This window comes from Ascidiella aspersa, chromosome 4, assembly GCF_963924565.1.
Source record: "Ascidiella aspersa chromosome 4, kaAscAspe10.2, whole genome shotgun sequence".
Taxonomy (NCBI): domain Eukaryota; kingdom Metazoa; phylum Chordata; class Ascidiacea; order Phlebobranchia; family Ascidiidae; genus Ascidiella; species Ascidiella aspersa.
Genome location: NC_139450.1, coordinates 4,431,303 through 4,503,391, shown reverse-complemented (window position 1 = coordinate 4,503,391; position 72,089 = coordinate 4,431,303). Strand labels below are relative to the sequence as shown.

At 34.7% G+C, this 72,089-nt stretch overlaps 4 protein-coding genes and 1 long non-coding RNA gene across 5 annotated transcripts; 4 read left to right on the top strand and 1 right to left on the bottom strand.

Moving 5' to 3' along the window:
- Nucleotides 1–31,060: 31,060 nt before the first annotated feature.
- Nucleotides 31,061–46,895, bottom strand: LOC146146747 (N-acetylneuraminate (7)9-O-acetyltransferase-like). Its single transcript, XM_083386650.1, has 19 exons — nt 46,637–46,895; nt 45,684–45,780; nt 45,076–45,196; nt 44,726–44,764; nt 44,323–44,385; nt 44,040–44,081; nt 43,499–43,628; nt 42,614–42,834; nt 41,559–41,683; nt 40,490–40,678; nt 38,777–38,975; nt 37,881–38,000; nt 36,650–36,821; nt 35,715–35,836; nt 34,995–35,149; nt 34,322–34,412; nt 33,829–33,906; nt 33,212–33,304; nt 31,061–32,553 (listed from the first exon to the last, which is right to left on the bottom strand). The coding sequence occupies exons 1-19, from the start codon at nt 46,875–46,877 to the stop codon at nt 32,260–32,262; spliced, it is 2,592 nt and encodes an 863-aa protein (XP_083242776.1). The 5' UTR covers nt 46,878–46,895; the 3' UTR covers nt 31,061–32,259.
- A 3,226-nt stretch (nt 46,896–50,121) lies between these two features.
- Nucleotides 50,122–52,018, top strand: LOC146146746 (uncharacterized). The gene is made up of 5 exons (XM_083387033.1): nt 50,122–50,245; nt 50,677–50,799; nt 51,011–51,170; nt 51,441–51,598; nt 51,888–52,018. Exons 1-5 carry the CDS (start codon nt 50,122–50,124, stop codon nt 52,016–52,018), a joined length of 696 nt encoding a protein of 231 aa, XP_083243159.1.
- Nucleotides 52,019–52,759: 741 nt separating this feature from the next.
- Nucleotides 52,760–53,410, top strand: LOC146146745 (uncharacterized). Its single transcript, XR_014494783.1, has 3 exons — nt 52,760–52,915; nt 53,191–53,243; nt 53,300–53,410. It is a non-coding gene; the product is annotated as an uncharacterized LOC146146745 (long non-coding RNA).
- A 152-nt stretch (nt 53,411–53,562) lies between these two features.
- On the top strand, nt 53,563–61,493 carry LOC146146744 (antiviral innate immune response receptor RIG-I-like). Its single transcript, XM_083387032.1, has 11 exons — nt 53,563–53,621; nt 54,945–55,028; nt 55,688–55,819; nt 56,466–56,570; nt 56,956–57,082; nt 57,830–57,961; nt 58,269–58,410; nt 59,176–59,320; nt 59,788–59,898; nt 60,750–60,901; nt 61,344–61,493. The coding sequence occupies exons 1-11, from the start codon at nt 53,612–53,614 to the stop codon at nt 61,491–61,493; spliced, it is 1,290 nt and encodes a 429-aa protein (XP_083243158.1). The 5' UTR covers nt 53,563–53,611.
- Nucleotides 61,494–62,047: 554 nt separating this feature from the next.
- Nucleotides 62,048–68,903, top strand: LOC146146743 (ATP-dependent RNA helicase DHX58-like). The gene is made up of 6 exons (XM_083387063.1): nt 62,048–62,269; nt 63,095–63,262; nt 64,419–64,573; nt 65,263–65,433; nt 66,878–67,014; nt 67,760–68,903. Exons 1-6 carry the CDS (start codon nt 62,188–62,190, stop codon nt 67,974–67,976), a joined length of 930 nt encoding a protein of 309 aa, XP_083243189.1. The 5' UTR covers nt 62,048–62,187; the 3' UTR covers nt 67,977–68,903.
- Nucleotides 68,904–72,089: the final 3,186 nt, after the last annotated feature.

Sequence of the window (72,089 nt, the reverse complement as noted above, 5' to 3'; positions counted from 1 at the left end):
TTATATATACGACAGGACCGTTTTATGAAGACAACGTCTTCTTTTCCTATCACATTCTTATAAACCAAACTATCTAACAACCTATTCTTGAGATTAAAGTAGTTGCAAAAACTGGGTGCAACCCCAGGTTCCAGCAAATGGTGCGAACTAGCTGAATCCCATCACTGCTATATAACAGCCACATTGAAAAGCAGCGTTTTTACTTGTACTTATGACGTAACAATTCAATTTTCAGACAAACAATCACAAAAGAAAAAAAAATAATTATGAAAAATTAACACAATGTATAACTTTTACTTGAGAACTTAACCATTGAACATTATGAAAAAAACAAACACGTGAGCTACTTGGATCTCAAAATTCGGTGTATCAGATAAGATGCAAAAATCTGTTGACAGTAACCAGTAATGCTGCTAACCGGTTTGCTGATCTCATAAAATTTCGTGGGACGGTTCTACAGAACCGGTGCGAACCGGCTGAATCCCACCACTGGAACTAGTGTTTTCTTTTATGACAAACGCGATTCATGATATATGTGTACTTATTCTAAACAAAATAAATCTACTTTGCTATTACAAACACTTTGTGATTACCACAGAACCTGTGTTTGCATCAGGTAAACCCTACAATTTTATATTTGAATTCTTTAAAAAAGTTACAATCAAGATTATTTAAAACTCAAATCACAAAACAACTCTTAAAAAGTTTACAACATTTAAATCCAATATAAGTATTTGACCGGTTAAATAAAGTGTGGTCAATTGACCGGTCAATTGACAGGCTTGCCAACCCTAGTTTAAACTGTGTTTTTAGTAACATTGCTAGCCTCCCGACCCGCAGAGTTATTGCGTCATAAACCGAGTTGACGAAACAAAAAGTTATGCATCCAGCTGTGCCACGTGATAACGTTCGTCCGCTGTCAATTACGAAGTCCCACTATTTAGTAACAGAGCTCAACCTATTTACGTAGAATATGTTTTGCGTAACTACACCAGTTTCAGCAACCGTGTTTCGAATTAAACTTCTGAAAACTTGGTATACCCTCGCGACCCCTGAAGTTCGTTACGCGACCCCTTGCGGGGTCGCGACCCCCAGTTTGGGAAGCCCTGGTCTAACACATTCTGATTATATAATTTACTTGTGTAAAATCAACATACAACTTTTTTTGAAGTCATGTCTTGCCCCACAATCATAGTCCCATCAGACGGATCAATGTCTTGCACAAATAGTATGGAAGTGATGTCTCAATGCACTTTTACTTGTAACGAGGGTTACACAATTAACGGAGCAACAAATGTATCTTGCAATTCTTCTTCTTTACACTGGTCCGAGAAAATACCAAATTGCCAAAGTAAGTAAGGTCTTTAATTCATTTTCTGTGGAAATTAACACATACTCAAAAGTGTAGATTTATGTGCTTTTTAATCTAAATCATGGACAAGATACAGTATTAGGGATGTCTGATACTTAAAATTTCCAATTATGCGTCTCAAAGACAAGCTTCGTTTTTTTTTAATTATAAAAAAGTTGCTGTGTAGTACATAGATTCAAGTTACTTTTCATGAAGTCCATTATTCAAACAAATACATACAAAATATATTGTGTAGTTTTAACATAAGTTTACACCTGTGTCATATGTTTTTATTATAAAAATTAAAATAATGTTAAAAATTATCTTCATGCGTCTGCTTATTTGCTCTGTATCCCACCCTCCCCAAACCTAACTTTTCTACATGTTGAGAAACACTGCTATAGTTTCAATATGTTGAGAAACACTGCTATAGTTTCAACATGTTAAGAAACACTGCTATAGTTTTTTGTTATTTTGTTATATTTTGGCTTTTCTATTCTAGTCAATGTCAGTCATTTTACATTTTTACAATCTGATCAGATCCTTCTTTAACCCTAAAATTGGAAATAAACAATGGCAACATTATCTTATGATAAAAACATATAAAATAATACACTTGGATTATAAATAGGACAGAAAAATCTAAACAAATTTTGGCTTTGCAATGTATTATCAAGCCCGTTATAATTTTATTCAACACTTAACACATTAATACGCACAAATCTTAGATTTAAGCACGCAACCCTGCTTATGAGGAAATAAATTTCACTCAGATTTTTTGTCAATTTTCAGTGTATCGATATTGTGGAGAGTATAACTTAACCAATGAAGGAGAAGCAGAATTGATTGTGACGTACGATAATGACAGTGCACGTCAAGTAGCAACCTTTTCGTGCCCAGCATCGTTTTTTAATGCTGGTGTTCAATCATTGAATTGTAGCACAAACAATACTTGGATTTTGAATGGAAGCAAGCCTAAATGTGATGGTGAGAGATTTCTTTTTTTAGTTGTTTTGTAAAAAATATTTTCATTGTTTTTAGCACTTTATTTACAAATACATATCAAGACTAAACATACTAATTGTTTTGCTATTACTTTCTACTTATATGTTAATCCTAAAATCAATCTATAACTTAATTTTGCAGCCAAGTCTTGCCCCACAATTGTACCTCCCACAGATGGAACAATGTCTTGCACAAATAATATGAATGTGATGTCACAATGTAGTTTCACTTGTAACCAGGGATACCAAAGAGTTGGAGCAACAAACATAACTTGCAATTCTTCCACTTTACAGTGGTCCCAGCCAACACCTGAATGTAGAAGTAAGTACATCACAACAAAATGTTTTAGAGTTTTAAACCCTCGGCTTGTTAATTTTGAAGCCAACAAAATTATAAGTTGTTTGTCTTGAGAATGAAATATATATATATATAGTTTGGGTTAACATAGCTTATATTTTGATGTAAATCTGGGTTTATTTTGCACATGAAGTCTAAGGATGAAAAATTATTATTGTGTTATAAACTAGAAATACTTTGCCCCATTATAATTCAATATCAGAGTTTTATAAAAATGTATATGTCATAAAAACAAAATGGTATTTATATTGTGTTAACACAACATAAATATATATAGATATATTTTTTTTAATATATTTTTCTCTTGTTTTGAAATAGCGTAAATTTATATATACAATGCATTTTGAAAACGAATTTGTTTAATGATTTTGTTTGTTTGCACCATCACTCTTAATTCCAGAAAAATGTGCATATTGCATTTTGTTATAAATTTATATTGTTTTAAATACATAAATATATTAGATTTATATGTGGTTACTACTTAGCTTTGATTTGTTTTATAAAGGTGATGTGATAAAACTATGTTAAAACCCAATAGAAAACCAGTTTATAGTCTAACACATTATGATAATATAATTTACTTGTGTAAAATCAACATACAACTTTTTTTGAAGTCATGTCTTGCCCCACAATCATAGTCCCATCAGACGGATCAATGTCTTGCACAAATAGTATGGAAGTGATGTCTCAATGCACTTTTACTTGTAACGAGGGTTACACAATTAACGGAGCAACAAATGTTTCTTGCAATTCTTCTTCTTTACACTGGTCCGAGAAAATACCAAATTGCCAAAGTGAGTAAGGTCTTTAATTCATTTTCTGTGGAAATTAACACATACTCAAAAGTGTAGATTTATGTGCTTTTTAATCTAAATCATGGACAAGATACAGTATTAGGGATGTCTGATACTTAAAATTTCCAATTTTGCGTCTCAAAGACAAGCTTCGTGTTTTTTTTTAATTATGAAAAAGTTACTGTGTAGTACATAGATTCAAGTTACTTTTCATGAAGTCCATTATTCAAACAAATACATACAAAATATATTGTGTAGTTTTAACATAAGTTTACACATGTGCCATATATTTTTATTATAAAACATTAAATAATGTTAAAACTTATCTTCATGCGTCTGCTTATTTGCTCTGTATCCCACCCTCCCCAAACCTAACTTTTCTACATGTTGAGAAACACTGCAATAGTTTAAACATGTTGAGAAACACTGCTATAGTTTAAACATGTTGAGAAACAACTATAGTTTAAACATGTTGAGAAACACTGCTATAGTTTAAACATGTTGAGAAACACTGCTATAGTTTAAACATGTTGAGAAACACAGCTATAGTTTCAAACATGTTGAGAAACACTGCTATAGTTTTTTTTTATTTTGTTATATTTTGGCTTTTCTATTCTAGTCAATGTCAGTCATTTTACATTTTTGCAATGTGATAAGACCCCTCTTTAACCCTAGAATAGGAAATAAACAATGCCAACATTATCTTATGAGAAAAACATATAAAATGAAATACTTGGATTATAAATAGGACAGAAAAATGTAAACAAATTTTGGCTTTGCAATGTATTATCAAGCCCGTTATAATTTTCTTCAACACTTAAAACATTATTAAGCACAAATCTTAGATTTAAGCACGTAACCCTGCTTATGAGGAAATAAATTTCGCTCAGATTTTTTATCAATTTTCAGTGTATCGATATTGTGGAGAGTATAACTTAACCAATGAAGGAGAAGCAGAATTGATTGTGACGTACGATAATGACAGTGCCCGTCAAGTAGCAACCTTTTCGTGCCCAGCATCGTTTTTTAATGCTGGTGTTCAATCATTGAATTGTAGCACAAACAATACTTGGAATTTGAATGGAAGCAAGCCTAAATGTGACTGTGAGAGATTTCTTTTTTTTAGTTGTTTTGTAAAAAATATTTTCATTGTTTTTAGCAATTTATTTACAAATTCATATCAAGACTAATCATATTAATTGTTTTACTATGACTTTCTACTTGTATGTTAATCCTAAAATCAATCTATAACTTAATTTTGCAGCCAAGTCTTGCCCCACAATTGTATCTCCCACAGACGGAACAATGTCTTGCACAAATAATATGAATGTGATGTCACAATGTAGTTTCACTTGTAACCAGGGATACCAAAGAGTTGGAGCAACAAACATAACTTGCAATTCTTCCACTTTACAGTGGTCCCAGCCAACACCTGAATGTAGAAGTAAGTACATCACAACAAAATGTTTTAGAGTTTTAAACCCTCGGTTTGTTAATTTTGAAGCCAACAAAATTATAAGTTGTTTGTCTTGAGAATGAAATATATATATATATATATATATATACATAGTTTTGGTTAACATAGCTTATATTTTGATGTAAATCTGGGTTTATTTTGCACATGAAGTTTGCTAAGGATGAAAAATTATTGTTGTGTTAAAAACTAGAAATACTTTGCCCCATTATAATTCAATATCAGAGTTTTATAAAAATGTATATGTCATAAAAACAAAGTGGTATTTATGTTGTGTTAATTCAACATAAATATATATAGATATATTTTTTTTAATATATTTTTCTCTTGTTTTGAAATAGCGTAAATTTATATATACAATGGATTTTGAAAACGAATTTGTTTAATGATTTTGTTTGTTTGCACCATCACTCTTAATTCCAGAAAAATGTGCATTATTGTATTTTGTTATAAATTTATATTGTTTTAAATACATAAATATATTAGATTTATATGTGGTTACTACTTAGCTTTGATTTGTTTTATAAAGGTGATGTGGTAAAACTATGTTAAAACCCTATAGAAAACCAGTTTATAGTCTAACACATTATGATTATATAATTTACTTGTGTAAAATCAACATACAACTTTTTTTGAAGTCATGTCTTGCCCCACAATCATAGTCCCATCAGACGGATCAATGTCTTGCACAAATAGTATGGAAGTGATGTCTCAATGCACTTTTACTTGTAACGAGGGTTACACAATTAACGGAGCAACAAATGTATCTTGCAATTCTTCTTCTTTACACTGGTCCGAGAAAATACCAAATTGCCAAAGTGAGTAAGGTCTTTAATTCATTTTCTGTGGAAATTAACACATACTCAAAAGTGTAGATTTATGTGATTTTTAATCTAAATCATGGACAAGATACAGTATTAGGGATTTCTGATACTTAAAATTGCCAATTTTGCGTCTCAAAGACAAGCTTCGTTGTTTTTTAATATAAAAAAGTTGCTGTGTAGTACATGGATTCAAGTTACTTTTCATGAAGTCCATTATTCAAAAAAATACATACAAAATATATTGTGTAGTTTTAACATAAGTTTACACATGTGTCGTATATTTTTTTTATAAAACATTAAATAATGTTAAAACTTATCTTCATGCGTCTGCTTATTTGCTCTGTATCCCACCCTCCCCAAACCTAACTTTTCTACATGTTGAGAAACACTGCTATAGTTTAAACATGTTGAGAAACACTGCTATAGTTTAAACATGTTGAGAAACGCTGCTATAGTTCAAACATGTTGAGAAACACTGCTATAGTTTAAACATGTTGAGAAACACTGCTATAGTTTAAACATGTTGAGAAACACTGCTATAGTTTAAACATGTTGAGAAACTCTGCTATAGTTTCAACATGTTTAGAAACACTGCTATAGTTTCAACATGTTAAGAAACACTGCTATAGTTTTTTGTTATTTTGTTATATTTTGGCTTTTCTATTCTAGTCAATGTCAGTCATTTTACATTTTTACAATCTGATCAGATCCTTCTTTAACCCTAAAATTGGAAATAAACAATGCCAACATTATCTTATGAGAAAAACATATAAAATAAAACACTTGGATTATAAATAGGACAGAAAAATCTAAACAAATTTTGGCTTTGCAATGTATTATCAAGCCCGTTATAATTTTATTCAACACTTAACACATTAATAAGCACAAATCTTAGATTTAAGCACGCAACCCTGCTTATGAGGAAATAAATTTCACTCAGATTTTTTGTCAATTTTCAGTGTATCGATATTGTGGAGAGTATAACTTAACCAATGAAGGAGAAGCAGAATTGATTGTGACGTACGATAATGACAGTGCACGTCAAGTAGCAACCTTTTCGTGCCCAGCATCGTTTTTTAATGCTGGTGTTCAATCATTGAATTGTAGCACAAACAATACTTGGATTTTGAATGGAAGCAAGCCTAAATGTGACGGTGAGAGATTTCTTTTTTTAGTTGTTTTATAAAAAATATTTTCATTGTTTTTAGCACTTTATTTACAAATACATATCAAAACTAAACATACTAATTGTTTTGCTATTACTTTCAACTTATATGTTAATCCTAAAATCAATCTATAACTTAATTTTGCAGCCAAGTCTTGCCCCACAATTGTACCTCCCACAGATGGAACAATGTCTTGCACAAATAATATGAATGTGATGTCACAATGTAGTTTCACTTGTAACCAGGGATACCAAAGAGTTGGAGCAACAAACATAACTTGCAATTCTTCCACTTTACAGTGGTCCCAGCCAACACCTGAATGTAGAAGTAAGTACATCAAAACAAAATGTTTTAGAGTTTTAAACCCTCTGTTTGTTAATTTTGAAGCCAACAAAATTATAAGTTGTTTGTCTTGAGAATGAAATATATATATATGTAGTTTTGGTTAACATAGCTTATATTTTGATGTAAATCTGGGTTTATTTTGCACATGAAGCCTAAGGATTAAAAATTATTGTTGTGTTATAAACTAGAAATACTTTGCCCCATTATAATTCAATATCAGAGTTTTATAAAAATGTATATGTGATAAAAACAAAGTGGTATTTATATTGTGTTAACTCAACATAAATATATATAGATATATTTTTTTTAATATATTTTTCTCTTGTTTTGAAATAGCGTAAATTTATATATGCAATGCATTTTGAAAACGAATTTGTTTAATGATTTTGTTTGTTTGCACCATCACTCTTAATTCCAGAAAAATGTGCATATTGCATTTTGTTATAAATTTATATTGTTTTAAATACATAAATATATTAGATTTATATGTGGTTACTACTTAGCTTTGATTTGTTTTATAAAGGTGATGTGATAAAACTATGTTAAAACCCAATAGAAAACCAGTTTATAGTCTAACACATTCTGATTGTATAATTTACTTGTGTAAAATCAACATACAACTTTTTTTGAAGTCATGTCTTGCCCCACAATCATAGTCCCATCAGACGGATCAATGTCTTGCACAAATAGTATGGAAGTGATGTCTCAATGCACTTTTACTTGTAACGAGGGTTACACAATTAACGGAGCAACAAATGTATCTTGCAATTCTTCTTCTTTACAGTGGTCCGAGAAAATACCAAATTGCCAAAGTAAGTAAGGTCTTTAATTCATTTTCTGTGGAAATTAACACATACTCAAAAGTGTAGATTTATGTGCTTTTTGATCTACATCATGGACAAGATACAGTATTAGGGATGTCTGATACTTAAAATTTCCAATTTTGCCTGTCAAAGACAAGCTTCGTTTTTTTTTTAATTATAAAAAAGTTGCTGTGTAGTACATAGATTCAAGTTACTTTTCATGAAGTCCATTATTCAAACAAATACATACAAAATATATTGTGTAGTTTTAACATAAGTTTACACATGTGTCTTATGTTTTTATTATAAAACATTAAATAATGTTAAAACTTATCTTCATGCGTCTGCTTATTTGCTCTGTATCCCACCCTCCCAAAACCTAACTTTTCTACTTGTTGATAAACACTGCTATAGTTTTTTTTTATTTTGTTATATTTAGGCTTTTCTATTCTAGTCAATGTCAGTCATTTTACATTTTTACAATCTGATAAGATCCTTCTTTAACCCTAGAATTGGAAGTAAACAATGCCAACACTATCTTATGAGAAAAAGATATAAAATAAAATACTTGGATTATAAATATGACAGAAAAATCTAAACAAATTTTGGATTTGCAATGTATTATCAAACCCATTATAATTTTCTTTAACACTTAACACATTAATAAGCACAAATCTTAGATTTAAGCACGGAGTACTCTGACCCTGCTTATGAGGAAATAAATTTCACACAGATGTTTTATCAATTTTCAGTGTATGGATATTGTGGAGAGTATAACTTAACCAATGAAGGAGAAACAGAATTGATTGTGACGTACGATAATGACAGTGCACGTCAAGTAGCAACCTTTTCGTGCCCAGCATCGTTTTTTAATGCTGGTGTTCAATCATTGAATTGTAGCACAAACAATACTTGGATTTTGAATGGAAGCAAGCCTAAATGTGACTGTGAGAGATTTCTTTTTTTTTAGTTGTTTTGTAAAAATATTTTCATTGTTTTTAGCACTTTATTTACAAATACATATCAAGACTAAACATACTAATTGTTTTGCTATTACTTTCTACTTGTTTGTTAATCCTAAAATCAATCTATAACTTAATTTTGCAGCCAAGTCTTGCCCCTCAATTGTACCTCCCACAGATGGAACAATGTCTTGCACAAAAAATATGAAAGTGATGTCACAATGTAGTTTCACTTGTAACCAGGGATACCAAAGAGTTGGAGCAACAAACATAACTTGCAATTCTTCCACTTTACAGTGGTCCCAGCCAACACCTGAATGTAGAAGTAAGTACATCACAACAAAATGTTTTAGATTTTCAAGCCCTCGGTTTATTAATTTTGAAGCCAACAAAATTATAAGTTGTTTGTCTTGAGAATGAAATATATATATATATAGTTTTGGTTAACATAGCTTATATTTTGATGTAAATCTGGGTTTATTTTGCACATGAAGTTTACTAAGGATGAAAAATTATTGTTGTGTTATAAACTAGAAATACTTTGCCCCATTATAATTCAATATCAGAGTTTTATAAAAATCTATATGTCATAAAAACAAAGTGATATTTGTATTGTGTTAACTCAACATGAATATATATAGACATATTTTTTTAAATATATTTTTCTCTTGTTTTGAAATAGCGTAAATTTATATATACAATGCATTTTGAAAACGAATTTGTTTAATGATTTTGTTTGTTTGCACCATCACTCTTAATTCCAGAAAAATGTGCATATTGCATTTTGTTATAACTTTATATTGTTTTAAATACATCAATATATTACATTTATATGTGGTTACTACTTAGCTTTGATTTGTTTTATATATGTGATGTGGTAAAACTATGTTAAAACCCAATAGAAAACCAGTTTATAGTCTAACACATTCTGATTATATAATTTACTTGTGTAAAATCAACACACAAATTTTTTTGAAGTCATGTCTTGCCCCACAATCATAGTCCCATCAGACGGATCAATGTCTTGCACAAATAGTATGGAAGTGATGTCACAATGCACTTTTACTTGTAACGAGGGTTACACAATTAACGGAGCAACAAATGTATCTTGCAATTCTTCTTCTTTACACTGGTCCGAGAAAATACCAAATTGCCAAAGTAAGTAAGGTCTTTAATTCATTTTCTGTGGAAATTAACACATACTCAAAAGTGTAGATTTATGTGCTTTTTAATCTAAATCATGGACAAGATACAGTATTAGGGATGTCTGATACTTAAAATTTTTAACCAATACCTGATATTTTGGCCAAATGAATTGCAATACGAACCGATGACAAGTGACGCCATAACTATGCTCATATAAGCAAGATAAGTAAAACTAATCAGCCCAAATTTTTGCCTAACGTTAAGTTTAGTTACCTTTCGTTGTCAACCCACTGTTTTTATTAATTTCGATTTTTCGTAAGCCAGGTTACTAGTAGTTTATTACCAGGTTTGTTTGTAAGATGCAAAACTCAGCTTAACTTTAAATAAATTGTAACCTAAACGACAATTTAATTTCGTGTTTCGATTTCAAATAAGGTTAACACAATTTTTTTTACCTTTTTAGTTTTAAATAGGCAAAAGTAATAAAATTTTGAACTAGTTTGACATAGTTTTATCGCTATTTTCTTCTGCTTCTGGGCTATTTAACTTTTTTTTTTTCCTAATTATTTTTCCTAATTTTTTTTATTTTTATTTAGTTTCTGGGTGTCCAGAGCTTCCAACCCCAAGCAATGGTGAAATAAATTGTACTGCTGAGAATGAGCCCGACTCTTATTGCAATGTAACTTGCAAGCCTGGCTTTGAAATAAGCTCTCTAGGCTTACTATATTGCGACAACAGTACCTTGCTTTGGAACGCCACTATCCCAACCTGTCAAGGTGAAGAACTATAATGTTACAAAGGAATTTAATCAGGACCACTTAAAATTGTCCACGTGAAAGTTTAATTGAGTTATGATATTATTACATTTTATAAAAAAATAATAACCTTTTTAAGTGGATTTAATGGTACCACAAAGTCTTTAAATCTTTATGTTGCTGGGTGTTGTTGGATTAATTTGCACATTAAAAAGCCTTTAAGTTCATTTCATGTGCTTTTGAGGTATATGCTTAGAACTTAGAAGCATAGTAAAGGTTTAAACAATTTGTTATTGTGTTTGCCGTATCATTTATACCTTTTATTGTTCGAATTTTATTCAAAAAACCTGTGATCCAATTTTACTCCTTAAAAACCTATAAATATATTTCTTTAAAATTTGGTCTTTAAATTTGGTTGAAGTGTGTAGCAACATTGCGGATGAATGAATTGTTATGTGTTTTTTTGCATTTGTAGAATATATTACATTATTGTTTAGTTTTCTGATACCAAAATTTATTTCAAACAGTCTTGTGGGACTAGGTTCTTTCAAAGCTAACTGAATTTCTATTTCCACTCAAAGTATTGCATCCAGTTGTGATATAGTGTAGTGTTTCTCAACATTTTTAAGCCATGACTTGGATTACTTAAACAATTTTCTCAAATTTTAGAGCAATCCTGCTTAGACCCTATCTAAATAAATCAAATCATGGAACATATTTACTGCAGTCGGCGACCCAACCAAATCAAATGGCCACCCAATTTTGCGTCTTATAAAAAAGTTAATAAAAAAAAAGTTTCTGTTTTTTATTATAAGGTATTGAATAATGTTGAAACTTATCTTCATGCGTCTGCTTATTTGCTCTGTATCGCACCTTCCCCAAACCTAACTTTTCTACATGTTGAGAAACACTGCTATAGTTTTAACATGTTGAGAAACACTGCTATAGTCGTTTTTTTTTTCTTTTTAAGTTCGCAAATGCATTTCTCTTGAAAGACCCAGCAATGGATTAAAGACTTGTGTGATTTTATCAAACCACATGGAGACTTGCACTTTTAGTTGTAACCCTGGGTATATGGTAACTGCTGAAGCCGAATTTACTTGCGATCCTGTGACTTTGACTTGGTCGGGAAACGCTAGTGCTGTAGCCTGCGAAGGTATGTCCATGTTTACGTTAGATTTTGCTTTGGTTTTACATTTGAAGCAAATTAACTGAAAAGTTTGATTTTGAAGTTGTAACGCACAAGCACAAAGCTTTCTAAGTTTTTCCTGTTTTCTAAAACTCTGATTTTCTTTTCTAAGGTTTGTTGCTTAGAACATATGTTTACGCATTAATTTAAAGTAATTATATGGGCCGAAAATTTATTTTCGGGACATATCTTGTTTTTGCCGTTATTATATGGGCCGAAAATTTATTTTCGGGACATATCTTGTTTTTGCCGCTATTCTTTTTTGGTTTCCTATGGTATGTTTCAGACCGAGTTTTGTCCGAAGCTTTATAGAAAAAGTAGACATCGTAGAACCTTCAAATTTTCAGACATGGCGTAGAGTGGTATGTAGGTGCTTTGTAAAAGTTTATAAGGCTGCACTCCCAGGGGCCTTTGCTTGGGGGGTAAAAACCTGAAATATTGCGTTTTAGCACTTTGTAGCTAACGACAGCCATCTAGCAGCAGAAAAACTTTCATACAGAATTCGTTCATATTCGCTTGCTTTGTCCAGCTTGTGAAGTGACGAAGCGACTTACCGCCTGCTGGGCTTTATTGTCCCGCGCGTGAGACTTTCATTGTGCGAAGTGGCACGTTCTAAACTGGGCTCGTGCGACTTGCATTTTAAAGCGAGGCTTCTCTTTAGTAAAATTACTTAATGCTCTCAAGAAACAACTTATTTTACCGCCGCAAATTTAAATGCAAAATCTGGTGGCAACTCTAATCCAACATATCAACACCAAGCCTACACAACTTAAAATTGTGTGTTGATATGTTGGATTGGAGTAACATACTATACAGTAGAGATGTTCAAAGCAGAATATCGGCGACTCATTTATAATGCTTGCTTTCAATGCGGCGTTAGCATTTTTTGGGGCGACCAATTACTTCGCGATAATCTTCGCCTAATAATTAAGTGTCAATAGGGTGTATTTACCGCCGCAAGTTTAAATGCGAAATCTTAAGGCAGTCTACGCCCCTCTGTTAGCACATGTCGTGCATCTTGCTCCAACCAGCATACTACCAACATCAGGCCTAAACATCTAGCAAAACTTTCGATTTAATAGTTTGCGTATTGAGAACATAATAGTGTTTTTCATATTGTTAAAAACTACAGATTTAAAGCCTGTTTTAATAGTGATTGCTCGGCCCAAGCCATGGTAAAAAATTACCGAGTAAAAGTTTGCAAAAGTATAGCAAACCATAGGCGTTAAACCATTTTTAGTCTTTAAGAGAATAATAATATTTGCTTTTCAAACACGTAAGCTGGTCAAAATTTAATAAAATGACCATACGCATTATCTACGTAAATTCTATTTATCAAATATATGTTTCGATCATTCCCCAAATTCTACGCCATATTTGAACCCCCTTCGCTTCAAAGCCATAAGTTATTATATTATTATACACAACTTATAATTGTGTGTAGATATGTTGGATTGGAGTAACATACAGAACAGGTGCAAATAGCAAATATTCTCCAAATACGATGTTTCCCATATTCTCCAAATCGTATTTCATCGTATTGTCGCGGTAATACACAAAGAGGTAAGGCCGTGAATAAAGTTTCACCCACCGTACAATTAACGGAGGGAAGCATTTCGAGTAGGGATGTTCAAGGCAGAATATCGGCGACACATTTATAATGCTTGCTTTAAATGCGGCGTCAGCATTTTTTCGGGCGACCAATTACTTCGCGATAAGCTTCGCCTAAGTGTCAAATAGGGTGTATTTACCGCCGCAAATTTAAATGCGAAATCTTGAGGCAGTCTACGCCTCTCTGTTAGCACCTGTCGTGCATCTTGCTCCAACCAGCATACTACCAACATCAGGCCTAAACATCTAGCAAAACTTTCGATTTAATAGTTTGCGTATTGAGAACATAATAGTGTTTTTCATATTGTTTGAAACGACAGATTTAAAGCCTGTTTTAACAGTGATTGCTCGGACCAAGCTATGGTAAAAAATTACCTAGTGAAAGTTTGCAAAAGTATAGCAAACAATAGGCGTTAAACATTTTTAGTCTTTAAGAGAATGATAATATTTGATTTTCAAACACGTAAGCTGGTCAAAATTTAATAAAATAGCCATATGCATTATCTAAGTAAATTCTATTTATCAAATATATGTTTCGATCATTCCTCAAATTCTACGCCATATTTGAACCCCTTTCGCATCAAAGGCATATTTTAAGTGGGGAAGTTTTCGGCCCATATCTGTTTTTGCTTGCAGAAACAAGTTAAGGAAAATGAAAAACAAAATATATAATATAAAGTACACAATACAAAATATTAAAAAAAAAAAAAAAAAAAAAAAATTAAAATAAAGTAAAAATTGAAAATAAACACTAAGCCCTGAAAATATACCCCCTGACAAAATATACAACAACCGCACCCCCGTCTAGTTCTTTTTTGGTTTCCTATGGTTTCCTATGGTATGTTTCAGACCGAGTTTTGTCCGAAGCTTTATAGAAAAAGTAGACATCGTAGAACCTTCAAATTTTCAGACATGGCGTAGAGTGGTATGTAGGTGCTTTGTAAAAGTTTATGAGGCTGCACTCCCAGGGGCCTTTGCTTGGGGGGTAAAAACCTGAAATATTGCGTTTTAGCACTTTGTAGCTAACGACAGCCATCTAGCAGCAGATAAACTTTCATACAGAATTCGTTCATATTCGCTTGCTTTGTCCAGCTCGCGTCGCGACGAGGCGGCTGCTGGCATCCCTGCTGCGCCCTATTGTCCCGCGCGTGCAACATTTGTGTTGGAAGTGGCTTGCCTAGTAAAACTATGCACATGCGACTTGCCTTTCATAAAGAGGCCTCTCTAAGTAAAAAAAACTATTGCTCTTACAACACAAAATATTTTACCACCGCAAATTTAAATGCGAATCCTACAGGCAGTGTACACATCTCTGTTAGCACATGTTGTAATTGTTGCACCATTCAAACATATCAACACCAGGTCTAAGCAAATATAATTATACAAGGGCCGCAACAACAAAAAGCTTAAGTTTAACGCATTCTTAACGACGACGTTACAAAGCTACGTCATAACATGGCGTCATAAATAAATAAATCTTGCGTTTATTGGATTTAAATTGGCAAAACTTTCAATATAAAACGTGGCTTATTAGGCACATAAACGTGTTTGCATATTGCTCAAAACTACAGATTTAAACTCTGTTTCAACAGTGATTGCTCAGACCAAGGCATGGTAAAAATTTACACAGTAGAAGTTGGAAAAAGTATAGCAAACCATAGACGTTAAATCATTTAGAGAGAATGAAAATATTGACTTTTTAAACATGCTAGCTGACCAAAATGTAATAACATGGCCGTAAGCATTATCTACGTAAATTTTTATTGATCAAATGTATGTTTCGATCATTTGCCAAAATCTACGCCATATTTGAACCCCCTTCGCTTCAAAGCCATAAGTTATTATATTATTATACACAACTTATAATTGTGTGTAGATATGTTGGATTGGAGTAACATACAGAACAGGTGCAAATAGCAAATATTCTCCAAATACGATGTTTCCAATATTCTCCAAATCGTATTTCATCGTATTGTCGCGGTAATACACAAAGAGGTAAGGCCGTGAATAAAGTTTCACCCACCGTACAATTAACGGAGGGAAGCATTTCGAGTAGGGATGTTCAAGGCCGAATATCGGCGACACATTTATAATGCTTGCTTTAAATGCGGCGTCAGCATTTTTTGGGGCGACCAATTACTTCGCGATAAGCTTCGCCTAATAATTAAGTGCCAATAGGGTGTATTTACCGCCGCAAGTTTAAATGCGAAATCTTAAGGCAGTCTACGCCTCTCTGTTAGCACCTGTTGTGCATCTTGCTCCAACCAGCATACCAACATCAGGCCTAAACTTATCTAGCAAAACTTTCGATTTAATAGTTTGCGTATTAGGCACGTAATAGTGTTTTTCATATTGTTTGAAACGACAGATTTAAAGCCTGTTTTAACAGTGATTGTTCGGACCAAGCTATGGTAAAAAATTACCTAGTGAAAGTTTGCAAAAGTATAGCAAACCATAGGCGTTAAACCATTTTTAGTCTTTAAGAGAGTGATAATATTTGATTTTCAAACACGTAAGCTGGTCAAAATTGAATAAAATAGCCATATGCATTATCTAAGTAAATTCTATTTATCAAATATATGTTTCGATCATTCCCCAAATTCTACGCCATATTTGAACCACTTTCGCATCAAAGGCATATTTTAAGTGGGGAAGTTTTCGGCCCATATCTGTTTTTGCTTGCAGAAACAAGTTAAGGAAAATGAAAAACAAAATATATAATATAAAGTACACAATACAAAATATTAAAAAAAAAATTAAAAAAAAAAAAAATTAAAATAAAGTAAAAATTGAAAATAAACACTAAGCCCTGAAAATATATCCCCTGACAAAATATACAACAACCGCACCCCCGTCTAGTTTTACTTTTATTGTAAGTCGTTACTACACTACTTTTTTTTAACAACAATATCCGTTTGTGTGTTTAATAACTATAATCTAGCACTTCTGAATCTGCTTTTTACCGTCCCGGTATGGCCGGAGGTTATGAGTTCGAACCTTACTGCAGGCCAGTTGTTTTCAACCTGCTTTGCTTGCATCATTGATCAACAGATTCAGTGGTTCTGCGATGGCTTTCCGTGTAGTAATAAAACAATGGTGTTTTTTCAGAAAAGAATTGCCCCGCTGTCCCAGATATTGACAACGGTGTCTTGACCTGCACAAATAGAACCAAGGTTAATTCGATTTGCACCCTGACTTGCAAGAAAGGTCACAAAGTAGATGGACCACCAACGATAACTTGTGATCCTGACACATTTGAATGGCCAAAGCGTTTTGCGCAATGCCAAGGTAAGTTGAAGGGCAATTTGTTTAAACTTAAGGCATGGTAAGATTATGAGATAGAGAGAATTAACTTTAACATATTAACTGGTTGTGAATGATAATGAGCTATTTAGTTAAAAGTATGACAATTTTATATAATAAACATTTTTTATGTTGTAAATTGCTACCTATATTAAGTTTTAGTTGTCAACTTTTACACATTCAGTTGCTCATTGCGGCCCTCCAGGCGACGTAAAAAATGGGAAAGTGGAATGCACAGACCTCTACAGTGTAAGATCAGTGTGCGTTGCAACTTGTTTGCCTGGATTTGTGCAAACTGGAGTTAATAGCATCCGATGTTTGGGACCAAATTGGTCGAATGATTTACCAACTTGCACAGAAAGGTAATTAAATGGCATCGCATATTAACAGGTTCTGGAAACTGCCTAAAAACGTTGGTATGTCCGTGTTTTTATCGTGAGAGATTGATAAATTTTGAGAAATCGCTACTTCTAATGCCAAACTAAAACCAGTTTAAATTGGTCAATTATAATCTTGTCAAATTTTTAAATTAAACTGTTATCCAACCTGGACGAATTATGGCCAAATCTGCTTACACAGCCCTTGTATTGATCAAAAAGCTGTTGTATTCTTGTATCATTGTGTTTTTGGTAACGATATTAGTTTAATATAAATTCGAGTTGCAAATCAGCGCCATTGCTTTTTAACATTTATAGACTATAAAAAGGACAGTTTACGTTACATATAGTAATTTTAAACTTGTATATATTTACTCTTCAGGTTAAAATTTCCAAGAAATCTTTACAGGCTTTCTAAACGTTATAATAATTGCTGGCACTTAAAACTGAGTACATGTTTTAAATATAAACAACGTTTTCATTTCCAACTTGTGCCCTGCATAATTGTAATGTTTTCAAAAGACTTTAATAACCCTACTTGGGTTAAAACTTCTACATAACATTGCTTAACAGAAAGGACAAATGTCCGCCATTATCAGATATTGAGAATGGCAAGTACACCTGTAATAAAGGCTTATCTGAATCTTCACGTTGCTTATTTACTTGTAACGCTCCATACCATGTGCACGGAGCAAGTCAAATTGTATGCGGAAGCGATTTGCAATGGGACTTTGTCCAACCGGAATGTAAAAGTAAGTATGTTGTTATTGAAAAAAATTCGGAACGGTTAGAATAGATGAAAGTTTTTTACACTATGCAAGTTCAAGTGCTTGATAGCTCGGTCATTATGGCAGTGGTCGCGCATTCCAACAGCCGTGAGTTCGACTCTCACCAAAGCTTCTCAGTCGATAGAACAGTGGCGGCTTATTCTCACGGTTTCGATGTCTCACCGAAAATGGCCTTGATCAGTCAATAGAACATTGGTCCTGTATTTCCGTGGTTAACAGTTCGAAATTGACCAAATTTGTTTAATAGTTCAGACGATAGAGCAGTGGACCCCTATTAGAACGGCTGTGTGTTCGACTCTCACTTGAGCACCAGTATGTTAATTTGAATTTACTGCATTATGGGCTGAACAAAGGTAGTGGAACATAGAAATTCATTTACACAAAATATATTCCAAAGGAAACCATGTATCTGTCCTTCAAAAATTTTACTATACATTTTTATGTTTAATTGGCACTATTTCTCATAACTACGGAATACGCAAATTGTTTTGCGTCTTAGGTGCAAATAAAACATTGTAGTTCTTGTTTTTTGAGTAGACATCCCCAATTTTTGCTCGCCACCCATGGAGGATATGTTCGGCGAGTTGGTGGTTTGCGAGGGTGAAAATCTGCTGGGTGCGGATTGCAAGGTTTCGTGCCCCAACGGTGCAGAGAACGTGTTCAAGTGTTTGGCCGGCAAAGGCCAAGTGCCAGGGTGGAAGCAGACACAAGAAAACTGCGGTAATTCGTCGTCTATTCTACGATATACTGTTATGCAAGATAATATGTCATTTAGGTCTATTTTTACGTGTATAAAAGTACAAATAAGAAAGAAAAGCTCATTTAAAATAAAGTGGTCATTTGCTGGGATCGCTGGGGGTACTCATACACCCGTTAGGGATTGTACATTGGGTTTTTTTTATTAAATTTAATTTTTCCACATTTGCAATATTTTATTATTTAAGCCCTAATATATTTAAATTACTTTGTTAGTCAGGTACATGGCTTCATTGGTTACGGGTACACATACACCCATTAGCTATTAAACATTGATTTGGAATCGGATTTTGTGGTGAACGTTTGGGTGTCGGGTGGTGGATTTAGTTTAATTTATCAAATTTGGACTATTAGATGATTTGTCCCCTGATCCATTTAAATTCTTGAATTAGCCAGGTACGCTTACACCCAGTGTTTTTTAAGGTGTTTTGGGGGACTGAAACGGTCCCCCAAATTTCTCCAGCGGTTTCCCAAATTTTGGACTTGCAACTTTTTGGTATTTAAATAAAACACTTGCGGTCTCTTAAAACTACTTAGCGGTCACCCAAACCAAACCTTAAAAAAAACCCTGCTTACACCCATCAGTGATTACGCATTGATTTAAATTGTTTTAAATCCGGGTAAATAGCCTCTTCCTAAGAACAAAACAAAAAACAACTCAGCATTAGGTCATATGGAAATAGTAATTTAATAGCGATTGCCTAAACATAGTACAATAGAATGCATGTATTAATTGTCTTACTGGCACGATGCTAAGTCAAAAATGAGGTACTGATGTATGTCTTATCTGGTATATCTTGCATTGAAATAACTTGTTTGTTTTTTCTTTGCAGTTTTGTCGGCAGGTGAGAGAACGGTATTTCTGTAGCTGCAAAGAAACCAAAGATAAACGTTAAGTTTTGGAATAAAACAGAAAATTCTGTAACCCAACAGAAACCCTGATTAACGATAACTCTATGTTGTGTTTAGTCGTATCAGAAATATTTTTAGGCCGATTTAATTTTCAATGTACAATTTGATTTGTTGCAAGTTTTCTTCCGCAAAATATAAACCTAATGAAATCTGGTTTCATGAAAATTTTTTTAACCACTAACATCCACACTAATTTTTTTAGAAAAAAGTTCGGTAACAGATAATAGTTGTATTTCTTTTGAATATTTTATTCATACATCTGTAGTACATGAAAATATTTTTTACATTTAAATAAGTTTAACGATTACTAATTTCACTATTTTTAAACTGAAACCCTTTTTTTATTAGAAATTAACCCAATTTTTAAAAAACATACTTAAAAAAAATAATAAATCGAAACAAAAATAATAAGAAAAGTATAATAAAATATGTAATGTAATAATGATAAAAACATTTAATAAAAAATAAATATTTTCCAGCTTGTGATAAAACTATTGTGGACGTTTTAATGCTGATAAACGAGAGTCCAAGTTCCCAAGAACACGGGATGATTGTCAAGTTCTTCGGCCAGATTCTCAACATGTTGCATCAAAGCGTTATTTCCAGCTTTACTTGGATGCATATCGGACAAGTCGCTTTCATGGAAACTTGTTCAACTGAATTTTCGGTTAGATTTTGTTGATTGATACCCCTTTATTTGCATTGGCCTATATATACATTTTTTACTGTTTTTGCAAAAAAAGTCGCACCTTCAAGTTAGCGAAGTCCGATATTACCAGACAGAAGTCGATATACATGCGTTTAATAGGGGAATGGTGCCGATCTGATACCAAGTTAATAGGTGGAGTTTAAGCCATGATTTGTGATCTTACGCAGCGATTTTTACTTTAAATTAAAAAATAAATTAAATTTAAACGTAATAGGTTAAGTAAGCAACTGGGGGTAACTGAACTTCCTAATGGTAAAGCAAATTTTGACTTAGCAACTATTTGGAAAAAAATACCTTCGTTTCAATATTTTCTATTTTTCGTGTGTGAGCATAGCAATGACGTCATTTTAGATCGGATCGCGATACTTTTTTATTCGAAATATCGATATCGATATCGGAATAATATGTGAAAAGTATCGAACATCACTAATTCAAATTGAACTAAGTGATGGAATCCCACATGGGTATTTACTGTGCACTGCTAAAGTTTTACTGACCAACGATTACGGTATATTTAATAATATTAATAGTATTTATGAATATTATTACAACACCATAAAAAGCACGTGCTAATATAAGTAAATTACCAGTTTAAGAACCACTGGCCTAGATTGATTGATGCACTAAATCAGACACGTGGTTTAATATCGAATCATCAACAATCTATTTTTTTATCACATACTGCAAGATTTTTATTTTTTTCGTAATTTTTTTTAACAACAATTCCATGTGAAAGTTGTGTATCCATCACATAGAATGCTGATAATCTGGTATTGATAGAATCGTACTAAACAACACTACACGATCTTTTAAACCAGGAGATGATACCAACCTCCTGCCAGGATTTCTGCAGGTAGTTATTAGTTATTGTTTTATGAAACAATACATTGCATTTCAGAGTCAACCCGTGCCAGTTAACTTCGACTTGTTCCACCAACTTGTGAAAGAGATAGTAACAATACCCGATTGTTCGACGTCCAACTTTCTCGCGTCCAGCTATAGTTACGTCACAAAGCATGGACGCGATCTCTCGAAACCGGTCCTGGTGTTTTTCCAAACCGGTCCCGCGCACCCGGATATCATAAAGGAAGCTGAAAAAATTGTGAACTTAGGTATTTCCCACTAAAATTTATCTTCAACAAAAAAATATTCTAGCAAAGCAGGTCAGACACTTTTTTAGATGTTAAAAGATATATATAATTTTGCCGGCACAGGCATCACCAGTATATCTTAATCCAGTGTCTGACCTGAATTACTAGCTTTTGCTATTTTGCTGTTAATGATCAGGAATTGAGGTCGGACAGAAAAGTCTAAAGAATATTTCCAACAGTGTTTTTCACTCAATATTTGTTTCTTTTCAGGGATGAAGTTGATAGTGGTAGGTTTGGAACGATCAAACAGTGAGGATTTCGCCAGCTTAGGCAAGGATCTCATTTACCTAGGCCCGGTTTTATATGCCGAGTTGGATCAAATTGTTCCGTTTGTGGATTTGTACATAAAGAACACCCATTGTCCAGGTCAGTTCACATGTTTTTAAACAATTCGACAAACGTTATTGTTTTGCGGTAATGTTATTATTTTGATATATTTTCTGTTTAGTGTGGTTCGAAACGTAAATAAAATGCTATTTGAAATAGAGTTTGGTTTAATTGAAATACTGAGGTCGTGAGTTCGAATCTCAATGCAGACTGATGGTATGTCCGATTAATTTCTTTTTACAATATTAACAGTTTACTGCACACGTACTAGCATTTTTGCCAAGTGGTTTAATTATATATTACAATGAAAAATTTGGAACAACACATTAACTGTACACAACGTAGAAAATGTTTGTGATTTATTACAATGTAACTAATCGACTAATCGTACATTAAAAATACCATTTGGGCAAAAATTAAAATCGTCACAAATTAAAATATCTCTCGGCACCCTTGAGCAGTTTAAAACTTAATTGCGAAAATAACCATGAGTTGGAATGTACATGTCGGGTGATATAATATTTGCAAGCATTTTATTACCGCAATTAAGTTGAACTACGAAACGAAATATGTTTGAGCTTTACAAATCGAAAAATACAATCGACGCACAGTTTGAGATCCATTAGCCTAACAAGTTAACCCAGTGTTCAATTTTAGCAAACATTTTATATATCTTCAGGGATAGGCGCCGAAACTTCTAACCAGTGCAAAATTGTTACTAATTCCATAAAAAATGTGAGCTCTTATATAACAGCCTTTGCATGTTATTACTGAAACAAACCATATCGCCTTTAAAAAAATTCGCCTTCAGGCTGAAAAACATTCCATTGAAATAGGCAAAACGTAGCATTAATTTAAAAAAAATTGCACTTACGTATGATTTAAAAACATAGTGGAGTTTCTATGGCCTGTTGTTTATTTGGAAAAGTTTTAAACACTTTTGATAAACTAAAACCGTGCTGCCAGAATAAATGTTCTCAATTTATGGATAACTTTGGGCGCCTACCTATGTTTCAGGTTCCAGATGTCGATTAGCGTCGACGAACGTCGAAAGGGGCGAGGTTAGCTGCAGTTACGTGCACGGAACGGGAACAGTGTGCGAGTTTAGCTGCCACTCAGGCGCCGTCATTTTGGGAGAAAACATGGTCACGTGCCAGGAGCTGGCCAATCAGGACTCGGCCTGGGATTCCGAATTTCCCACCTGCGAAGGTAGGAGCAATGATGATTTCTTGAACTTTTTTTAGTTTTGTTCAACCCCTACCACACAATGGTACATTCTATTCGCCCACGTGCAAAAAAGTGGTTACCGGATTGCATTACACTATGCAGTATGCATTGATCTGCAATGTAGCTTGATAATAATGAACTTTAAAGCCAAAAATATCGAGAAATTGACGTCATCTTGATAGAGACGTTTTTGGCTTTGCTATACAGGACGATGTTTAATGATATTAAGAATCCTATGTAAGAAACGAAATTATCCATTTTTTTAATAAACGACACTGTTCAAAAGAAACTAGAATCAGTGAAAATCGAAATAATCAAGTACAAATATTCAAAGAGGCAACATATCACGGGTGCTCCCACGCTCTAGTAAGCAGTTTTTGAATCATCTGCTCCATGCCACTCCAACCAAAGATTAACACATCCAAGACTTCAGTGCCTGTTTTTAGTTGCCTGTACAGTTAAACATAGAACATCCCTTCTGGCATATTTTGGATATTAGTCTTGTTTGGCTTACCGCAATTAGAATACTTTTCACAGCTGATGATGTTTGTTGTATTTTTTTAGATAGCGAAGGCAAGAATCATTCACAAATTTAAAAAACACTACACTAACCAACTGCATCTAAACGTTTAGCCTAGTGCCGCTAAAAATACTCTTTAAATACTTCTTGAAACACCTAAAAGGCAGGCCAAATTAAAATAAATCGTTCACCAGTTTAACAAACACTACTTTAACTAACTGCATCTAAACATTTAGCCTAGTGCCGCTAAAAATACTCTTTAAATGCTTTTTGAAACACTTACTAGGTAATATAAATCATACACCAATTTAAGCAACACTGCTTTAACGAAAAAAACTCCTACAATACCTTCTGAAACACGGGTAGTTTCCCTACAGGTGCTTTCCCGTGCCCGTCCATCCTTAGCTCGCCCCAGATGAGGATAAGTTGCACAAATTCCTTCGAAATTTCGTCAGAGTGTGGCTTCGGGTGCAACGATGGTTTCTTTCTCATTGGACCTGAGTCTGTGGTTTGCATGGACGGCAAGCCAACACCGAGATGGAACGATCGCATTCCAAACTGCGATTCAGGTTGGTTTGCTTTGTGATAAAGTAGTCCTTTGTATTTAATGTATGGTTAAATTAATAGTTTATGGCCTGCTTGTTTTATTCGTTTGCCATGTAATGTAGCTTTGATTGTGGTTTACTTAATCTATTTACAGATGCGATTCTAAAATACAGTTATACATAGTTTAAAAAGGGACCAATGTTTTCCTAATGCAAGTCCAGATCAAAGTTGAATGGAATTTTTAAATTCAACGACCATTGAATTAAACTTACTATACAGTTTCTAATATTTTGTTATGTTTGGTTTGTTGTATACCCATATAGTTAATAAAGTTGTACACTAAATGTACAGAACTGCTTTGTCAACCCCCGTTGATGGATCCACTGAACGGGAGTCTCACTTGTCAGAACGGCAACCGTTTCAACTCGGAATGTCGCTTTATGTGTGACGAGGGCTTCAACATCAAAGGTCCTGCCACCGTCCGTTGTGACACACCACTACAAGAGGGTGGAGCCATGTGGAGCAACTTAGCACCGAAATGTATAGGTGGGGAGTGTTTTTGCAGAAATGTATGGGGAAATAAAATATATAACGGAATTTCGATCTTCATTTGTAAATTAGAGCACGAAAGTTTGTATTTAATTCAAATACAAAGTTGCATTTACTTCAAGCACAAACGGTTAAGAAATAAAACTTACTCCAATATATTACACTGCAATGAATAAAATTGTACATTGAACACTTTATATTTGTTAAACATAGTAAAAAAAGTTACCTACCAGAACCACTAAATGTCATGTCATAAGAATATTTATTGGTCTGTCACTGTAGCAGTTTGTTGGTGTTGCTTTTCGTCTCTGGAACAGCAGCTCTAAAGTCGAGGTTGTACACACGTTTTTAGAGGATTTCTAAATAACAGTGTTGTAAACAAGTCAATTTTGAAATGGCCTAGGTCCCATTTGGAAAATATAATTTAGGTCGCAGTCAAGTCGTCGAGTAATTGGCGAAATATAACAAGTCAAGTCCCAGTCCAAGTCATTATAAGAGAAAGTCAACTCCAAGCCAAGTAATTAAAAATAAAATCAAACAATAAAGTATTAAAATTTATAACCTCATCAAATTATGAGCATAACTAAATAAAAAAAGAAATAGTATTTTACACTAAAAAATTATGATAAGCATGGTAATATATAATAATCAAATTTTATAAAAAAAATCAATTAAAATAAGTATTTTGTTCAAAAGACTTAAGCCAAGTCAACTTTGAAACCAGCGACTTAAGAGCACTTAAGTTAAAATCATGACAACACTGACAAAATATAAATCCCAAGTATAATCAGCATCACCCAAAGTGTCACAATTTGCAACATCCATCGTTTTTTTCTGTACCGTAAAAGCAAATTACACCAAACTAATACACCGAAAGCCACCTCAGACTCACCGAATCTCTTGATCTATGATGCAAGCAAGGCAGTCTAGAAAAACAACTAGCCTGTAGTGAGGTTCGAACTTATAGCCAGTATGGCCGAGGTCGTGAGTTCGAACCTCACTGCAGGCTAGCTGTTTTTCTAGCCTGCCTTGCTTGCATCATTGAATGACAGATTCGGTGAGTTTGCGATGGCTTTCGGTCTACTAATGATATACTTAGGCCGTAACCGTTGGTCAAAAAGCAGCTTCAGAAGGGCTCAAACAGTTGTTGTACATGTGTGTGTATCTTTCGTTGCAACAACGTTCAAGTTCAAACTATATACTCTCAAATTTAGCTAAAAACGTTTCCTCGTTTCCCAAGGTTGCAGTGACCCTCCATGCGACAGAGATTTGCTTGTAGCAGTCGACATTTCGGCAGCGGCAAGCCAGCAGAGCTTTAGAAGGCAGATAGATTGGCTTCGGGAGTTTTTAACTGGCTACGAGGGCTCTATTGATGATGGTAGCACACACCTGGGTATCATTAGGGTCAAGAGCAGCTCATCTCTTACCTGTGATGATGGGATAATTGCCTATAAAGTGGACGTGAGTTAGTAAGGATGAAAAAAGTTTGGAGCTTAATGGTTGGAGGTTTTAGTTAGACGTAGTAGGATATTAAAGCTCATACAGAAGTAGATATCATTTTATAGACAGAATACTTTGGAAAATCTTAAACTTTTCTAGAAAATAAGAAGTTTTCTCATTTTTTTTACTGCTTTGTTCATGTACTGCGGCATAAAGAGAAATGTGAAAATATGCAACAGCATAAAATCAAATTTTTTTAAGCTTTTCGTGACCCCAAGTTGGGAAACACTGTTTTGAGCGTATGCACGTTTTAAAATAATGCTGTGTCATTTTTTTGTACAACAGTTCGTGGCCCACCATGTGCCGTAAACATTTTTTGTACGCTCTCCTTTATAATTGTCGAAACTTTCTTTGTTGATAGTTTCATGGTAAGCATGGCACCTTTAATCTAAAGAGATTCCCCCCAAAGCATTAAAAACAAACCGAAAAAAAAAAAAAAGTTTTTATAGTTCAAAATAGGCAAAAATATGGGAAATGATATAGTGCCTGTAGTTTGTAAATGGGTGACGGGCCATACCCTGTCGACTGGCAGATAATTTTTAGTAAATCAAATTATAAAGTTACAAGATTTTCAAATAGCTCTACGGCCAACTGAAAATAATCTCGTGGCCAACTACTGGGCTATATCCTACAGTTTAGGAAGCACTGCATAAAAAGTTGTCGTATAGCGTACAAATGCACGGAAACAAAAATAAAAACAATCAACTGTTTAATTTCCAGTATTTTCGCTTTTTCAATTAAGATCGTCCTAAATCTTGGAAGTTACGAGCCGGAATTCGTTCACCAAGTCCTCGACGAATTGCCACACAACGGTAGATGCCGGGCAACCTACCAGACCATGGCCCGCGCGTTGCGCTACCTAGTGACGGTGGGCCGTGGCGGCAAGGCGGCCAGACAGGTCATCGTACTTCTGAGCAACAACCCCGAACGCAGCGAAGTGGAAAAAGCGAAAAAACTAGTTGAAGATGAAGGTAAATTATCACAATGTGTTAACTTTGGTTTTAGGGCAGTGCTTTCCAATTCGTGGGATGGTACGCACTTGTGCGGATGAAAAAAATTGTAATGCGGTGTGGATAGATGTGTGGATAAAGATGCTGCATGTTGTTATTTTTCCTTGTGTGTAATACTGTAACCAAATAAGCTGGTTCGCCCACTTATACGTTACAGGCTCAGTATTATAGTCTCTCAGTGGTTCATTGCAGCTATCTATTTTATGTTGGCTCACCGTTTTAATACACAAACCCTTTCATTGTTATTCACAAATAGGGAAAACTAAAGGTTGCAAACTAACTGTGCTTGTTTCGTGCGGATGAAAATTTTCCGAAATATGAAAGTGCGAACGGTTCTTTTAAAGGTTGTAAAGCACTGTGTTTGGTTCTTTAGGGATCTCCGGTAAAATCGTATCGGAGCCGTGTGCACTTGACCGATGGTAGGCTACCAATATAAAATTAATTTTATAATTTCGATTTGCAAAAACACCGGGCAAAAATTGAACCGTGTCAATTTATCGATGAACTTTTTTCCTTTCGTTAAGATTCGCGCAAAGCGAAACAACGCCTTTCCATCGTTTAAGCCTTAAGGTGCCAAAAAAGATATTATTTTTGGTGCGATGAGACTCACGACGCCTTTGGGATAAAACTAATTTATTGAAATAGGCTGAGACCAACCAAAAATATATTGAAAAACTGTTTTTTTTAGCATAAAGAAATAAGTCGAGCTACCCTCTAATTTATATCGGTGAATCTACAGGGACAGCTAAAGGGCAAAAACACTTCGTTATTTTATTTTCGATTCTACTTTTTTTTTAATGTTTAAGGCGTAAAGGTTGTAAGTTCTGTTGTGAGTCCCGGAAACACAAACAACAACATCGTCCCAATGTCCCGGATGTCGCGATCTATACCCGAAGATGTTACTTTGAAAGGAAGATTCTCAAAACATAAGGATTTCTTGAGAAAAGCTTTAAGGATGATTACTGTCAGAAACTCAGGTAAACCTGGGTAGTGTATTAAATTATTGGTGGAAAGAAGTTTGCATAAATATAAAAATTTGTATTTCATTTCTGTTAAAAAAGTTAATTTTGGATACTAAATGATTTAGAGTTACGTTAATGCTTGGTTAGTGCTTATAAATGTAAAAAATGCTAATTTGATTCAACTTTTACTTCTCGGTAAAAATTGATAGTTTAAAATAGCATAAGGTGGATATTTTCCAACTATATATAGTGGGTGGATAAGTTATATGAAACCCCTATAAGTGGATTGCTGAATATTCACCGTATTTAGTTATGTAAATTGACGGAATACAGGCTGTAGAATCAGAGCCGGACTCCGGACTTGCGAGTCGGACTCGGGTTATTTTTACACCGCAGCCTTGCTCTATGTAGATGCCTATTACTTTGCCTTCAAGATAGTTTTCGTATAATTTACCGAGCAAAACTTTTCCTTACAAGTAGCAAAACTAGTTTTGCTGTCAAATTCGACGTGGTCCAATGGCATCAAAGATTTCGATAAATGCAAATCTTGTATGAGCGGCCGAATTTCTTTGGCATTCGTACGCATATGCCCAATTGTTCGTTGATGAAATGCTTCATTTTCTCTCTTAATTGCAGGTGATACAATCAAACTACATCAATCAGCATTATTGGGCGTCGCTGTGGCTTTGTTGGCCAACACCTTTTGGTGATAGCAAAAGAATGACGTCATGTAAGTGACGTCACGTAATCACCGGAGCGTGACAGTGTGTTGCGAGGAAAGTTGCAATTCTAGAATTGAGTGGGTTCTGGAGAGAGTTTTTTAAAATATCTACTTTAGGTTGGGAGTTCGTTTCCAATTAGAACAAGTAACGTATTTTGACGTAAAATCTTTGTTTTAAACATAATTTTTTTATTTTTAGCGCTGTTATCGTAAGTGCTGCATTTCACCAGTTTACATTAAATATAGTTTCTAAACTCCATTTTGCTTTCACGGAAAAATTATTTAGGTGTGTATACCTGGATCTGACATTTAGAATTTGGAAATTTCCGCCCTTACATGCTTACATGGTGTAAAAAAGAACAAGCTTGAAGTATTTATTGACTTAAATAAATCTATGAAGGTATTACAATACATTTTAGATTTTTAGAAAAATATTTTTTCTTTAGGTTTTCATAAAGTTCGTCATTTGTTTCCACTTTATTATGCTATTACCTGACCTAAATAACTTGAATTAAACTTTTCCGACTCCAGTGCTACAAAAGTCAACTGCATATGCTTTGTTATTTGACAACAAATATAGCGTTTAACATGAAAACAATACGAAAGGATGCGCTTTCTAGCGGTTCAAATGTGCAATTAACCGCATCATTATGGATGTCCGATACTTTGTAGTTTATTCCGATACCGATATATTTCAAGCAGAGAGTGCGGCCGATTCGATACCGAATGACGTCATTACCATCAAAGTGACAAAAATGTTAAAATTAAAACCTGACAAGACAATTTTATTGAGAAAAATTATATTTTGTTGTTTTGATTTTTCTAAAACCGTACTGGCGTATTATGTTAACTTGGAAAACACCGCATCGGATCGCAACATTGCTTAAATGGCGATATCGGACGAGTATCGACACTGCCATTTGGTTTTATTTATCGGTTCCGATCCAATAATATCGGACATCCCCGGCAAGAATGAAACGCGCCGCGAAAATTTGTTCACAAACTTGTCCGAACTTCGCAACAAAAACACACGAAATAATGCAAGGTTGACGCTGACGAACACAGGTATTATTTTCCATTGGTTGGAAGCGAAATTAAACGCAGACACAAAATAATAAGTGCGTTTTTCCTGCGAATTGTGATTGCGGGAGACCATTTGAATGAGAAACGCAGAATAAACTAAGCTTTACAGTAAGCTTGAGTCTTGCTAGAAGTTTCTACCTTCTTAATTGCGTTTTGGTTTAAATTTTGCAAGATTTGGAAACGACCTCAAAAGTGCCATAGAATTTTCCTAAAATAAAAATCTCGTTTAGTCAAAAACAAAAGCGAAAGATAAACAGCAAAACTGAAGTTTGAATCTAGTAATAAAAGAAATGAGCTGAAAAATCTTGTCTAATGGTAAAAATAACTTGTCAAAATAAGTCTTACGGCTAAGAACTTCAACCAGGGTATTTTTCGCGCCTTGTTTATTATAGAATGCACTTAAGAGTTTTATCATAAAGTGACTTCTTATTTTTCACAAGCAACTCAAACTTAGGCATTAGACCAGTGGTCGGCAAACTGTGGGCCGCGTGATAGTCGTACGTTCATTGCACTTTATTTTAAAAGTTGGCGTGGCATAGAATTTTTAAATTGGCTCAGCTTGGAAAGCCCTACGTGTCAAATGTGGCCCTGAGAGCCTAACTATATTTTTTGCCAACTTTTAACTATATGTAAACGAAATTTTTTTCTTTTATAGTATGTTTTACATTATGGCATGGCACTGTTTTGGGCATCAAGGCGCCGTACCTTCAAATCAAATATCCTGAATCCGCAACTGTTTCGTAGTGGTTTTACGTATGAGTACTTTGGGCCGCAACAAAAAAAATGTTGCCGACCACTGCGTTAGATGATGCGTGGCCCAAAAAAAAAAAAAATTTTGTCGTAAATAGTCACTTTTGCATCGAGTGCGACTCCATCAACATTTTTAAATAGGGAAAGGAGATTCCAAGGTTTAAATACTCCTACATTACATCGCCTATGCTAAACAGGCAAAATAAATAAATTTGTGAACTTCGCAGGCCTAAAACGACGCACCTTTCGACAAAGGTAATTTAAATGAGAATGCAGTAAAATTTTAGCGATTTTGTGCAAAAAACTGCGTCGGAAGAATGAAATTGTCAGCAAAGAAAGACGCACAAAATTACCAAAAGTGCACATTTTATCAACCTAGCACAATATTTTACATCTGGGTCGGTTGATTTCAATCCAAAGTAAAAAATAAAACTTAAAATGAACAGAACGCGCTAAAATAGGCACCAAGCAAAATCACAGTCAGAAATTATATGCAAACATTAAAATCGTGCCATTGCTTCTTAGGGCTCAATAAATTGTCTGCGCGAAAAAAAGCTAAAATAACGGAGGAACAAAAATAATGTTTGACTATGGGTAAAACATAAATCAAAAAACGCTGCAGTTGTCATAAACGCAAATATCGACCAGTTAACTGGAACAGTCGCCATACAGTATACACTGAATAAATAGGGCAAACGTCTTGTGTATGTTTTTCCAGGTCTTGCATTGACTGTGGCCTTGTGTCAAAGTAGTGCCAATTGGATTTGATTCAAGAACGCAATATTTCCCCAAATTTGCATGGCTTCAGTATTCTGAAGTTGGTACCAGGGAAGCTAATAATCGTTGTGACTTTCCATATGAACCAGAAAACATATTTTACTAGGCCTTGCATTGAATGTGGTTCGTGTCAATGTTGATTTTTCAGGAACGAAGTATCTTCTTTTTCTCACAATTTAGGTATTTAAAGGTTCGTGCAAGGGGAACTAATATTTAGTAACACTCCCCAAAAAGTTTGTTTGGCTGAGTTTCTTTGAGTCACAAAGAACACTCATCCTTTTGTTCGAAAACCTTATTTTTCTGTAAATCAGTATTGTTGAGGGACGGATGCCTCATTAATGTTCTAATACTGCCCATAACCGGTTTAACGTGTTTTTTTTCTCGCGAATGTACTTTTTATGTTTTTGTTCGGCGTCCAAACCTCGTTAAAACTCCTTCCACAACAATTTGGTGAAAAATCACCAAATAAACAGCCCTGGGCTGACAACCTACCACAACAAAACAACGGTTCAGTTGGTTCCACTATGGCCAGACGGCGCCCGCGTCATATCGTTAAGCATGGCCAACGTGGTCAGGACGGCCAAAGTGGCCAGAAAGCGAAAGGTTTTTGTCTTGGGGCTTTCCCGTGGCCCACCGACGGCGTACTTGACGAACACGGAGGTTAGTGAGTTGATTTCGTGCGCGACACAAACAAACACTACGGTGCTTAGGAGAAGGTTCAGCGAAGGCCAGTACGGTGACGTCAGAACTAGGACGCCCTTTGTGTCGGCCGCAAGCCATATGTGGTATTGGCCGATGAAAAGCTGAAAAAGATTCGTAAACATTAAAAAGCTAAAAAAATGTAAGAAAACTTTTAGGTTGAAATTTATTAAAAAAACATTTTTGTGTAAGTGGATAATCAAAAGCTTGACGAAAAGTGTCGAAACACTTTGGTAAGGGCTAGGTTTTAAGATAAAAAATATAAACAATCGCATCGACAATGCACTTGCTAGGAAGGGTGGCCAAACAGTCTTTAAATTTATTTTAAGTGCAACTTATTTTATGTTTATGAAGTACCGTTGTCAAATTTTTTTACCTGCTAGTTATTGTTAACCATGACATTAGTACTCTTTTAAGTGGTTTAAAACCTATAAATTATCTTTAAAAGGGCTTTGGATTCATTTCATAAAAATATGTGTCAACTCTGCTTGGATATTAAACCTATAAATAGCGAGGATTCTTTAGCAGCAAATGTTGCTTGAAGAGCGAAGATAAAACTATTTTAGACATTGAAGCATGATGGTTGAAGGCTGTAGTAAGACGCAGTAATAATATTTAAGTCCATACAAAAGTACGTATACAGATGTGAAAATAAATAAAGAGTTATGCGAAACGTTCAAAATGATACCTACTTCTGTATGGGCTTTGACTTTAGACATATACCGGTAACATAATATTCTCCAGCAGTCAATTCTTACTAACCTCTAGTGAAATCTTCCCAAACCATGCAAAGAAGGAGCTGTATCCAGATCTGAGATATCCCGGGATGTTACGAATTAAAATGAACGACGATATCTGAAGAAATAATGTAAATGTGTGTTGACGAAACATTTTTGGGTAAATGACTAACATAACTTAGCCAACACTAAAGATCGTGGAAAATAATGAGAAATTTTTACAAGTTTAAAAGTAAGTGAAGGTTAATATGTTTTCTGCTCCCTAATCTAATTATGTGGTGTTTGAAAAAAAATGTCCTCCTGAAAAGTTCATGCTCTTAAAAGCCTGGAACTTTCCTGGATTGGATTACCATTGCAATGGTGGATGAGAGGGCATTAAGACACCTCAACGCTACCTATAAGATAGATTTTATTTTTTTGGAACCGAAACAACTAGAACACAGTACAAAGTTACAAAGAAAATTACAGTTGTTTGTTCCAGGATGCAGTGAAAGACCGTAAGGTACATCGAGTCAACTGCACCCTATAAGTATTGATTACTTAAAACTTCGTTGTAGGCCGCAAAGAATTTTCTTACGGGCCTTGTGTTATAACGCTTGTTCTACGGTAAGCCATGTACTGATATACTGAAGAGCAACTTACAGGCAAGAAAGCGGCGTACGAGTGCACGAGATTACACGCCTGCTTGAATGTACAGTGGAGAGCCCAGAAAGTGTAGCTCTGCGTAATGATAAGAACTGTTAGTAAACTAAAACACCATACCAACTTGTTTTACATAACGACTTTTAAAGTAGTACAAGTTCCATTTTTTACTGAGGTTTTTGCGCTTTTTCAGAAAGTGTAGCTCTGCGTAGAATGGAACGTTAGATAAGTTAAACACCAAACCAAAACATGATACACATAAAGGCTTAGCTGGACAGTTTTCACAACTTGAACGCAGCTATCCGGTAAAGTTCCCTTTTTACACGGGCTTTAAATTTTTAAATAAGGCCCAATTGAAACTTTCAGCCTTTGTGCGCAAAAATAAAGGTAAAAATTGTACCATATTATATATCCATAATCTCTATTCTTCCGTAAGCACACAAAATAAAGCAAGTACTAAAAAATTTAACCAACATAAAAATATAAAACTCACGAATATGAGGCCGATTGAAATGGTGACGGCGAAAAGCGATGCTCTGGTTGAGAAGAGACAACCTTGCTTCGTGTCGTCCATCGCTGACAACCTGAAATACATGAAACAATAAATAAAACACGTATACTTTACTGACAAAGTTTAACGCCACGATTTAGGAGCTAAACCACACACCCTTGGCTAAGCTAATCGAATTGGAAGAGCAAAAAAGGCTGTTGGAGTCCCAACTAGGGATGTCCGATAATATCGGATCGGAGCCGACACCCGATTCCAAGTGGCAGTATCGGTACGCGTCCCATACTAGGCAAATCGATACAGATTTGCGATCCAACGCAGAATATTTTGTCTTGAAACATAAGTTTCTTAAAAACAAACAGCAGTCGTGTCCATTACAAGGGTTGCCACACACTTAAATTCAAAAACTTATAATAAAAAAAAAAATGAAAACTTTTTATAGACTTAAATTGGAACACCTGACAGGTCCTGACATGTTTTAAACATAATACGGAAAAAACAGTTTAAAAGTTGGTTTTACTGCGGCACTTACTAAACGCATAACTTTAGCTGCACACCAAAACATTTAAAGATTTTTTAAAATCATGGGATTATTAAAAACTTTGGTATGCAAATCAATTCAAAAGCATTTAAAGATATTGTGAAAACGGTGCATTACCTCTTCAGTAGCAGGTAAATAAAGCAGAATACTGCGCCGTGCAGCATGGCGAAGCGATCCAGTTGGCACCTGAACCACCATTCCCTCACTGAACCCGCGGAAAGCTCGAACAACCGAAGCAACGGCCACCACGAGAACAGAGACTCGAAAATTTCCTAGACAACGTTTTAGAGTTAATTTTTGAGGCCACTATCAGATATTGGCCGGTTTTGGGAAGTGGAATTGAGGTTTAGGTCGTTGTGGCATTAATATCGAATCAGAAATGACACTTTATGATTTCCTGGTAAATATTTAAGGCCGTGGGTGCTTTAATTATTTATTGGATTTTTGTTAATATTTTCCAACTTTGGGAAACGAGATTATTGTGAAAACGTTTTAAAGCTAACTTTTTTAAACTACAGACGAATTTTACTGTATTTTAAAGTTTTGACTTTATTTAATATTTAGTTACTTTGTGAAACGGGATTAACTGGAATCTTTTTTATTCTCTGTGAATTATAATAGCTTTTACCAGTGTTAAAAGAAGGCTTTCGTGGTTATGTTTGGAAAAATGCATTTGAGCCTTATGCTTGGCAGTACAAATATCTGACGTTTTAATCAAAAGAGTCATTTTTTGTTGGAAATCTAAATTTGTTTACGGCACTGTATAGGTGTGTTGCTTTGTTTGAAACAAATTACTTTCCGCCAATTGACAGCTTTAAATAAATCGCGACTGTTCACCTGTGAGAGAAAAAGCAGGACGATTCCGACGAACAGCGCCGCGATTTTGATTGACATGACGACAAATGGAGATTTTAGACTCATTCCGTTCTTAACAACCTCATTCAGCTCTGTGGCGCCATCTGCCGGTAAAAAAGAAAACGTTAAAATGCTTTTTTTGGGCGAACTAAGCCAGTGTTTCGCAACCTTTTTTGGCTTGCGGTACCCTACAGAAATTATAAATAGTTCGCGGCAACTTTGCTCTTAACTGTAACGTTACAATAAACGAGATTGAAACAGCGCATTAACTGTGCCACAAGGTTAAAAAAATATTTTTTTGCTTTTATTGTACACAAAACATTGTTTACCAATAGAGCAAACATTGAAATCCTAAAAACTTGAGCGTTAAAAATGGCAGCCTAGGCCCTAAAGTGCCGCGGCAACCCGGTTAATAACCACGGAACTAAGCTGTTAAAATGATAAATTACAGTTAATCCAATTAACAGGAAACAAAATGGTAATATATTCACAATAAGTTAGTATTAATTTGCATGAGCGCAATTGTCGCCAATAATATCAATAAAAACTTTATTCAAAACCATGGTAAAATGTTTCGCAATGTGAGATCTAATACAATGACAGACAACTTATGTGCAATTCTATTTAAGGCGTGTATCTGACGAATAACATAGTTAAACCCTATTAAAGATATACTAGTCGGTGAAAAATAGCAATATAACTTGTCAACTATATATCAACTCTTTTATTTAAGCAACTTTTCTGGGACAAAATTTAATATATTACCAAGAAATTGAAACAAAAACAATTTACAAAAAAATAGCTTTAAAAAAATGTCTATATCAGAGAAAATATCAAATTCAATCAATTACCATAAAAAATTAAATAAGTCAATAAAACCGGTTCCATAATAATAATAATCAAAACAGTTTTCAAACCTGCTTTAACCGCCTTAGGGCCAGGTTTCACGTGAGCCCGTGGCCACATGGCCATCGCAAAGTAAAGGACTAAGTACCAGAATGAACAGAGAGGTACAAAGTAGTAGAACTGGTAAGGCCGGTCCATCACCACGCACAAACAGATGGTTAGAAAATTAAGACGGAATAGAACCTAGGATAAATAAATAAATAACGGTCAAGAGAGTTTGTCAGTTTGTAGGAAACGCCAGGTGTGTGAGGATTGCATCTGTGCAGTTTATATTTAGTTGTTTTAACTACTTACATCAAAATGTAATAATGACAAAAATACTCAAAAAAAAAGCCGTCGCGGACTGACCGAATCTGTCGATCAATGATGCAAGCAAAACAGGCTGGAAAAACAACTGGCCTGTGGTGAGGTTCGAACACACGACCTCGGTCTTACAGGGACCAACTGAGCTACACAGGCTCAGAGAGGAGCGAGTCGAGAAACAACCATACCGCGAATGCTTGTTACATTCTGTTAGTACAAGCAACTTCATATTGAAGAGGATCTACACTCTACAGCACCATAGCATTATTCGATGAAAGATACACACACATGAGTGTTTAACAACTGTTATTAAGCCCAGTGCTTCTTCAACTTTTTTAGCTTTGTTCGCCCCTAGCATCTATCTTCAGATTTCATTCACCCTTGTGAAAAAAATAGAATTGATTTCGTTTATGGAAATTTTCACCTGTTCACTGAACAGGTTGAACACCCGGAATATTCACTCATTTTAGTTGGTTCACCCCTGCAAAAATTTTATTAACCCTGGGGTGAACCATTCACCTGATTAAGAAACACTAATCTAGCCCTTCTGATCTGCTTTTTGACGATTACAGCTTACGTATTAAATATTACACCGAAAATCACACTGTAAAACCTTTGCTTGTCTTTGTATCGCGTGGACTTTTAAATATATCAATTTAATTGTTTTGATAAAGATAAATTTTAGGTTCTAGCAGACAACAACTAAGGATTTTTGTACCTTTAAGGTCATTGACCCCACAAAATAGTTAATGCAAGGTCATTATGCATATACACTCAACAGCTCAGGGTCAATTACCCTCAGTTTATCCAAAGGTCAATGACCCCAAAAACAGCTTATTAAAAGTCATTTCCTATACACAACAGTTAACCTAACACTGGCCGCCTAACGCAACTACCCTAGGTCATTGACCCCACGTACTTTAACCCCAGTTCACTCACGGCGTAGACACGATGCAGACTAAAATCTCCCTTGTTCCAGAAGTATGAGAAATGTCCGTATCCAGTCATGAAGAGGTACATTGCCACCAGGAGACGAATATGCATGTAGATTGGAACATTCTAGAAGTATACGCAGGGGTTAATACACTAATAACTGACTGAACCATATACATTTCTTAGAATTTTCATATATATTGGAACGTTCTAGAAGTATACACAAGAGATTAATACACCCATACCTGGCTGAACAGTATATATTTCTCAGTATTTTGATGTATATGGGGACGTTCTATACGTATACACAGGAGGTTAATACAGTAATAACTGTTTAGTTTAGTTATTCTCAGGCTTTCAATTTAAGTCTACTCAATCAGGATATGACAAAACGCAAAGCAGTAGAATACACAGGATAAGCGCGTCCGTTTAGGAAACGATGAATTTACGTGTAGTTAATAAAGCACGACAGGGTCCTACTCAATATGTTGAGTTTTTACTTTACATTTATTTGAATAAAATACATTATCTAACAGGATAGGTTTAGTCACTTAGTGCAAAGAAATTACTTAAACAAACAAATACGGTATGAGCTCGACTAGTCCTAGAGGCAATCTCAACTCTTAAGGTTATACCTAATTACTAATGGTTTTGATCATTTAACATAACTATATTTATGTCACTTTATTAAATTCTTTAAAAAATTAAAATACAACAAAATACATTTAGAATAAATAAAGCCCCTATCCTACCATCAGGTATCGGCTCCGATCCGATATTATCGGGCATCTCTCGGCCATAACGGACCATTAACTTTAAAAAAAAATTTCCCAAAAACTTTGGCCAATTTTAATTTTCAAAAATGACGTCATAACTACGTCATCAAGGCCCAAATTACGCACCGATGACGCTCCGGTGACGTGATAAATGAGTATGATGAGCTGCATCCATCCCTTCCACTCGTCGGTCTGGTCACGGTTGAGCAGGCTCACGTGCTTGGTCTGATCGATGCAGAATATTCCCAGAAGTGAGATGTAAAGAAGTGGCACGAAAAAGCGGATGTGAGTGTAACGTTTGTTCGCTTTCATCAAGATGTCCGTTCTGGTGGGGAATATATGAAAAAAATCATTAGCTGTAGGGTAAGACTGTTTGGGAATACGCCAATTTAAAAGCTTCGAAGGTTTGTTTTGTGGAAAATGTTCGCTTTCATCAAGATGTCGGTTCTGGTGGGAAATATATGAAAGAAATGATAAGTTATACTAGTGATTCTCGACCTTTTTTGGCTTACTGCATCCCTCAAAAATAATAAATAGATTTTCGGCACCCCGACTGAAATTTTCGTTGAGTACTTTTACAGAAATGTCACTATAAATGGAACTGGAACAACGCGAATCAACTTAAAATATGTAGGAAATTGTCATTTGATATAGTGGTCTCTAATCGTACACAAATACTTGTTTAAAGAAGCTTACCAATTGAGCAAAAATCATTAGAAATGACACACCAGGGCGTCGCGGCACCTCAGTTGAGAACCACTGAGCTACACGGTAAGACTGTTTGGAAATACGACAATTTAAATGGTTGTTTTGGTGGAAAATGTTCGCTTTTATCAAGATATCCGTTCTGGTGGAAAATAAAACAAAAGTGTTTGAAAATACGCTAATTATCGCATTACCAGTTTTACAGGGTTTGAATAAATATTCTGGTAGATGAAATTATGCCTGAACGAAACAGTCCCCGTGGCCAACGCAAGCACATACAATAATAGTTAGGTCTGTTAGTAAAACGTAAAAAATAAAATAAATAGTAGGCTATTAGCATTTCACTAATGAGACAATTTAGCAAAACCGTTGTGGGCCTATTTTCATAATGCTTAAGGTTAAGTATTTGCGCACGTTATATAAAAGGAAAGTGCTACATAAGAGTATGAGGCCTCCAAACCCATACATTAAAATATTATTTTGAAATAACATGGGGAATAATAGTTTAAAAAAACTAGCCCATTATAAACAAGTTTCGCATATGAGGATAACAAAAACTTTCACCCTTTGTCTATTTAGAAAACAACGTATTTCCTGTGATATTATGAGAAATTATCTTAATACGGAAACTGGTGAGACTGCTTCGTGATAAAGTATTATTTCCTCCTTCGGGTTCTTTTAAAAACGATGCCACCTAAAGTACAATTTTGGCCGAGTTTCTTAACTGGTCCTATTTATTTTATTTGGGAAAATAAAAACAGGGCTCCATTTCATAGAAAAGTATATATTTGTAGTTTCAAAAGTTTTACTTCAATATACTTACACTGAAAATGGCATGGGCTATTGCCGAAACGTTTCCAAAAAAAAACGGAAAAACATGTCGATTTTTGTGAACGTTTTGGCGTAAATTGTTGTAGAAATATAATTACGATTTTTTTTTGACATCCCTACGAGCGGATTGCTGAATATCCACAAGTGAAATACAAGCTGTAGGTCAGAGACGGTCTCGGGTTTCGACAAAATCGCACATTTAGCCGAAGTCGGACTCGGGGTATTTTTAACTGACTCCGCAGCCCTGCTTTTTGGCAACAATGGTTAAGGATCTATGTTTTTCAATTATCACAAATAACTTACCGGTCGCACAAGTAGAAGTAGAGAAGTATGAGGAACATTCTAGAAGCGGCCGACAGAATTTCTTTGGTGCGCTTTTGAGGGGTCTCGTCGGCGCTTTTGGGGCTCGCTGGGGCTTTTTCGGGGTCTACGGGGACCTCTGGCTTTCTGCTGCCCCGGTACAACAACTTGGAAGCAAAGAATCCGAGAATACTGCTCGAAAACAGGTATAGGTTAGATGATGGTAAATAAAAGTTAAGTAGAACAGTGCTCTTCAACCGGTGTGCACCAAAATCTGCATGGGGTGCATCAGTACGAAAAGGTATACAAGGGTGCATCACAAACTTTTAGTGAACCATTAAATATTTGACGTTTTAAGTTTGTTTGAATGCTGTTTTTCTCTAAAATTTGTTTGAATGTTGTTTTATGACATACAATAGTACTCCCAAGCAACTTGTAGCCATAATCGCACTCTCACCGACAATGTGCAAAACTTCGGCACCTCCGCTCGGTTTAATTGACATCATGATATTGATATGAATAATGATTTTTTATATCCTGTTTTACCTCAGTTTACCTTAAAAGTAAACAGGGTGCCTGAGTTCGTCACAACAACTTTAAGGGTTCACCAAACCGAAAAAGGATGAAGAGCACTGATGTAAAACTGTAAAACTTTTCGGCAATAGCCCGGACGAAATAACACTCGCCAAAAAATACAGCAAATTTCCGTCTTAATTAATTGTTTTTTCATATGAAATTGTTTTTCTGATTTTTATTGCGTTTTTTACCTTTTGTTCTATTTTCGATGCGTTTTTGGTGCAATGGGCTTGTTTAATTCGCAAGTGTGTTTTAAAAGCGATTTACGCAATAATCTACCATCAGTTTTTGTAAATCTTAGCTCACACGAAACAACAACAAGTCTTTGACGTTTAACACGGGCGAGTTACACACACATTTTTGTAAATTTTAAATGTTCACAATGCATGCAATTAGACAAAACGAAGTGTTTTCATTCACATACCTATAACCCTTAATTCAGTAAGTATCTAATAAAAATAAAGTGAAATGATTCATTCAAATCCCCAGTTCTTACCATGCCACGCCAACAGCGAAGGTTGTAACTTGTAAGATTGTAATCGGTGGAGATTTCTGGCAACAAGAACCATCAATGGGCTTCATTAAATCGTTGCAGATCAAGTTGAATATTAGATCTGTGACCTGAATATAAGTTTGCAAAGATTTAGACATCGGAGAGAATTGATTTCGTTAGACTTGCTATTATAATTTAAACTACAAAAATACAGGGTGGGTCAACAATTATTCCACAGCGTTGGCTTGGAAGAAGAGGTAGCATTGAATGGCCACCACGTTCACCTGATCTGATACCAAAGAATTTCTTTTTTGGGGGTGGTTTAAAGAACAAGGTATATGAGAAGAACCCCAAAATAATAAATTCACTTTTAGACCCAAACCCGATTTTTTATAACTGTAAGCCTACTTTTGGCTCACTCTGTATAAGTAGGTTAGTCTAAATCAGAGGAAATATACCAAGCTATAGTGCAAGCAAGGCCAGGCTAGAAAAACAACTAGCCTGTGGTGAGGTTCGAACTCACGACACTTGCCATACCGCGACCGTCGCTTTACCAACTAAGTTACACAGGCTCAGAGAGGAGCTGGTCGAGAAACAACCATAGCACTGTTGCCTGCTACATTCTGTTTGTTAAACCAGCCTGTGGTGAGGTTTGAACTCACGACCTTAGTAATACCTGAACCGTTGCTCTACCAACTAAGTTACACAGGCTCAGAGATGAGCTGGTCGAGAAACGGCCATAGCACCGTTGCCTGTTGAATAGCAATGTTTATTTAATAGCTTATCTTAGGCTTAGGCCAAAAAGTAATGTCAAACATTCGAAATATGAGCTATTGAAAGTGAACTGAAATAAGTTGGCCTTTCAAGGATTTCTAAACAAACAAGCCAAGGGGTAAACAGCCTAAGGTGAGATTCGAACTCACGACCTCGGTGTTTTTAAGAACCCTGTGCAAGAAAATGTAAAATGCACTGTACCAGACTATGATTTGCAGTCACGCAGGGCAGATAATAGTTTTTCGCGTATTTACTTGTTTTTGCACCAACAAAAATTAACTTACAATTGTTAAAACCTGCCAAGGCAAATGCAGCCCGTCTTCCGTGTTGGAGAGATCAGATTGTGAAGCGACATCCATGTTAGACGACATGGGCATTATTCCTTGGTAGGTCGGCACACCGTTATTGTCGTAAAGTAGGGTCAGAAGTACGTCGTTGTACAATGAAAGTTGTGCGTTTGTGATTGCTCTTCGTGCCTCGTGCAGTGCATTGTACACAACGGGTTCTGGATTTTTTAATTAGTGTTTAAGTAAGAGAATGACATACTTTTTAAAAGTTAAGTAGAAACATTTTTGTGCTAGCCGATACATTTGTTCTAAATTAAACATAATATATATATATTACCAATATGAAAATCAAACAGTGGAAATATTAATGAAAGTCAAAAGTGGAATAATTATGGAAAACCAATATAGAAATTTAAGTGAAAGAAAAAGATTTGGGTTTGATGTCTCTTAATTTCCGTATTTTTTATGTTAGTATATGTTCTTCTGCTACTACATTTAGGTATTAACATGTTTTTGTTTTGTTTTTTTGAAATTCCCGGACGTAAAATTAAGTTTTTTTTAACATGAAATTAAGTTTTTTCACAATATTAAGTAGCAATTATTTGGCACACTAGGTGAAATTAGTTTAGGCAAGAATTATTTTATGGCCTTCAATATACGATTGCTGCTGTTAGAAAGCTTTAGAAAGGGATTAATACAGAATTTGATATTACCGATACACAGTGTTTTTTATATGGACAAAAACCGTCCAATTAAATGCTTGCAACGGTCGTTTAAAATTATTTTTTATTTTTTTTACATGCTTAAAATAGCTGAGGCCTCTCAAAATGCGGTTACCAAACATTTGAAAACTTCTTGCCTGTACAAACAATAAGATGTTACCTTGCAACATCCAATATATGTTTGTTCTCTTTTTTTCCACCAACTCTGTCATATATGGAAGGAGATTCGTGATGTTGGTCTTGTATTCTTCCAATCCTTCGTCGGAACCATTTGTCCTTTTTATAGTGTGCTAAAGTAAAGGTATAAATGTACAGCAGCATAGTTGATATTCCTCAAGGTATTGTAAAGACTTGTCAAGATTACAGCTTTCTTGTTTAGCATCATCATTAAAAAGTGATGAAAAAATAGTTTAATTTTAATATGATTAGTCAAATAGGTTGAGCATATTGACATCATTTTCAGGAAAACGTTTTGATACATACTTGTATAATTATAACAGTTGGAAGGTCTTACTTAATATGGTTGTAATTTACTTGACTGCTTGCGTATTTGGACATGTCAAAATTTCTTACTAAAGATAAAATTGATTTACTCAACCTATTTGGCTTTGATGTGTATTTATATACAAAACTACAATACAGGTCCATACATAGTGTACCTAAATGAACTTTAATTATATATAAAATTTAAAAATACTTACTGTTGCCATTGATTGAATAATAACTTGGGGATGAGAGTCCTCCTAAACAAAAAGTAAATGTTTTACTTCCTGGAATAGAACTTTACCACATAAAATTAAAAAAAAAACTTATTCTTCTAATCTCACAGTTTACATCTGATCCCCAGTTGTTCAGAAATAAATAATTACAAAAAAATACTTTAGCAAAGTTCTAAGTTTGAAAAGAACACATAAAACTATCTTAAACAAAAACTGTTATTAAGTAAAAAAATAGCAATTGTGGAGACAGAAAATGTGAACCGACCTGAATCCACTTCTTGTAAACGTTAATGGAAGACAAATTTGCTTCCGGCATCCAATAAAAGTTCTATAAAACAGGTAAACTGCATAACAGGGTAAAACGCAATGCAGTAAGAAATATAGTGATGTGTTTTTAACAGCATTTTTTACATAAAACCGGTCAAATTTAAAAACAAAAAATTATGTTTAGAATAATGGCTAATAATGCTTGAAACAGTAATAGGAATGACATTAAATGTTGTTACATGTTTTAACCAGAATTTATTGATATAAAAGCAGCATAAATTATCAAATTGAAAATTATTTTTAAACAAGTGCTTTAAATATGGTAAGGCAGTGCATACAATGATATTGTAACCGGTAAAATGCAAAACTAGGTCATTGTTATAAACAGCCATTTAACTAACCGCATTGATGTTGTCCCGCTCAAAGGAAATGTCTGAGTGCTGAAAAAACAACAGAAATTAGTTTAAGCATTTCCTGTATGCATCGACAGCCATGAGAATAGCAAGGTTTGTGTGGTAACGTAAACATACTGTATGTATCTGTGTGTCTTGCAAACATATTGCTTAGAAATAAAAAAAAATGCCTAAAGAGGTCATATATTAATCAAACTTTTTTATTTAAATTGTAACATTTCTAGGTAAATATTGACATTATTTTTATCCAGAAATAAAGAGAGATGAATGAACACCTATTTAAACTGTATTGCATTTATCATTTAGGAAGCATACATAAAAGTAATGCACTTTTTTACCATTTTGCCTTCCAGTTTTGTGTCGGTAGAAACAGCATTGACAAATGAATAAAAAAGAGCCCGGACTCTTGAATCTCCAACAAACGCAACTCTCTGCAAGCTCAAACAGGTTTTCAAGTCTCTGTAAAACATCACCAAAGATTTATTTGCAAAATATTTTCTTTCAATATAGAATGTGAAAAGAATAAAATTCACAGTTTTGCTATAATTTAATTCAATAATGTACTTTCAATTTAACATCTTAGAAATGTTATAAGTCAATTGTTTAATTGCTTAAATTTAGCTTACACGAGGTTAAAAGTAAATTAATATTTTTTTCTTATTTATGAATGTGGGTGAAGTACAGATTGGAAAGTTTTGCCAAAAGCCCCTATCAGGCACCTAGCGGACCCGATTTCTTGGAAAATTACTGTGAATTAAGCCATAAAAACTAAAAGTTATACAAATACGGTTGCACTTAAAGTTTTGGCCAGTACTTGTATACAGTTGCAGAAGTTTTAGCAGTAACTTGATTACAGCTGCGCGATATCGAAAGAGTCTAAATTTTTGTACAGCAAAAGTAATGCTGATCTTGTAAAAAATGTTGTGCATCAAAAACTGTCACAAACTTTTGCTTGTAGTGGTGAAGCATGCATCCGGCCGGTTGCCAGAAATCTGTGTCTATTAAACTTCCCCCTTCCAACAATCTCCTACACGTTTGACCACCTGCAAATATAACAAGTTAATAACTTCTTTTTGATTCGGTCAATTACGTTTAGTTTGGAGGTAAAACAGTAATTAGTAGTCTTTTAAAGTTTGTTTGGCAATAATAAAAAAATTATCTGGTCAAGATTGCAATATTAAATAACATTTAAGCCTTAGGATTGCAAAAACTTCACTCTCAGATGACACATGGTTGCATAAAACGGCAGATTTTGTGGCGCTGGTCTAGAATCCTACCATATTTTCGTGGGGGGCGGGGGGGGTTGCCAACATTATTGGGATTAGGTTGCGATTCTCCCATATTTATTTATTTATTTCGCATAATTTCAACTTTGAAAACTCGTTTTGTTACTGTAAAAAAAAGTGATAGGATTCTAGACAGGCCCCGAATTCACTATATAGCAACCATAAACATATCCCAGTCTGCATTTCATAGCACTTTTTCTTGAAATCCTGGTTGTGCAGCTTCAAAGGTGTACAATCATGGTTTTATGCATAACGTAAGTTAGTTATTTAACAACTTAACGGCCAAACCTAAGTATAAATTTCCAAATCTTTTATGTGCAATTTACTTATCCAGGTATGCGCAGAAATTTATTTTTAAAAATGAACGCTCCTCTAGAATCAGAAATAAATATGAAAGAATAAATCTAATAATAATACTTGACCCAACCGAACGCACCCAAACCCAAATAATATAAGCAATATAAACCCCGGACAAAACTGTGGTAGGATTCTAGACTCGTCCTAATTAATTTCCTAAAACTTGATGTGGCAACCATTTAATTTGCAGTTCAAATGAAAAGGGTGATTATAGGTATTTTGTGAATATAAGACAGCTGGCATAACTGAAACACACCTGTGTCTATGTAACGGATTCCATCCACAATAAGGAGACATACGACGATTGGAAAAACTAGTTTCTTGACAGTTGAAATGTTGACGACTTTTTGAACCGATGAGAAAGGCATAGTCAAATCGTTTCCCATTCCATCGACCGTGAAGCGATTTGTAAAAGTTTTTCTGACCAGGGACAAGAGTCTACCTCTGCGATAGGCCACGGAAAGCCTTCGAAAATTCGTTAAATCGCTATTTGTCATAAACTTTTTTAAAACACTGTTTTAATTTTTTCTTCTTCACTGCACAATTTTCGAATAACACGTCAGGTTACCAAGGAGAAAATAAGCCGTATGGCTGATTGGTTTTTAAATGTTTTTAGACCGTGTCGAGCAAACCTTTTTTTATACAAAAGGTAAGATTTTATCGAAAGGTTCGTATTAACTGACATCCAACGCGATGACATGATATTGCCAGTTTATTTTTGAGAACCTTAGAAAAAAATTCTCAGTCAGGTCATTTGCTAAATAACGTGAGTCAAGTTCTTCACGAAATAAATTGTTAAATTATTATTAAAACTGGAAAGCTCAAGTTTACATTCTACTCCCTACTATGAACAGTTGAACACCCATTGTTACCGACAAAGTGTTCTATTGACTAGTGCTAGTCTATTAAGATCCGGTTACCGGCCAAGTGTTCTCTATACCACGTACTATTATAAGACCTACTTACTGACCAAGTGTTCCACTCTATACCCCGTACCGTACTATTAAGACCCAGTTACTGGCCAAGTGTTACAGTCGTAGCAGTTTGGACTTAGGAACTATAATTGGTTCACTTCCTGGCCATTCAATAAAAAAAGTCTGGTAAATTGTGTCGTCTCCTCGTCAGCCTGCTGTGTGTATTCTTTAAACCAGGGGTCGGCAACCTACGGCCCGCGGGCCGGATCCGGTCCGCCGATGTAATTCCTCCGGCCCGCCGCCGCTTTGACAATTTAGACACGAGTCCGTTTTCACATACTTTTTGACTATTTTAACTAAGTAAGTGCGAAAGTACGTCAGTAAGTACTGTTTAACCCAGCGGTTCTCAACCAGTGGGCCATGGCTCACTGGTGGGCCATAAGAACATTTAAGGTGGGCCACAGACCAATTTAAAAAATGCTAGATTTGGTTTCATTAGTATCACTATATTTAATTACAGGAAATAATGGCTTGGGGTGGAATAAAAAAGGAATGTAAATTTATTGTTAAGCCTTAAGTATTACACTAATGCACGGTTGAATAAATGATCTGTTTTGAAATATGTTCTGCTGTGTTTTGTTCTAAACCTTTTTTTTGTTTTTTTCTTTTATAAAACTATTGGGCCACAGAATTTTTTTTGCAGCGTAAATGGGCCACGAAAGAAAAAAGGTTGAGAACCATCGGTTTAACCGTTTATCGTTTGTTCGAATAAATATTATTTTATTGTGGCTCGCACCCACACATTCTACTCTGTACTATTAAGACCCAGTTACTGACCAAGTGTTACACTCCACCAGGGCTGCAGAGTTGGGTAAAAATGAGCCTACTCCCAAAGTCAGACGTCAGGCTTCGACCCTACAGCCTGTATTAAACCCATTTACGTAACCAAATTAAGGTGGATTATCAATCCAATCATAGGGGTGTCGTATTATTTATCAACTCACAATACATGGTTGGAAAATATCGACAATATGCTATTTTGCCATTACAATTTACAGTTTCCGGCTATATAAGTTTCAAAATTTAGTACTGCGCATTTAGTGGGTTAGGGTGATGCCTTAGGTTTATTTGGACTATTGTTAGGTCCCTAAAACTCCGTATATCTGATTCCTATCAGCAGGCTGCTTCAACGGCCAAGCGCTATACTTAATTTAGCAGTTTGATTTATCGACACTCAAAAGGATCGCACCTTTTGTTGCTTGGCATAACTCGATAGACAAACAAGTTTAACGCGAAAGCACACTATAGAGCAGGGCTTCTTAACCTTTTCTGTATGTTTTACCCTTTTAACAGAGATGAATATCAGAGTTACCCCCGATATGTAAAAAATGGTGCTGATTTATTAAAAAAGTAACAAATTACATCCGTTATATTCAATACCACGGCTGCCCTTGCTTTTTGGCAATGACAAATAAGTACGGTAACTAAGAGACAGAGATATTGACAATAAACTAAAAAAAATATCAATAATAGCAAAGCATCACATTACAGACATTAAACGACAAAGAATCAATAGGCTACTAGGCAAGCTTCGAATTAGCAGTTGATCTGAACTAGGAAAGTAGAGAAAAGTAGACTATTAATACCTACAGCCAGGGTTTTTTTTTAAGGTTTGGTTTGGGTGACCGCTAAGTAGTTTTAAGAGACCGGAAGTGTTTCATTTAAATACCAAAAAGTTGCAAGTCCAAAATTTGGGAAACCGCTGGAGAAATTTGGGGGACGGTACACTGCCTACAGCTGGCACAATTTTTTGTCCCGTCAACTAATGTAGATAATTTGATTGACAGCTTATTAATCCCCTAAAACAAGGAATTCTACCCCCTGGGTAAATTTACCCCAGGTTAAGAAAGGCTCCTATAGATAGTAAGTATAAGAAGAGAGAGGCACTGGCTATTACTACGTAATAAGAAATGGAAAAGGCTTGAAGGTTAAGTTAACGTCACGGCTACATCATAATTAATTAGATTACGTTACTACTCCATGTGCACGTCGACTCGAGTCTCGGGTAGTTTTACGTGGACTTACACTCTACGTGGACTTTAACTCTACCCATACTATCAAGAACTGGTTAGTAACCAAGTGTTCCACTGACGTTTTCAGGGGTTTATATTGCTAACATTATGCTGGGTAAGAAAATAAGAAAAGAGCAAAAAGGGTGTGTGTTTCTGACACAAAATGGCGACTTCCATTTCGCAACACTGCAGACCAGATCGAAACTATGGTAAGCTACTCGGTGATTCCCCTATTTTTCACCAACAGGGTGTTTTTTTGGTTTTTATTTTAATAAAGTCCAGTCCTCATAGTCAAGCCATTTGTGAAATATTTTTTAACCAAAAGTACAATTCAGTATTAATGCCCGATATTTTGAAAGATAGTGTGTATTCAAGGCGGTCTGTATTCTCTAGAAGATGCACAGCTTATATTTTTTCAAATAAATTTGTGTGCAAACCTTAATAGTAAATTGGGCGCTGGTCTTGACAGTAATGGGATAATAAATATAGTAATAATACTACCTACGCCAACTAAAACGCTAACTCGAACCTTATCTCAAATAATTTTAAGAATATAAATCCCCAGATGACAATGTGGTAGAATTCTAGACCAGCGTTCTTGTTTTTAAATATAAGAATTCCCAAGGAATGTTTTAAGAATTTTTTTGAGGCACACAGTTTAACAACCATTTTTCAAATGCTGAATTTGATGACTTTTAAATTATATGGAAGCCTAACTATTTTTTTTACTTTTAGAGTGTTAAATTGTGATAATCATGGCTGAACAGTCTGCTTTGAAAATTTTGGAGTTACATAAACCTTATTTGTGTGAGCACATCCATTATTCTAAATGTAAGTTCATAGCTCAAAGTTTGAAAGTGGACGGAATTATTTCTCAAGGTATGCCAAGTTTTTAGTTTTGTATATGTTTTGAATTGTCGCTTTTACCAAACAAAAAATTGTCCTCAACACAATGTTGTAAATTATTATCAAACCAATACCATTTGGTGTAATCTTAATTAAGCTTCCAGTTTCTACTGAGCACTTATCCAATTTTTGTTAGCATCTTTTATTTTAATACACAAAGACTGGGATAGGCCAGCTAGTTAGTTGAACCTTGTTGCATGCTAAATAATACAGAATTTAGCAGGCAATAGTGATATGGTTTATTTGGTTTCTCAACATGGTCCCGTATGATCCTGCATTACTCACAGTTTGAACCTTACCTCAGGCTAGTTTAAGATAAATATTTTTAAAAAATCAACTGATTTGGTTAATCTCCAAGGCTGACAAGTAATATATGCTTATAATATGCTTATAAATGTTTGCAGAGGATTATCACCTTATTGACACTTCAGACGACTCTGTGAAAACTGACAAGTTAATTGATTGTGTGGTAAAATGTAAGGAGGATAAAAGAACTTTTGCCTCTTTTTTAAATGCTTTACCCAAGGGTAAGTAAAGTTCAATCATTTAATTTAAGTTGGCATGTGATAGTTAGTGCTTTAAAATCATTAATTTGTATGTCTTGATAATTAAAAACTTTTTAAACACGTTTGTCTTTTGTTTGGTGGCAGTTTCTTATTCAACAATGTCTGGTTTATTTAGCAATTTCCGATGGATAATAATAATCTTTAACAATTCTTGATTTATGCTGATTTGCAGGACTTGAGTATGTTAAGTTATATTTACAACACGGAAAAGTTTACATCAGCAAAAGAGAGGAAATGTACAAGCACGTTGTAGGAATATCCATGCAAGTGCTAGTTGAGAAACTTAGTGGTGAAGAGCTGGTTAATTTTTTAGATTTTGATCGGCACACCAGGTGATAATTTGGAGAAAATCCAATTTATAATGTAAACTTAATAGATTTATTAAAAATAAGTGTTGATTTAAAAAGGGTTTTAAACTAAAACAAATCTCAATAATAAAAGTTTTAATTTTGTTACTTTTTTGTAAATGAAGATTACGTTTATGGTTTAAAGTTTAAACTAACTTATGTGCACTACTATGATTAAAATAGTACTTATTTTGCGGTTCATTGCAATGTATTAAACAAAGACTGTAACCCTAATGGAATACATGACAATTTAAGGGAAATGATTCAAGCAAAACCGACAAACATGGAAAAGACATTTATGATGCTTGATGAATTAAACAAACGTCCGAACGGCATAACTGGCCTGGTTAAAGAACTTGAAACCGGAAATCATGGCGACATGTCACATGTTATACAATTTTTAAATGGATATGGTACAAGTAGTTTTGTTTTATGTTAAATTATTTACAAGTATTAGGTTTTTATGTTAAATTACCTTGAAATAGTTAAGTTTTTATATTAAATAATCTACAAATATTTAGTTTTCATGTTAAATTATCTACAAATAGTTTAGTTTTTATAATAAATTATCTAAGATCAAGGGTTTTAAAATTCCACTGTTGTGAATTATGTGAGTTGTTTGTTACAATTATTTACCATACTTATGGTCAGACTTTCAAAGCTCATCTCTATACATTCTAATAAAAAATATTTTATGTTTAGAAAACAAAGAAGACAAGAAAATTCATTTTGAAACATTCCTCATAATTTGCAAGAATTACTGTGAAATTTCAAAGTGTTTGGAACCAAATGATATTTTATGTCATATGAGCTTGGAAGAAAGTTTCAAGTAATTTTTTAGTGACTATTAATTTTTGTAAACACATTACAAGCCAATTCCCCTACAGCACATTGAAATTAAATAATGACTTACCTAAGTAAAAATAAAAGGGCATTTGGAAAACATGCTATCACAAAGTTTAGTTTATTATACTGTAATATAAATGCATCATTTCCTAAAGTTATTTTTTGATTTTTGGTATTTTATACAGGTTAGGTTCGTACAGAAACTAATCATGCTTATTTTATACGGTGAAACATACGTTTCTGCAAAGTTTTTAGAAAATATTTTTCTGTCAAATCTGTTTTTACTAAACAGACTAGATATCATACAGTATAAAATAACGAACTAAAATTTGATTCAAAAGCAAGAATCTTTCTTTCAGATTTTATTGTCTGAGAGGGCTCTACATAACTTACAACCAATGTTTTTTTTTAAGGTGTTTTGGGGGACCGAAACGGTTCCCCAAATTTCTCCAGTGGTTTCCCAAAAAATAGTAAATAATTCGTTTAAGCAAATATGGCTATTTTTTGGTATTTAAATGAAACACTTGCGGTCTCTTAAAACTACTTAGCGGTCACCCAAACCAAACCTTAAAAAAAAACCTGCTTACAACTATTATTTATCTCTAGAAAAATGGACCCATCAGTTTTAGATCAACAAAGAATCACTAAATTATACACCAAAATGTGTTTTAGTTTAATATTTTGAATGTAATAAAATCATTCTCTAACATTTGTAATTTTTATCAGAGAATCAATTGCTAACTTGGATCCTAGAGAAAAGCGTGTTGAAGCCCTAATGACCTATTTGGTAAATAAGCCATCAGGATGGTTTAAAACTTTTATTCAAGCTTTGCATGATGCAGAAAAGGACTATTCTGCCCTGATAGCGACTCTGGAAAATACAGGTAACTAGAAAATTTGTCAGGTCTTTGGATTATCTAAACTGGCAGTTCTTGTGTTTTAAGTTTCTCCAATCAAGTTTAAGGTGTTTTTTAAAGTTGTTTAAAAAGTCAAAAAATGACTGGTCGTTTAACTAATACTAAAAAAATATGTGATATATGCAATTTCTGTGTAAAGTGACAATTTTTTTTAATGAGCTTGAAATTGTTTTTTTTTTAATTCGGTCAAGTCGTCTTGTGTAGCAAATTGCTGATTTTAATATTTGTTTTATTTCAAACAGATGTTGAAAAGGAAATTAATTCAGAAGATATTTCTGGCTGTTCAAGTAATCAGGTACGATATTGATTTATGGAAGAAGTGTATATTAACTAAAGTTGATTTATTTGTAGAGCGTTGAAATGAGTTCAATTTCTGAACATGGAATTGGACCAATGGATCAAGCGATTCCAGACTGTCAAGGTGCAAAAAAGATTAGTTCATTGTTTGCTAAATAAATATGTAAATGTTACTTCACATAAGCAAGCTGAAATGTTTGTTCAAAGAAGTTCCACATAAAAAAAAATAAATGAGTTTTTTTTAGTTTTTCTAATATAATTAATTTAATGACTATTTGTGAAGAAATGTAAGTTTGTTTTATATCTCAAATTTTAGTTGTGGAGAATCCCTCATGTCAACCAGAAAATCAAAATTCAGAAACTGCAATGAGTGGAGGTGAATCTACAGTTGACAGTCAACATAACATAATTAAGTAATGTGCTTTTATAGTATTTTAAGCTGGTGTTGGAACCCAAAGCCTACTTGGCCTATTCAAAGTGGCTAATCAAATTTTAGGGAGGCAAAAAAAACATAAATGTATAGGTTGTGTTTAGAAGTAGTAGAGCTATCAAATGTAAAACTTAGTCAACTAAATTGTTCTGTCTTTTGTCATTTTTGTTTACTTAAAAAATTGTGCAATTTAAGTGTCCCACAGCTCTGTATAAGCTTCCCATACATGCTTTAAATTAACTAGCGTAAACCATACTTAAAACGTTGAATACAAGACGAAACTGCATCTTTCGACATTCCCGGCATAGCGAAGGGTTTAAAAAGATCTTCAAATCAACTGTGTCATTAGGATTTTAAGCATTTATAGCATAAATGTAGCAGAAATTCGATGCTCAAAGAAACCAATATTGGGTTTATTAATAAAAAAATAGGCAAATTTTATAAAAACAAATTGAATGGCGGATTATTTTAGGTCAGTCCAATATATTTCTGCTAATAATCCCTTATCTTTTTGTTGTAATTTAACCTATGGCCTACAACAAATAAATCAAATTTATTTTGATGTTTAATTAACGGTTTGTTAATTTGCTCAGTTAGTTGTTACCCAACATACTACTAATGTTTGTTCAAGTCCCTAACATTGTCATTTCAAGTTTGTAGTTCTGAAACCCATACAAAAGTGGAGCATATGCTACTATAGTTAATATGTATTTCATCGAAGCGATAAGCTGTGCTTTTAAGTGGATATTTTTTCATGAGTTTCACAGAACATTCATTGTAGTGCTATACAACGGTATGTAACAGTATGCCGCACAAACTTCATTAATTTTTTTACACTTTTTTATCATAAATATTAAGGAAAAAGACAAGTCGCTTTGCATAACGCAAGTTTAGAAACAACAACAACAACCAATTGTTGCTGAAAGCTAAAGCGGTAAACACACAACCGTGTACTTAGATAAATCCTAAATCTAGTTATAAAAGATAAAAAAAGATAAAAGATAAACATATTCGAACAATATAAGAGTGGTATTGCTATTAAAGTCCAACAAACATGAAGAGACAACCAAAAATAGGTTTACAAGCCTAAACTATTGTTTCTAATAAAGTACACAAAGGCCATAGTTTAGGTGTATTTACCAACAGTAATAAGTTGTGTTTTTTAATAAAATGTCCCTTAAGCTTTTCACGTAAAATGCCTACTACCTCAACACAGCTTAATGTATTGCTTATTTACACCAAATGTTGCAAATCGTTACTTTTTTTCAGTAGTAGAAAGTCCTTCAATTCCACCAGCGGATCAAAGTATGGAAACTACTTCATGTCCAGCAGAAAATACAGTTGCCAGCAGAGGTTAGTCGTTAATTTGTTGACATTATTCAACCTCATTACAGTATTTTTGGTTCTAAATAGTTGAAAATTAGAATATGTGATTTTTGATGCAAAAATAATTCACATGAATAATAAAATTCTAACATTTTATGAACTATTTTGCAAAACAAGTTGTTACCTAGCACGGTATTTATTCTGAAAAAAAAAATCTGTTTTAAAATCATTTGTGTGCTTTGTTTATTAAGTGCAATTAATTAGCTTTTAATGATTGGGATGCATCTTTACAACACCAATGATAACTGGTTGGCAAAAATAATTTTAAGTACTCATTTGATAATGGCAGTAACGACTAGGCGGATTACAAGAAAGTTTTTTTGCATAAATTAGTAATTTATAAATTTCAGTTATATTTAAAATCAATACTTAAAAATAATTTCATCACCTAAGTTTAACTTTTTGTCTTACTTGTATGTCGGGATTCAGCTATTTTCTTAAGCTGCTATCGAATATAGATGAGCTGTTATTGGATGTAGGCATTTCAGCTCATTAGTTTAGTTAACCTATAATAACCTATGTTAACTAAACTTATCTTTATCAACGAAATTATGACCCAGCAGTTTCTGTATCAGAATAAAATACAAGTATGAAACGATCGTTATTGCAAGTTCAATTTGTTTCAGTTGAACCAATCGGCCAAGAATCAACAGAAAACCATTTTCCCGAAAGAGCGTCGTCCTCAAACGAAACACCTCTCAACAATCTAAATATTGAAGCGGAGCAGAATTCAAGCGTTCAGCATGAAAACCAAACTGGTAATATTTCGAAAAGAGTTTTGGTGTTAACTAAAAATAAAACAGCTATGTTTGCCTTAAAATAGTTCTATACTACTTCTAAAATAATAGATAAGTATGCTGTACATATTGTTGCTGTATACGTCTTGTTGTCCCATAGTAGCCTAAACTAACAACAAGAAAACAGAAAATATTCGTTAGAATGAATTTTCGTGGTATCATGTTGGTCTCATGTAATTGAGCTTCTTTATATCTTCAGTGTGTTAACTGCAAAACGTATGGTGACTTTTTGTAATGTTGTTGGCCTTTCTATGGACAAAAGGTACAGTCTTGAGTTCTAAAATGAGAATAAAAATTAGTCTCACTAAAACATTTTTGAAGAAATACAACCTTTTAATAAATATATCAAATCGGTTAGTGTTTAACGAATACAAGTTAAAGTGTAAACATTATTATTGATGAAACAGAAATATATATTCCGCGTATTGTGAACTATGAAATAAACGAGAAAGTTCAGGCAAAATGAGACATAGTTCAAATTGATCAAATAACAAAGGTATTCCTTGTTGAAAGCTCTTTAGAAGTTGCTTTAAATTTCCATGTACACCTATTCTTAGCATTCATCGTGCGTTATCCTAAAATTTATATTATTTCCCTCTTTTATCAGAAGGCAGCCCATCTGGGCTTCCTGAGCTCAAGTTGCGTGACTACCAGGAAAGATTGGCAGCCCCTGGTTTGAAAGGCGAAAACAGCATGATTTGCTCAAGCACAGGTTTGTAGGAATACACGTTTGATGATACAAAGCTATTTTTTAATAAAATTAAAAATGTTCTGGCTATAAAATTACTTTTGCGTGCGCATTTGTAAACATTTCTAAAAACAACAAAAGATAACGCATAATTATTTATTTAGTTTAATAATCACAGAACAGAAAATATAGGTTACTCATTGAGTCGGTCAAAATGGTCCTCCTGACAAAAATAACTGTTTTATTCTAACAGACCAATGTTTTTCAACTACAGTGTAATGCTTTCTTATTTTTTAAAACACCTTTTAAAACGTTGTATATGATCAACTTCTTTCGAATGCTCTTTAATGACCTGCTATCAATATTTCTTCTCACTTTTTACCTACTACTTAATTACATATACTTTCAGGAAGTGGGAAAACTTTTGTGGCGCTCAAAATTTGCAAAAATCACCTGGAAACGACTGAAAATCCCAAAGTTGTGTTTCTCGTTCCTAGAGTTGCACTTGTTGCTCAGCAACACAAACTTTTTAAAAGGTAATATTAGGTAAAATATGATTCAGAACGTTTTGACAGGTTATTTCCCACAAAAAACTACCAATGAACAATTGGTCCTTTGTATATTTACGTTGGTCCTTCGTATATTTATTTACCCCTTTAGTTTGTTAATATTCAACAGACTTACAAAATCAGTCGATCAACAAAGGATCTTTAAGCAATCCAGGCCGGGATGAAAAAAGTTTTTGCTTGCAGTTAAAACTCACTTGGACTTAACTAAGTTCGTAAAACTAACCTGTGGTTAGATTCGAACTCGCGACCTCGGTCATACGGGGACCGTCGTTCTATCAACTGAGCTACACAGGCTCAAAAGGTGCAGGTCGAGAAACAGCTATAACACTGTAGCCTGCTGAATACTGTTCGTAAAACTAGTCTGGTAAGATTCGAACTCACGACCTCGGCTATATCGGGACCGTCGCTCTACCAACTGTGCTACACAGGCTCAGAAATAAGCGAGTCAAGAAACAACCCTAGCACCGTTGTCAGCTGCATCGCGTAACTAAAAGCAGTTTGCAATGGGATTCGACCTCACAACCTAGATCTACACAGGCTCAGAGAGGAGCGAGTGTAGAAATAAAGCATAGCATAGCATTGCTTTCTGCAACCTGTTTCTGCAGTGGGGTTTGAACTTACGACCTTGGTTAAACCGGGACTGCCGCTCTTCCAACTGAGCTTAAAACTTCCTGCAGCAAATTTTTCGTCAAAATTTATTATTTGTTTTTGTAGTTACTTAGGGGATGCCCCTGAACTGCTGCATTGCGTCACTGGCGAAACCAGCTCGAAATTTCCAGTTTTTAGGTCGATTCAGAAGTACAAGGTCACCTTCATGACGCCACAAGTTCTGCTCAACATACTCAAGTCAGTCTTATTTGTATTTATTTTTAACCACTGTGTTTTGTACGAAACCTGAATGTGGAAAATGTATATCAATGAGGTTTGAATGTATGCAATAATTCCGGTGCAACTTCGGCATTACAAAACGTAAAAACAGTCTTTTGCTCTTGGTTGCCTTGATTAATACCTTTGTGGTAAACATTTCTCATATATTTTGGTGGTTGTGCCGCCATTTTTTAACCTTTGTTAGTGTGCCGGAAGTGAATAAAGGTTGCGGAGTACTATTCTAAGCCTGCGCTGTTGTATAATGGAAGTTTAACATGATTTTCAGGGACGAATTGATGAACATAACCGACTTCACTCTCCTAATTATCGACGAGTGTCATCACGCATTGAAGAACGATCCTTGCAACAACATCATGAAGATTTACTTAGACCTGAGACTAACCCAACAAAGCCCTGCCTTGCCGCAAGTAAGGGAATCCTAAGTATCTTTGCTTGATAGAAATTTGAAAGGTTTTTTTGGCTGGCGAGCCAGTTTAGACAGTGTTGTAGACAGCCAATGTCAAGTCATTCGTGAAACAACTTAAATTCAAGTCAAGTCAGTTCAAAAAATAGCAAATCAATTCCCAGTCAACTCAAACGGTAAAAACTTAATTTAAAGTCAAGTCTTTTTAAATAAATAGCAAGTCAAGTCCTAGTTAAGTCATTATTATAGCAAGCCATCTTTTAGTCAAGTTACTCTTATAATAATAAAACGATAAACCATTAAACTTGGTAAACTCGTACGATTATGAGGAATAGCTCAACTAAAAATAACAAAACAAAACATGTGGCAATCTAATCATTTTACGTGCAAATTTTGTATAAAATAGCGCAATTTATAAATAGCCTAATTTTATAATGAAATGTTAAGTGAAAACACTTAATTTCAATCCAAACCACCTTACTCAGTTACTTAATTCATAGTCAAGTCAATTGAAAACAAATACTTAAGTGTTCTTAACGTTGCTCCATGTCAAGTTAAACACGAATTTTGAAACACAATGGCTGGAGGTTGTACTTAGATGTAGAATGATTGATATTTAACGCCAATACAGAAGTAGGAAATTTATAGATAATTGCGCTTTAGATCTTGTTGCTTTCTAGCTGTTGTTTTGTGTTTCCGTTCTGTCACAAGTTTATTCGGCAAATAGGTAAAAAGAAAAAACATTGCTCTAACGTACTTTTTCATCCAGATAATCGGCATGACTGCCTCTCCTGGTATGGGAGTCGCCAAGCGAGTGAAGCAAGCAGAAGACAACATAAAGGCTTTGCTGGCCAACCTGGACATTACAACTGCTCCTGTGCCGGTCCGGATCAAGCAAGAAGACGCCAAAGAGGGTAAAGCTACTTTGCGAAATGTTTAAAAGCCGCGTTTTTTCTTGTACGCCGATGGTGTGGCCCTGTAAACATTTGACCTCATACCCAAGTTTTACATTTTATAATCGCTTTTAATTTATTGAAGAATATCAGCGCATTTTCGACCTAAAATATTTCGATAAATTTGTGTCAAAGTGAAATCCGAAATTTGTATTACAAGCCCGGTTTAATGTCTGAGACGGATTGAAACCCAAAACCTTTGGAATTATTTGTTGATCTACTTTCTAAAAAAACGCATCTTTTTAAAGGAAAACCTTTTTTAGTCGTTTACCCATATTCTCTTCAAATGTATAAGTCAGTCGCGCTTCCATTTTGATTGCAATTCTATCTAGTGTTGCAGACCACAACTGATCAAAATAAAACCAAAACTTTACAATTTGTATATGGCACAATTTTTCGCAAATGGAGATGTATATTTTCTGTTGCAGCCGTGATCATAGTTTCCCGCTCACCACAAGACAAGTTTCGTCAGAGTATCCACAAATCAATGGACGACATTCAACAACTCGTTGAAACCGAGATATCCAGGAACACGAATGGTAAATCATCAAAATCGAACATAATCCTAAAAACAAGAATGCTAAATGGCCTTAAAGACAACATATGCCTCTAAAAATGTGAAACATGTGACATGATTTTTAATCTGTACTTGTTTGTTTTTTCGGGGTGGGTATTGAGTGGGGTTAGAACTTAGGTTAGGGTTGAAATTATTGGGTGAGTTAGTGATATAGTTACGGGTGGGGTTTGGGATAGGAAAGAATTTTTACGGGTTTAGTTCTTATTCAGATTTTATCTTGTTTCGATCAATTTAGTTACACAAGTAATCTCAAAAAATTCCTAGATGTCTTGCTCAAACTAAAAAAAATAATTATATAGGGTTACAATTTTGGGATGATTTACAGATAAAGTTTTTGAGCATAATGGTCGGAGTTTGTGGTAAGACGTAATAAGAATATCAAAGCCCATACCGAAGTATGTGTATCATTTTGGACGTTTCGAATAACTTGATGAATCAAAAATTAATCGTAAAATAACGCCAAAAAATTCCTATAGTTGCTGTTTTTCCATTAAATAACATGACTGTTTTACAATGTTGTGGACACGTCATTTGTAAAATAACTTAGGTCCAAGTCAACTCATTTTTAAGATAACTCAAGTCAAGTCCAAAAACGCAACTTACAGCAACAAAATTGTTTTATGTTCAAAAATTAGAATAAATAACAAAAATTAAAAAAAATACATTGAAAACACTTAATTTCACCCAAGTAATTTGTCTAAAAGACTAAAGTCAAGTCAAATCATTTTTGCAAAAGACTTGTGACTTAAGTGCACGTAAGTCAAGTCATTGTTTTAAGTTATACAACACTGTTTTTTTTTTTGTAAATGGCAGCGCTGGTGGGCAAGAAGATAGAATACGACCTAAAGTCTCGTCAGGGAAGCCAGGATTACGAGGCTTGGGTTGTTACCTTGAGAAACAGAAGCAAACCCTTGGATGAAGGAGATCTCAGTTATAAGCTGATGATGTATGCAGAAGCCCTGCTGGTAGGTAACTGTTATTACCACACATGTCAGAGTTTTTCTTGGTCGAGTGATTATTTGAATAGATTTGTGACCCGCGAAATATTAATTACTTTAGTCTTGCCTATTTTTTTTTTATTTGCATCCAATTTAATAGTTTACGTGTTTTCGCGTAGAGATGTCCGATAGTATCGGATCGGTGCCGATACCCGATGCCAAGAGGTAGTATCGGTAGTTGTCCGATACTAGGGTAATATCGGTGCCGATCCGATACCAAATTTACATATTTATCAAATCAATAGAAAAACAAAATTCGATTTTTTTCCACGGCGGTTAATTTGCCTAGAGTCGGACTCAAAACGGTTTCCAACTCGACTTTGTTTATTCAAACGGAGTCGAACTCGAGTTGTTTTAACCTTTAGCTCTGACCAGAACAGTTTTGCAATTGCGACATTTTTTCGTTTAGTTTTACAACACTGCCCTGGTTCTTAACGACCACGTGCGTAGCTCGGACGCCGAGGACCAGCTTTACCGGGATATGTACAAGATTCAGTCCGAACATCCCGTTTGCAAGAGACTATACGCTATCTACAAAAAACACAGTAAGTTTAACTAAGGTTAATTATTTATATTTACTGTAAGGTTGTCTTTTGTTAAATTATTTCAATTTAAAAGTAATATAAGTTACTTTTTTTGTAAAAATTTTAATTTTTTTTTCCAATTTTTTCTATTTTTTTCTTTAACATACAGTAAGTCAAATTTCCTTGAATTCTTGAATTTTTGTTTTATTTTGAATAGCCCCGAGTAACATGATATTTTTGGACATGCCTAAATGGAATGCGATCTGATATTATTTTTACTTTTCAATAGCGGTAAAACGAATCAATATTATAAACTTGTATGCGGATAATAATGATTCTATATTATCGAATCTATCTTGTTAAATACGTTCCGACAATATCTGGTATATTATATGGCCGATACAATGATACGATATTATCGGACAAATCCATTTTGTTTAGTTTTATCCGATAATATCGGATATCTATGGGACCGATACAATGATATTATCGGACAAATCCAACTTGTTGAATAATATCCTATAATATATCTATAGTGGCGATACAATGATCCAATGTTATCGGACAAATCCATCTTGTTGTCTCGCAGAGGAAGTACCACTGAACGCAATCAATCCACTCCTGTCCAAACTGACTGGAGTCCTCATTGAAGAGTTTGGGAAGAAGCCTTCTTCACTCTGCATCATCTTCGTGAAGACGCGGAGCATCGCAAACTACCTGATCGTGTACATGAAGGAGGACCAAAAACTTACAAATCTTAAACTCAACCCGAAGATGCTAACGGGGGCCGGAGCTAGGGGCGAACTCGGAGGTGAAATATTGTGAAAATGGGGTTAATCTGGTTTAGAGCATAATGGTTGGAGGTTGTAGTAAGACGTAATAAGAATATCAAAGCCCATACAGAAGAAGGTATCGTCAAGGTTGTTGAAAATTAATCAAGAGTTATTCGAAACGTTCAACATGTTACCTACTTCTGTATGGGCTTTGGTAATCTGGTTTAGATGAGTAAATTGATCAGTTGATGTTCGGGTTCTCCCGATTTTTACTAGCTGCATCGGCAAAATTCTACCGCTATTTTTGACAGATTTATGAAAATATAGCAAAGCGTTTTTTTTTTAATTGCAAATTTGTTGTTCGCTTTTCATTATCCATTTAGTCACTTCGTTTTTGGTCAATCTGTGTGTAAAGTGAGGTGATAAAATAATATTTCTAAATAGTGTTAGAACCTTTCTTCGGTCTACATTATTGTTTAAATCATTGCATCTCCATACCCACTTATTCAATGGTACAAACAATTAAACAAATAAAATATAAACCATGTTGAAAATGAATATATATTCGAAACGTTCAAAGTGCTACCTACTTTTGTATGGGCTTTCATAATTTTACTACGTCTTACTACAACCTCCGACTGATATGCTCCAAAATATAATATAATATAAGTTAAGTTGAAATACTCAAAGATAATTTAATCATAACTGAAATTCCTGTGTTGTTATGGAATCGGATCGGCTCCGATCCGATATTATCGGACATATATTAGTGGTCTTAATTTGCTTGGTATCAAAAGAATATTAAAAACGAAAAATACATGGGTTTCCAAAAAAATGTGCATTTCCGCAACTTACTTGAATAGGTATGACGAAACCTGACCAGGAGCACACATTGGAGCAGTTTAGAGAATCCAAGTGCAAAGTGATCGTAGCCACATCGGTCGGCGAAGAGGGACTTGATATCAAGGCTTGTAACCTGGTCATCAACTACAACTATTCAACTAACGAGGTTGGACACATACAACGGAAAGGTGACTAGCTCATTTATTATTGTAGCATTGCTGATAGTTGCCATGTCTTATTCTTGGTAGCAGGGCTGCGGAGTCGGTTAAAAATACCCGAGTCTGACTCCGGCCAAAAAACTAAACACGAGTCCGACTCCCGAGTCCCGAGTCCGACTCCGGTCAAATGTGTGATTTTGTCGAGTCCCGAGTCCGGCCCTGACTCTACAGCCTGTATTCCGCCAATTACGTAACTAAAATAATTTGGATATTCTCCAATGCACTTATAGGAGTGTATGATTCATTCACCCACAATACATGGTTAGAAAATATTCCACCTTGCTATCCCGCCTTTAGAATTTCAAGTTGGCAGCCATATCAGTTCTAAAAATTTGGTACTGCGCATGCGCATGTCGGACTCGGGACTCGGGTAATTTTACGTGGTCTTACTCGAGTCCCGAGTCCGACTCCAGTAAAACAACCAACTCCTCGAGTCCGTCTCCGCAGCCCTGCTTGGGAGCTGACTAAACAGGACAAATACACTAGCTTATGTATCTATCTTTAAACGTACGTTAAAGTAGGGTTATAGGATACTTGAAATTTGATACCAATACGCGATATATTTAGGTAAAAATTACGGGAGTCTGGCCCGAAATTTAATGACGTCCTTACTATGTTTAAGCAGAATTAATGGATACAAGAACAATTTTTGAAGTATTTTCCTCACTTAATTGAACCAAAATTTGCTTTGGCGTCCAGCTTTTCAGTCAATATCACTTGTTGACCTAAATTTTTTTGAAAAATTCACCTTCCGGGTGGAAAACGCTGCTTTGGATTGCAAATCATAGCAAAAATGTTCAAGTTAATTTGGTATCGAATCGTACCGATATTATTACTTCGGGTATCGCCTCCTAACAAGTTCAACAATCATTTCTCCCTATAGTTTCTTCACAGGTCGAAAACAACCTAAAAAAATGCAAAAAAATAGAAAATTTGTGTGTTTTTACGGAGAAAAACTATATCACATTTTCTTAGTAAAATATCGGCTGAAATGTCCGTAAAATTTTACCGATACCGATATATCGATAAAATCAAGATATCGGCTCCAATTTTTTTCTTTGGACATCCCTAGCTACTACAGTTTTCAGTCTGTTGTGTCGTCACAAACCCCATTGTTTGGTCACAGGGCGAGGTAGGGCTGAGGACAGCAAGACAGTGATGCTTGCTTATGACGACAGTGGTCACGTGGCAAAAGAGCGGGAAAACAAGATCCGGGTCGAGCTGATCGACGAACTGCTGGAAACCATACAAAGAACCGACCCCGTGACCTTGAAAAAAGAGGTGAAACGAGGTTTTTCAGAGTTTGCCTAGATTTTTGTTTCAACCAACATTAGGCAAAAAAGAGCAAGTTCAGACTATTTGCCAGGTAAAATTTTTTTTAAGTCATCTATCCATCAAGGAGCAATAAAACTAGACAAACAAGGCAGAAAAACGAAGAGAAATTAGTATAATGCGATTTAAATACAGTTTGGTTCGTCTTTTAAAATTTTGTATTAATTCACAAGTTTGTAGCTCTGATAGCTTTTGCCCCGAAAACGAACACTGGCACTAAAAGTCCTGATAAATATATCCGATAATATCAGATCGGAGCCGATACCCCTTCCCAGCAATATTATCAGCACTCGTCCGATACTAGTGATATCGATACCGATCCGATATAAATATAGCGATGATTTGGGATTTAATTGGGATATAACTTCTTGAAAGCCACTTTTATCTTGAAACATAAATTTATTAAAAAATTCTAAACTTTGTAACATTTTGTTTCGTTAATTTTGCTTGTTTGAACATCGTAATGACGTCATTTAGTTTCAGTTTAGATCTCCATACTTTTTGTCCGAAATTTTGGATTTTGGTATCGTAATAAAACGTCAAATACAGGCATCCCTAAATTACTTTAAAATACTTAAGTATCAGCCCTATTCAAATACGCTGGTATTTTGAAAAAATGTGATTTCTTGGATTCGCAGATCCGCGAAATTCAAACCGAGCGAAAGAAGCTTCGAGATTTCGAGGAGAAACAGCGGAAATTGAAGCAACAGAGGGAGAAGGGAAAATCGAACAAAGGCTTCACAATGTTGTGTCTCTGGTGCAAAAGAAAGGTCACCGATTCGACGCAACTTCGACACATCAACAACCAAGTGAGATGACAAAAAACAAAAATAGCTTGTCGAAATATCTTGACTCAGGGCTGCGGAGTTGGGTAAAAACAAAGTCCCGAGCCCGGCTTTGACTCTATACAGCCTTTATTCCGCCAATTTACGTAATTCAAATAGGGTGGATTTTCGGCAATCCTCTCATAGAGGTTTCCTGTAATTCATCCACCCACAATACGTGATTGGAAAATATTACACTATTTACTATTCCACCTTTACAATTTACAGTTTGCTGCCGCACGTCCGACTCGGGACTCGGGTAGTTTTACGCAGTCTTACTCGAGTCTCGAGTCCGACTCCAGCAAAACAAACCGACTACGTCGAGTCCGACTCTGACTCCGCAGCCCTGCTTTTAATTGCTTTAAACCAGGGGTTCTTAAACTTTTTTTACCGCGGACCCTAACATTTTTTTTGGCCTCGTGTGGACCACGGTAGGAAAAAAAAATGACGTCATAAATTGACGTCAAAATACAAATAAACTGTATAAATCCGCCGATTTCGGTCCAAAAATGTGAAAGTGGAATGGAGTCTAAATACATACAGTGCAAATTCGTTTTATTATTAATTAAACTGTTTTCTTTGAGAAAATGGAAGCTTCTTAAATATACACTTATATTTCAATTAGGCCTTCATGGACCCCCTAAAATTAGTTCACGGACCCCCAAGGGGGCCATGGACCCCAGTTTAAGAACCCCTGCTTTAAACTATGATAAAGTCATCCTGCGCTTATAGAATAGTTACACCACTTATTAATGGATAAGCTTCATGTAATGAGGTACACTATAAACACAGATTAGTAATGTAGTATGAAAATGAATCTCAAAGACAAATAGGTCCAGCAAATCGACATCATCTCAATGAAGATGTTTCGAGAACTACTTGCATTATCATTGGGTATTGTGACTGTGAAATAAATCCAAACCTCACTTATAAAATGTGGAACACAATTGTTATCATTTAAATTTTTAGTCGTTCAGAGCGCATTAATTAGCACTTTCAGGCGTTGAACAGATACAGGGGGTTGATACGGTGTCAACGTTTCATTCGGGGCTGCAGTCTTAGATACGACTCTAGTTTTCGCATTCTGCCTCAGGGTATAAGTTAAATTTTTTTGAAGCCCATTTTTTTACGTATTTTTATTTAAAACTAGATTTTGTAAGATGTCATGAAAAAGAAGCATTTTTCCTAGAACTAAATTTTACAAGAAGATGTCATAAAAATCGCTGTACCTTTTGCTTGTTATATTATATATTATGTATCAACTTTATTGCTGTATTTTTGTAATTTGTAGTCTAAGTAAATTCGCGATATATTTTTTAACATTTTTAACTACTAATTGTATTACACTGTAAACCACAAAAAATCTTCAGTTGAGTAATTGCGTGACGATTTTTTTAAATACTAAACTTACTTTCCTGGATATTTTCAGCACCGCGTCATCATAGACCCGACCCTGGCAGCAAAAGCCGAACTGAAAATCGAAAGTGACGTCACAAAGTGGAAGAAGATGAAGAACGACGACGAGGTGGTAGTGGGGAAGTTCTTCTGCAAAAACAGGGAGTGCAGGTGCTTGAATGTCGCTTTAATATATTTAAGCCTGAGTTAAGACCCGCGAAAAGAGTCTTTTTAGATGTAAAACTGACTTTTACCATCGTTGGTACTGTATGGATCAGGCACGCCGGAGCGATTTAAGGGCAAGGGGGGGGGGCGACTTTTTTGGTAAGGGCAACATAGACCGCAGGCGAGCCTAGCGAGCCGAAATATTGGGGGGTCCGTGATACGTGTTTATCAACACTTAAACAGTCCGGGGGTAGTCCCCCGAAAAAAATTTTTGCGGCCACGTCCTCTAGATTGGCTTAAAATGTTACCAAAAATGTTTTAACAAATGTCAAGCATGTCATTTTACGAATTCGGCTTGAGCCAAGTTTCTTAACGTTGTGAAAGCAATAGATCATTTTTCATGAAAAGGAAACTTTTGAATACTCGTTTTAACAATTTTTTTTTTTTTTAAATACTCGTTTTAACAATTTTGATTTTTTTTCTGTTATCATGTTGCTCTGTTTCTAGCTCACATTGTAACTCTGTCTGTGTGTCTTAGGTTCCACTAGGGCTACCGCATGCTTTTAACATGTTTTTATAAGAGGTACAAATGTGTGATCAATAAACAGATATGCTCACAGTCTTCGTACCATTTTTATATAAAACTTACATAAAACTTCCAAGAAAAAAATGACAAAAAAACTTGTTTTTAACATTTACCCTTTTTTTTAGTTATAATATTTCGCATTGTAACTCTGTCTGTGTGTCCTAGGTGCCACTGGGGCTACCGCATGCGTCACCTTAGCTCGCCAGTCTACGTTCCCAGAGTCGACAGCTTCGTTTTCACGACGGACACGGGATTCAGGGACACCTTCAAAAAGTGGAGTCTTGTGCCGTTCGCCATCCAGGAAATCTCGTGGGCCGATATCGAGCGTCTACTGCCCTCTAACGACGCCGCAGAGGAAGAGGATGAAAATACTTACGAATAAAAAAATATAAAAGTTTTGAAAAAAGCGCGATCCGGCAATTTTAGAATTTATGTTTTCCAACTCTTTGGCCCTACCTTGACACGGCAGTAAAAAAAAATATATATATATATAAAGTTAAAATATATGAAAAAAAGCGCTTCCAGCAATTTCAAATTTAGTTGCTCAAACTTTTCGGCTACCTTTAAACAGCAGGGGTCCTTAAACTTTTTTTAACGCTGGCCTATAAAAATATTATTAGGAACCGAGGTCGGAATGATTTTTTTACCGAAAACTGCTAAAAAGGGTGTCTAAACTAAAATGGTGTCCAAAGACATTCAGTGCTATAAAACACGTTTTTTGGAAAAAATTATCACTTTTTAAATGTACTTTTATTTTAATTATGCTTTCATGGAACTGTTAAAACCAGTGCACGTATACCAAAGCGTTCCTTGGAACCTAGTTTAAGAACCCCTGTTATGCAGGATTTAAAACGGCAAGGTAAAACTACTCTTGCCCTGCAGCAAACAAACTTAATGCAACTCGTGTATGTTCATTAAACATGTAGACTTTCGTCTCTTCTATGTACGGTAGCTCTTGGATGCAAATATTTACGGCTAAAAATAAGATATGAGTGTAAAAAGTTTGTTTTCGTCTATTTTTTTTGCTTTTAAATTAGGGGTAAGTTTAATTTTAAATGTTTGTTGTTATTCCACCATGGTTGGAACAGTTTGGAAGGTTATGATGGGTGAAAAAGAAGTTAAAAGTTTTTATTTTTTAGCTAAATTCCTATTTTTAGGCTTTGTTGTTATGCCTTAACTTATAGATGGTTAATATAATTATTTTTTGTGATTTTTGTTTGTAAATTTGTTATACCTTTTACGAACTTGTTCGACGTCCAATTCTTTTCACTTTCTAAAAAAAATCTAAAAAAATGCAATCAAGAAACTCTAAAAAAAATAAAGCGACGTTCCTTTTAACCAATTTTCGCAGGTAAACCTTACCGGTGAAAAAAAAATGTTTTTTTTATCAGGCTATCCCTCTATCTCCTTGAATAGATTTAACTTTGTGACGTTATCTGGAAATTGTAATGCGTTCTGGAAAGAACATTTTAATATTTTCGTAAGAAGTCATTCTACTTTCCGCCTGCTTGTATGGCTATTAGACATTATGTACTATACAATCCCTTTCATTATTCTCATTGTTTTGTGTATGGTGTCACTACCTAATCTTTATGTTCGATAAAGTCAGGGTAATACCAGATAGTGGGAGTAAAATGCTTGTTTATTAATTGTGAGCTTTGTGGAGCAACCAAACCCAGCGTCTTTCTTGCGCGCCATTTTTTTTTGTTCGCCAAGTAAAAAGTTCCCAACTGCAAACTTAAGATTAATACACACATATATCTACTATATAGAAGGCATCGATGAATGCAGTTTAGAATATATTTAGCTGAATGTTATTTTTCTTTATGCTTGTAAATTTTTTTTTTTACTTGTTTTACTTTTTTGTATTGTTTCTTCAAAAAAAAGTATATACATATTATTCTTTTTTTTTCGAATTTATACTTACAATTTGTTTAAAACAAAATACTAGCACTTATATCGGTGTCCATTCTACTTTAATAATTTCTTTTTCCATTTTCATGAACCTAATTGTGATATTCGTGCACGCGGTTTTAACTGTTTTGTGATTTTTAATGTTGTTGATGAAGTGATTTTAATGAACAAAGATCCCCTTGTAACATATATAATATGTCTAAACATTGTCGTTTTCTGTAACTCCTGTTCAGTGATAAAGTTGTCAGTCTAATTCAGGGTTGGGCAACCTAAAGGAGGGTGCACAAAATCTTGTTCCTCCATCGAGTGTATATTGCAAAACCCCCATAGTTTCATCCCTCATTAATAAAAGTCGTTACGGTTGTTATAAGATGCGTTAAGTCTACACAGTTAAAATTTAACGGCCCGCAGGACCTGAGCTTGGTTTTTACCCGCGACCAGAGAAATGTTGTTCGATCCTTGTTTACTTTATGCCCAATTTCCATCTGAATAAAGATGCAACAATCTCTTTTCAAAACAATGCAACCCCAAAAGTGTAGACTAGATTTATACAGCACCTATGTTAGATTACAGATTAGGCTAGTTGTAAAAAGATTTTATTTTCTGCACACGACCTGCTTGAAACATTTCTGATTGTCCTCTTTGAATCCCCTGGACAAATGTCGTTATTTAAAGAAATTAATGTAAAAGGAATATACATTCAGACAAGTTGCCTTGTAGCATCACTGTTTATAAATTAAGTATAGCGATGCTGTTTGGAAGCGCGTAGGCCTAAATTCAAAGAAAACATAAAACTGTCAAATAAATAGTAAAATAATTTTTGCAAAATTGTTCGCATTAAAAGATTTACTGATTCAAAATAATTACACTACGGAATTGTAATGTGTGTAATAGTATCATTGGAGAACCAAGTTAATTCGCTTTTAGGTAACACCATCGAGTTTATTTCAGTATATAAAGCATAAAGTAAAATAATCCAACAGTTTATGTGGTTCTAATACGAAGTTTAAAAATAACGGCTGTATGCAACCTACAGAAGCCACAAAAACAGGTAGCCTAATAGGTTACAAAAGACGCCAGCGCCTAAGTTGGGAAACTTTGAAACACACGGTCTATTCATAAGCAAACTATTTTTGCAACTTGGTTAAGGGCGCAGTCCATTTATTGGTAATCAACCATTCGTATTACTTCCCCAACGCTTCTATTGAGAATCAACCGGCTGAAATACTTCCGTAAAATCACACGCGACCCGTGCGTTTTAAGTAGGTTACCTAGCAGACAAAAGTTAGCAATTTCGTACGAACATCTTATGCCTTTTACTCGCATTTGGATAATGCTCTTCGGACACAAGTTAATAGCTGTTTGGGTTAAAAGCAGGGAGTCGAACCGTTTGACTGTTCCGGTTCAGGTTCGGTTCGGGTTCAAGAATTTTTTCGGAATCCGGTTCAGTTCCGGTTTCGGTTCGGAGGAATTTAAAAGTTCCGTTTCAGCTCCGGTTCAAACATCGCTATTTTAAAACCGGTTCATAAAGTTTCGGTTCAGATACAATATAATTTGCGTTAAATCTCAAAATGTGGGTCGATAAATGTAGAGAATAATGTTTGAATTGTAAGTCATTTAATCTAAGTTACGTGATGTATTAAAAAAACAGCAACTCATTATTGAAATATCTAAAAAACAGGGAGTCGAACCGTTTGACTTTTCCGGTTCAGCTCCGGTTCGACTAAATTTATTTTCAAAACCGGTTTTTTAAGTTCCGGTTCGGATGCAATATGAGATGAAAATGTGGGTCACTAAATGTAGAGTTACGTGGCATAAACAAAATAGCTCCTCGTTATTGAAATATCTAAAAAACAAAAAAATAAAATTTTATGTAATCACTATAGTCATTATTTTTAATAAAATTTTGAACTTAGCATAGATTAACCCTGTAAAATAGAGGTTGTCACCTCATGCTGGAGTGAACCGCTTTTGTTGACAGGTTCGGGTTCGGTTAAGGTTCAGATTTGTTTAAAATATTGGGTTCAGTTCCGGTTCGGCTCCTCAGAATTTTTCATAAAACGGTTCAGGTTCGGTTACGGTTAGGAAAAAATTGGACCAAAACTGGTTCATAAAGTTCCGGTTCGGTTCCGGTTCGACTCCATGCTAAAAAATAAAAAATCAACGATTTTTTCATTCAATATTCATATTTTTTCATAAAATTTCGAATATGGCGTAACTTGACTCTGTAAAATAGAAGTTGTGACGTCATGCAGGAGCGAACCGCTTTTATTTACAGGTTCGGGTTCGGTTAAGGTTCAGGTACTTTCAAATTATTCGGTTCAGTTCCGGTTCGGCTCCTTAAAATCTTATAAAAACCGGTTCGAGTTCGGTTACGGTTCGGATAGAATTGACCCAAAACCGGTTCATAAAGTTCCAGTTCGGTTCCGGTTCGACTCCCTGGTTAAAAGTAAATTTTCGTTCGTTGAAATCATGTTGGAATTTTTTTATTTATTTTTTTATATTATTTTGGAAACCGCCTTTTGGCTTGCAAATTGCGTAGGCCTACTGTTTTACTATAGAAATGACAAGTGTTAAGATA

Coding starts and splice junctions, on each gene's coding strand:
- LOC146146747 (XM_083386650.1), bottom strand. CDS start 46,877: ATGACAAATAGCGATTTAACGAATTTTCGAAGGCTTTCCGTGGCCTAT. Junction 38,001..38,776: donor ACGTCACCGGAGCGTCATCG/GTGCGTAATTTG, acceptor GTATACTTCTAG/AATGTTCCAATCTACATGCA. Junction 34,413..34,994: donor ATTTACCTGCTACTGAAGAG/GTAATGCACCGT, acceptor CATGTATTTCAG/GTTGTCAGCGATGGACGACA.
- LOC146146746 (XM_083387033.1), top strand. CDS start 50,122: ATGGCTGAACAGTCTGCTTTGAAAATTTTGGAGTTACATAAACCTTAT. Junction 50,800..51,010: donor TTTAAATGCTTTACCCAAGG/GTAAGTAAAGTT, acceptor GCTGATTTGCAG/GACTTGAGTATGTTAAGTTA. Junction 51,599..51,887: donor ACAATTTTTAAATGGATATG/GTACAAGTAGTT, acceptor TTTTATGTTTAG/AAAACAAAGAAGACAAGAAA.
- LOC146146744 (XM_083387032.1), top strand. Junction 58,411..59,175: donor AAAGCCCTGCCTTGCCGCAA/GTAAGGGAATCC, acceptor TTTTTCATCCAG/ATAATCGGCATGACTGCCTC. Junction 60,902..61,343: donor TGTATGCAGAAGCCCTGCTG/GTAGGTAACTGT, acceptor TTTTTCGTTTAG/TTTTACAACACTGCCCTGGT.
- LOC146146743 (XM_083387063.1), top strand. CDS start 62,188: ATGAAGGAGGACCAAAAACTTACAAATCTTAAACTCAACCCGAAGATG. Junction 64,574..65,262: donor CCGTGACCTTGAAAAAAGAG/GTGAAACGAGGT, acceptor TTGGATTCGCAG/ATCCGCGAAATTCAAACCGA. Junction 65,434..66,877: donor TTCGACACATCAACAACCAA/GTGAGATGACAA, acceptor GGATATTTTCAG/CACCGCGTCATCATAGACCC.